This window comes from Salvelinus namaycush, chromosome 21, assembly GCF_016432855.1.
Source record: "Salvelinus namaycush isolate Seneca chromosome 21, SaNama_1.0, whole genome shotgun sequence".
Lineage (NCBI taxonomy): Eukaryota > Metazoa > Chordata > Actinopteri > Salmoniformes > Salmonidae > Salvelinus > Salvelinus namaycush.
Genome location: NC_052327.1, coordinates 2964135 through 3036223, shown reverse-complemented (window position 1 = coordinate 3036223; position 72089 = coordinate 2964135). Strand labels below are relative to the sequence as shown.

At 41.9% G+C, this 72089-nt stretch overlaps 2 protein-coding genes across 2 annotated transcripts; one reads left to right on the top strand and one right to left on the bottom strand.

Moving 5' to 3' along the window:
* The first annotated feature begins 22698 nt into the window (after positions 1-22698).
* Positions 22699-42518, top strand: ldha (lactate dehydrogenase A4). Its single transcript, XM_039017055.1, has 8 exons — positions 22699-22792; positions 35588-35713; positions 38275-38392; positions 38643-38816; positions 39182-39355; positions 39490-39607; positions 41304-41427; positions 42039-42518. The coding sequence occupies exons 2-8, from the start codon at positions 35588-35590 to the stop codon at positions 42201-42203; spliced, it is 999 nt and encodes a 332-aa protein (XP_038872983.1). The 5' UTR covers positions 22699-22792; the 3' UTR covers positions 42204-42518.
* Positions 42519-42943: 425 nt separating this feature from the next.
* tsg101a (tumor susceptibility 101a) lies at positions 42944-67687 on the bottom strand. The gene is made up of 10 exons (XM_039017054.1): positions 67352-67687; positions 66937-67024; positions 66755-66820; positions 66318-66481; positions 61914-62040; positions 61196-61253; positions 60819-60913; positions 46255-46457; positions 45645-45884; positions 42944-45443 (listed from the first exon to the last, which is right to left on the bottom strand). Exons 1-10 carry the CDS (start codon positions 67391-67393, stop codon positions 45354-45356), a joined length of 1173 nt encoding a protein of 390 aa, XP_038872982.1. The 5' UTR covers positions 67394-67687; the 3' UTR covers positions 42944-45353.
* Between the last annotated feature and the right edge of the window lie 4402 nt (positions 67688-72089).

Below are 72089 nucleotides of genomic sequence, written 5' to 3'. Positions count from 1 at the left end.
TGGGGGTGCTTTGCTCGTGACACTGTCTGTGATTTATTTGGAATTCAAGGCAGACTTAATCATTATGGCTACCACAGCATTCTGCAGCGATACGCCATCTTCTCTGGTTTGCGCTTAGTGGGACAATCATTTGTTTTTCAACAGGACAATGAACCAAAACACATCCAGGCTGTGTAAGGGCTATTTGACCAAGAAGGAGAGTGATGGGGGCTGCATCAGATGATCTGGCCTCCACAATCACCCGACCTCAACCTATTTGAGATGGTTTGGTATGAGTTGGACCCCAGAGTGAAGGAAAAGCAGCCAAGAGCTCAGCATATGTGGGAACTCTTTCAAGACTGTTGGAAAAGCATTCCAGGTGACTACCACATGAAGCTGGTTGAGAGAATGCCAAGATTGTGCAAAGCTGTCATCAAGGCAAAGGGTGGCTACTTTGTCATTACTAATGACCAAACCTTCAGAACACACAATCAATATTAATAATTACTATGTGATTTGAAGAGTCTTCTATCAGTACCGTCCAAGCTAATTTCCGGTTTGAAGTTCAATGTCCGATTGTGAGTTCATGTTAAGGTAACAATAGGCACGGGCAGAGGTTAGTGTAAAATACAATATTATCTTATGCCGTGGCATAGATGGACAGCAGTGATAACTGCCCCTGAGAAATGCACCTAACCAGGGTCCATTGACTGAAAACTTGAAAGGATTTCTGTAATTTGCAGTATGCACTATTCACTGTGTTGGAAGGGATCAGTCTAGACCAGTTAGTGTTTTTGTTCAAATGAAGATAAGCAGAAACTACAAAAAATGTTCTGACTATGAGAGGTGATCAAATGTTATCTTACTAAATATCCACCTGTTTCTGGTCCTGTGTGGCTCAGTTGGGAAGAGCATTACACTCACTACAGCCAGCTCATTTATGATCTACTTCATGGCTTGAACTGGGGCAGGGGAACGTGTTTGTTATTTTTTTAATATATTTTTTACAGACAGTGCAGTATTTACCCCTATGGCAGTTTTAACTTTCTGTACTTCAGCATGACACCAATTGTACCCTGGAGTTTTCCTGATACCAGGGCCACGTTCAGTTGACAAACGTTGCAGAAAGAATTGCCATGAATAGAGCCGACATGATTCCTTGGTTTACATGTCAGAGGCATATTCGATCTACATTACATATTTATATCTGAACATTCAAAAAACAGTGTGTCCTGCTGAATGCGTGTTTTCATTTTCCTGTGGTGTGGCATTGTCTGTGAGGTCTGTGAATACATATGCCTCACTTACCAAGCAGATAAAGAACTAGCAACATGCAAAAGGGTTGTTTGGGCCAAAAACTTCAGTTGTTGTGCTGATGATGGAGAGGATTTTAAATGACATTGCACACAACCACATGCCAATACCCTACTGGGTTTCTTGCATAAATTGTGTTCCTCACCAGTGTTTTTGAAATTGAACTGCCTTACGTTACGCATATATATTGTGTACTGTTTGATACTAGATTTGCTACAACAATACATGTGTTGCTTGACGTAACTCTTAGGGAGATGCAAGACCTCTTGGCGAGGCAGACGGATTATATTTTTTATGAATCCTTGGAGTTAAATCAAAACTTCAAGTCGCTGAGCCGAGATGCTGGGAGGTATAGTATTTTCTCAGTTCCATGCTGTGGCCTAAACAGCTACCCTGGGGAATTCCTGATTCTACCTGGATTATATTTGATTGGCTTCTTAAAAGAACACCCTCTGTGTTTCGTGAGGCAAGTAACTCTTTATCCACATTATAGCAGGGGGCGTAAAGCCCCAGCTGCAGACTATGATCGATAATGTCAAAATCTGCACTGAAGTCTAACAAGACAGCCCCCACAATCACTTTATCATCAATTTCTCTCAGCCAATCATCAGTCATTTGTGTAAGCTTGTTGAGTGTCCTTCCGTATAAGCATGCTGACATGCTGTTGTCAATTTGTTTACTGTGAAATAGCATTGTATCTGGTCAAACACCATTTTTTCCAGAAGTTTTCTAATGGTTGGTAACAGGCTGATTGGTCGGCTATTTGAGCCAGTAAAGGGGGCTTTACTATTCTTGGGTAGCAGAATGACTTTAGCTTCCCTCCAGGCCTGAGGGCACACGCTCTCTAGTAGGCTTAAATTGAAGATGTGGCAAATAGGAGTGGCAATATCATCTGCTTTTATCCTCAGTAATATTCCATCCAGATTGTCAGACCCTGGTGGCTTGTCATTGTTGATAGACAATTTTTTCATCTCTTCCACACTGACTTTACGGAATTCAAAAGTGCAATTCTTGTCTTTCAGAATTTGGTCCGATATACTTGGACATGTAGTGTCAGCGTTTGTTGCTGACATGTCATCCCTAAGGAAGAGTCTTGGTGGTTCTAAACGTCTTCCATTTAAGAATGATGGAGGCCACTGTGTTCTTGGGGACCTACAATGCTGCAGAAATCTTTTTGGTACCCTTCCCCAGATCTGTGCCTCGACATAATCCTGTCTCGGAGCTCTACGGACAATTCCTTCGACCTCATGGCTTGGTTTTTGCTCTGACATGCACTTTCCAAATCATGTCCAATCAATTGAATTTACCACAGGTGGACTCCAATCAAGTTGTAGAAACATCTCAAGCATGATCAATGGAAACAGGATGCACCTGAGCTCAATTTCGAGTCTCATAGCAAAGGGTCTGAATACTTATGTTAATAAGGTAGTTCTGTTTTTATTTGAAATACATTTGCAAAAAATTCTAAAAACCTGTTTTCGCTTTGTCATATTGAGGTATTGTGTGTAGATTGCTGAGGATGTTTTTCTTTTAATCCATTTTAGAATAAGGCTGTAACGTAACAGAATGTGGAAAAAGTCAAGCGATCTGAATACTTTCCACAGTTGAAAAATCAAAACTGGGTGGTCTTCAGAGGTAGATGGGAGGGTTTGAGGTTAGCTGAAGGATTGGACTAAAAACAAACAAAAGATAACTATTGTAAAATATACTTTGTCTGTAAAATGTATATAGTATGTATAAGCTGGAAGTAGAAGTCTAAGAATTTTGTCCATTAGTTTACTCCAATTAGGGGATGTGTGGTAGAGTTAGGGGAAGATAATAAAGAAGAAAAATATATATATATATACACTCACAGCTGTAATTGCTGCCAAAGAGGATTCTAACGTGTACTGACTCAGGGATAAATACTTGACAGACAATGACAATTAAATCCAATTTAATCACATTTTGTTCCACAACAAAACATGGGAAAAATCAAGATGTTTGAATAATTTCTGAAGTATTCAATGCTGTTGGAATCAGTCTATACTAGTCAGTGTTTCTTATGTGTATGGGGGGTTTGGAGGACTCCTGGATGTGTCGAGCTCCGTTCTTCTTGGGTCATCATGGCTAAAGACTATGTAGTGGGCAGAAACATGGAATAATATCTTTGGTGCATTGGTCAACAGAAATTAGAAAGCCTTTGGGTGCATCACATTGCAAAAATAGTTTGGGAACTGAATGATAATTCTTAAAATGCCTGAAATTTCTCAACATTAAATCTTTCCTACTTTTTACACAACATTCTGCTGCTGGCATTTTTTTATTGAGGGCTTTATTTTTTAAATCGGTAAGAACACAGTTGCTAAAAATAAAGAAGACCTGTTTTATCATTGTACCATTGTACTCCCTGACAAAGGCCATGCCGAAAAGCGTGTGGGTTTTTAAGATTTTGTAATATTGAACATGCCAAAACAACAAATAATAATATTTAATTAGTAGAGTTAATTTCCCACACTCAATGCGCATAAGGTAAAACATTTAAAAAAGCAGCAGCAATACATCAAAAAGTAGAAAGAATAATCACAATAGACCATAACATAATCTACAAATGCAAATTATAGACTTTAAATCAGATTAAGCGATTAAAACTAAATTTTGCTTGAAAAGGTAGGTCTTAGTTTGATATGTGCAGGTAGAGTATTCCAGAGCTGAATAGACATGTGAGAAGGTTCTGTCACCCATGTTGCATAGCTTTGTGGCTGGTGTGATCAGGCTGTTTGAGTCTGAAGATTGTAGTGCGCATGCTGGGGAATAGTTCTCTAGAAGTTGGCATATGTACAGTATGGTGGTGCATTACCCTGGAGAGCCTTAAAGGTGAGCAGCAGAATCTTACATGTTATCCTGTATTGAACAGGAAGCCAATGGATGTTGAAAAAAATAGGAGTAATGTGGGTTTTGTGTGAAGTTTGTGACAGCATCCTGGCAGCTGCATTCTGGACCATCTGGCGTTGAGACAGGAGCCTTACTGGGAATCCTGGCAGTAGTGCATTACAGTAGTCAAGTCGAGATGTCAGGCATGCACAAGCTTCTCAGCATCTGCAGTGGACAAGAAAGACCTGATCCAAGCAATGTTACTCAAACGAAGGTTTCTGGCAGTGGGGGACATTGTGATGGTGTCATCATCTAGAGAAAGGGAGAAAGCGTTCATCTTGCTCTGTGCACTCTTAGAGCCAATAAGCACAAGCTCTGTTTTGCTGCAATTTATTCTAAGGAAGTTTGACTGCGTCCAACTCTTGATTAAATCAAGACAGACTGTAACAACCAAACTGACAGACTAAGTCCCCTTTTGTCATCACATATATTTGTATTTATTATGGATCCCCATTAGCCAAGGCAGCAGCTACTCTTCCTGGGGTCCGACAAAATTAAGGCAGTTGTACAATTATAATACATTCGTTACAGATTTCACAACTGTTAAGAATATTATGTTCTCAACGTTCATAAACTGAACTTCAATTAACTACTCAGTCTGCAACCCAGAATTTGTAAGATACTGGTTGAAATGAAAACAGACAGAGGCTGTTAGCCTACAATAGTCCAATGTTTATTCACGAGAGCGCTCTGAAGTCCACAATACAAAGACATCCATTTTATAGCGGCGCACATACTTCCACACAAACAGTAGATATCATACGCACATACATACACACGAACAGTAGGTGAGTTGTATCCACTGTTTATCACTACCAAGCCAGCAGTTCCATTCCCCCGAGATTAGGGAAACCCTCCCTGTCCTCCTAAGTTTTCTCTGTTCCTGCCAGGTAGGTTTAAACACAGTCTAACTGTTCTCGGTATCTTTCTTCGCCCCCCCCCCCTATACAAGTTCAAATCCTGAGCTACACTTTGCTCAGGCAGTCTGTGTTTTTCCACTATACAGATACATTGTTTTAACCTAATTCTGACTAAAACTACACACATCATCAGAATTTGATTCTAATCAATTTCATACAATTATATGGTTTCAGGGTGGAATATTCTAATCATTAATTTAAACATATAAATTCCATTATCAACAACACACTAAGTGTGCCCCCTCAGGCCCATACTCCCCTACCACATCTACAACACAAAATCCATGTGTACCTGTGTGTCTGGTGTGTATGTTACCATGTGTGTGTATGCATGTGTCTGCGCCTATGTTTGTGTTGCGTCACAGTCCCCGCTGTTTCATGTGTATTTAACTGTTTTTTAAAATCGGATTCTACTGCTTGCATCAGTTACCTGATGTGGAATAGAGTTCCATGTAGTCATGGCTCTATGTAATACTGTGTGCCTCCCATAGTCTGTTGGGGACTGTGAAGAGACCTCTGGTGGCATGTCTTGTGGGGTATGCATGGGTTTCCAAGCTGTGTGCCAGTAGTTCAAACAGATAGCTCGGTGCATTCAACATGTCAATACCTCTCACAAATACAAGTAGTGATGATGTCAATCTCTGCTCTACATTGAGCCAGGAGAAATGTACATTCATATTATTAATGTTTGCTCTCTGTGTAAATCCAAGGGCCAGCCTTGCTGCCCTGTTTTGAGCCAATTGCAATTTTCCTAAGTCCCTCTTTGTGGCAACTGACGACTGAACTGTAGCCCAGGTGCGACAAAACTAGTCTGTAGGACCTGCTTTGTTGATAGTGTTGTTAAAACTTCTTGAGGGCAGGGGGCAGCATTTTCACTTTCGGAAAAATAGCATGCCAAAATTCAACTGCTTGCTACTCATCCCCAGAATATAACATATGCATATTATAGATTTGTAGATAGTAGATTTGGATAGAAAACACTCTGAAGTTTCTAAAACTGTTTGAATCATGTCTGTGAGAATAACAGAACTTATGTAGCAGGCAAAACCCTAAGGACAAACATTCAGAATTTGTATTTTTTTGATGTCACTGTCTTTTCAATGAGTTTTCTTAGAGACACCAGATTTCTAATGGACTTGCATGCAGTTCCTACCACTTCCACTGGATGTCACCAGTCCTTGGAAATCAGTTGAGGTTATTCCTTTGTGTAGTAAAGAAGTAGGGCTATCGTAAATGAGGGTCACATGAAGTAAATTTATTGAGAGAGTCACGTTACGAAAAAAGTTGCGTCAGTTTGTTTTCTTTTTGTATTGAACACAGATCATCCCGTCTTCAAATTGATCGATTATTAACGTTTGAAAATACCTAACGTTGTATTACAAAAGTAGTTTGAAATGTTTTGGTAAAGTTTACATGTAACTTTTGATATATTTTGTAGTGACTTGGCGAAAGTTGGAAGCTGTGTTTTTCTGGATGAAACGGTCCAAATAAATTGACATTTTGGATATATATCGACGGAATTAATCGAACAAAAGGACCATTTGTGATGTTTATGGGACATATTGGAGTGCCAACAAAATAATTTCGTCAAAGGTAAGGCATGATTTATATTTTATTTCTGCGTTTTGTGTCGTGCTTGCAGTGTTGAATTATGCTACTCTCTTTGTTTACTGTTGTGCTATCATCAGATAATAGCATCTTATGCTTTCGCCGAAAAACCTTTTTGAAATCTGACATGTTGGCTGGATTCAAAGTGTAGCTTTAATTTGGTATCTTACATGTGTAAGATGAATGAAAGTTAGATTTTTATATCATGTTATTTGAATATGGCGCGCTGTATTTTCCCTGGCTATTGGCCGGCAGGTGCGTCCCACCTGCCCCAGAGAAGTTAAGAAGGTAGAGCAATGCTTTATTATGGACAGACTTTTCCCCATCTTAGCTACTGTTGTATCAATATGTTTTGAACATGACAGTTTACAATCCAGGGTTACTCCAAGCAGTTTAGTCACCTCAACTTGCTCAATTTCCACATGATTTATTACAAGATTTAGTTGAGGTTTAATGAGTGCTTTGTCCAAAATACAATGCTTTTAGTTTTAGAAATATTTAGTACTAACTTATTCCATGCCACCCATTCTAAATCTAAGTGTAGCTCCTTATTAAGTGTTGCAGTCATTTCAGTTGCTGTAGTAGCTGATGTGTATAGTGTTGAGTAATCCGCATACATAGAGACACTGGCTTTACTCAAAGCATGTCGTTTGTAAAGATTGAACAAAGTAAGGGGCCTAGACAGCTGCCCTGGGGAATTCCTGATTCTACCTGGATTATGTTGGAGAGGCTTCCATTAAAGAACACCCTCTGTGTTCTGTTAGACAGGTAAATTTACACATAACACATACATTTTTCCAGCAGCAGACTATGATCGATAATGTCAAAACAGCCCCCACAATCTCATCACCAATTTCTCTCAACCAATCATCAGCCATTTATGTAAGTGCTGTGCTTGTTGAATGTCATTCCCTATAAGCGTGCTGAAAGTTTGTTGTCAATTAGTTTACTTAAAATAGCCCTGTATCTGGTCAAACACAATTTTCTAAAACTTTACTATGGGTTGGTACGAGGTGTAGGAGTTAGTACTTAGACATATAGAGACAGATATTACACTATTGAGCAAAAGACAGGTGTACATTAGAATATAGGAGGAGAAGGAGGAGAAGGCAACACGTGAGTGCATTTGCCATTCTGGTAAAAACAGGAAACTAAGACATAACAGATATAATGGCCAAAGCCATTATAAGCATAAAGGCTTAGGGTAAAAAGGAAGAGGTGACACTTAAAGTACATTGTCTATTGTAGAGGACAGGAAAATAAAGCAAGGCCATAAGTGCATAGAAGAGCTGGAAATACCGAGGTCAGAGGGACACACAAAGGAGGGGGCCAGCCAAATGACCAACAGACGGACTATAGGCATAATACATATTTATATTAGGACACTGAGAGGGTCCTGCCACCATTTTAATCTAATCAAGAGCGGATACAGGCGTTATTGGGCATGAACAAGCAGGAAGCCTGAAAATGAAAGACAATGGTGACAGATGACGTAAGAGAAGTACCTTAATGTGCATATGGGATGGACTCATTTTGATGTGTGTGTATAAGAACAGAGCCAGTGCTTATGGAAGTTGGTCTTTTCCGCGGACTGACACGGCTTCTGATATTTTATATTAAAAGCCTATATTGAATTTACAAGTTCTTGTAAGAGTGTTATATTTCTGAGACGATTATCCACGACATATTTGGCGAGCTTTGCCAGGAGGGACAGGGACTACGGAATGACGTTGCGGGCTGGTGATAGTTTCTTTGGACAATCTTGCAAACAAATGTGGCCACACAACTATAAAAAGGTAAGCTTGTTCTTACGTAGTTGAAATGTTTGTATGGATTGCTTCAGAGATCCTGTCTCAGCGGGAAGGGCGCCACGTAGGTCTCTCTTTAAATTTCCTAAAAATCCAGTAAATGCTAAGAACTTTTGAATTCAATGAAATTGCATGCATGTGAGATTTTGGGGGTTGTGAAATGTAAATATATATGTGCATGTGTAGGGACTAAGTGACTAAGTGAGTCTATAAATCTGGTTTATAGACACATGATTGCTGCATACAATAGCTTTAGGATCAGCAGAGGCATTCAGGGCAGTTAGTGGGACATACAGTGTCTTGCAAACATATTCACCCCCATGGCGTTTTTCCTATTTTGTTGCATTACAACCTGTAATTTAAATAGATTTTTATTTGGATTTAATGTAATAAACAAACACAAAATAGTCAAAATTCCATATATATATGGAAAAGTGGTGTGTGCATATGTATTCAACCCCTTTGCTAGGAAGCCCCTAAATAAGATCTGGTGCAACCAATTACCTTCAGAAGTCACATAATTAGTTAAATAAAGTCCACCTGTGTGCAATCTAAGTGTCACATGATTTCGGTATATATACACACCTGTTCTGAAAGGCCCCAGAGTCTGCAGCTCCACTAAACAAGGGGCACCACCAAGCAAGCGGCACAATGAAGCCCAAGGAGCTCTCCACACAGGTCAGGGACAAAGTTGTGGAGAAGTACAGATCAGGGTTGGGTTATAAAAAATATCAGAAACTTAGAACATCCCACTGAGCACCATTAAATCCATTATTAAAAAATGGAAAGAATATGGCACCACAACAAACCCGCCAAGAGAGGGACGCCCACCAAAACTCACGGACCATGCAAGGAGGGCATTAATAAGAGAGGCAACAAAGAGACCAAAGATAACCCTGAAGGAGCTGCAAAGCTCCACAGCACAATTGGAGTATTTCTCCATAGAACAACTTTAAGCTGTACACTCCACAGAGCTGGGCTTTGCGGGAAGAGTGGCCAAAAAAAATAAGCAAACATGTTTGGTGTTCGCCAAAAGGCATGTGGGAGATTCCCCAAACATATGGAAGAAGGTACTCTGGTCAGATGAGACTAAAATTGAACTTTTTGGCCATCAAGGAAAATGCTATGTCTGGCGCAAACCCAACACCTCTCATCACCCCGAGAACAACATCCCCACAGTGAAGGATGGTGATGGCAGCATCATGCTGTGGGGGTGTTTTTCATCAGTAGGGACTAGGAAACTGGTCAGAATTGAAGGAATGATGGATGGCGCTAAATACAGGGAAATTCTTGAGGGAAACCTGTTTCAGTCTTCCAGAGATTTGAGACTGGGATGGAGGTTCACCTTCCAGCATGACAACAACTTAAGCATACTGCTAAAGCAACACTCGAGTGGTTTAAGGGGAAACATTTACATGTCTTGGAATGGCCTAGTCAAAGCCCAGAGCTCAATCCAATTGAGAATCTTTGGTATGACTTAAAGATTACTGTAGACCAGCGGAACCCATCCAACTTTAAAAACTTCTTATGGCTGCAAGCCCTAAGTCGGGCTCAATATGACAACAGCCAGTCCAAGTGCAGGGCGCGAAATTCAAAAGATATTTTTTAGAAATATTTAACTTTCACACATTAAAAAGTCCAATACAGCAAATGAACACCACGTATATTTATGTTAGCTCACCACCAAATACAAAAAAGCACAGACATTTCTTTCACAGCACAGGTAGCTTGCACAAAACCGACCAAATAGAGATAGAATTAGTCACTAACCAAGAAACAACTTCATCAGATGACAGTCTTATAACATGTTATACAATAAATCTATGTTTTGTTCGAAAAATGTGCATATTTCAGGTATAAATCATAGTTTTACATTGCAGCTGCAATCACAAATAGCACCGAAGCAGCTAGAACAATTACAGAGACCAAATTGAAATACCAAAATACTCATCATAAAACATTTATGAAAAATACATGGTGTACAGCAAATGAAAGACAAACATCTTGTGAATCCAGCCAATATTTCCGATTCTTGTGTTTTACAGTGTTTTACAGTAGAACGATAGAATACGATAGAATCGATGTCCATGTCCTGGCGTAGTACATTCGGGAGTAGCTTAGTAATGTAATTTACTCGAGCTCCGGGATAGGACATTGTTTTTGCATCAGGAACAATCACATTTCTTACCATGGAGCCTCCCAAAATCCCAGCTGGAGAGAAGGACGAGGAAATCCGCCCACTCCCACGCTTCACAGGATGATATAGGCCTCCAACAGATGACGAAGCCCCTCTTGATCCAGAGCAGGGACGGAAGGTTGCCGACGTCGAGTTCAAAATCGCAAGGAAAGGAGTAGCAGTAGGCACAGTGGCCAAAAGAAACAGGTACCGCAAGCAGTTGCTGGACGATCAGGCTGTATCTCCCCCCGGGCCTCTCGTTTGGAGTGTATGCTGCTTTGCGGCAGGCCTATGTCTTCGGCTTCTATGGCTCGTAACATGCGGCCATCGTTGATTGCCATGCTCCTCTTGCTCTACTCCTTCGACTCCACTATCAGATCGGCAGGAGATGGCTCCCCAAATGAACGAACTCCGGGCAACATCAGCTAGTTGGATAATGACAAATGACAAGACGGAGATGCATCCAACATGCACGAACGCCGTCCAACCACCGGCGTAGAAAAGGTAAACATTCTACTCTACGTTTCCCCAGTTTCTTACGTAGGCTGGCTACCTGCATGATCAAGGAAGTCACCTCAAGCCTATAATCCTCGGCAAACAAACAATTACAGCTTTGGAACTCTGAGTGATCCAGTTTGTTCCAAAACAAAGCATAACACAGCTCCTACAGCACTGGAACCATTCCTTTACCTCTCCAGACAAAGAGGGCTCCATTGGAAAACTCATCTGGGACTAACTTTGTTAGTTAGATGGCTAACGCAACTGAGCTAGGTTAGCGTTTCTTACAAGCAGACTTTAACCTGTCAGTTAAGCAGGATTCCAGGACAAGAAATAGAGGTCCTAGCTGTTAAAAGCTAACCGCGTTGCGGAATCCATGCAAAACAAGTTTTGTACTTATGTTTATCAAAGATTGGTTTTGTTTTATTTAAAATAACAAACTGAATGTTTCCAGTATACAGGGTTCAGCTGCACACTCTCCTGATGTCAGACAGTCGTTGGACGTCAGATGGTTGTGTGTCAGAAGCATAAAACTTTAAATTCAGTACAAATCTTCAGATTATTATACCAAGTGGCATCATGTACTGTATATAGAAAACAGGAGTGGCCCCAGACAGAGCCCTGTGGTAACCTTTGAGTGATAGGGGCAGGGTTGGATTTGTAATTGCCAAGTGTCAAAAATACCTTGTCTGTGAGTCAGATAGGTGCAAAACTACTGGAGTGCTGTGCCACAGAATCCAAGCATGTACAGTACCCGTACTGTATCAGTCAAAAGTTTGGACACCCCTACACATTCCATGGTTTTTCTTTATTTTGACTATTTTCTACATTGTGGAATAAACATTTTTTTTTTAAGTCGTCAAAACTATGAAACTGTGTTTAGTTTGTCTGGAAGCGTGACGTCGGTGTCCGTGATGTGGCTGGTTTTATTTTTGTAGTCCATCATTTCCTGTAGACCCTGCTATATACGTCTCGTGTCTGAGCCGTTGAATTGTGACTCCACTTTGTCCCTGTACCGGCATTTTGCTTGTTTGATTGCCTTGCGGAAGCAATAACTACACTGTTTATATTCCGCCATATTTCCAGACCTTTTTCCATGGTTAAATGCGGTGGTTCTCGCTTTCATTTTTGCGCAAATGCCACCATCCATCCACGGTTTCTGGTTCGGGTAGGTTTTAATAGTCACAGTGGGTACAACATCTCCAATGCACTTCCAAATAAACTCAATCACTGAGTCAGCGTATAGGCTGACCGGAACATATCCCAGTCCGCGTGATCCAAAAATCTTGAAGCGTGGTTTCCGATTGGTCAGACCAGCATTGAATGGTTCTGGTCACTGGTACATCTTGTTTGAGTTTCTGCCTTTAAGACGGTAGGAGCAAGATGGCGGCATTTTCGGATTTGCCGAAAGGGAGGGCGGAGTAGGTCTTTGTATGCATCAGAGTAGAAGTGATCGAGTGTATTACCCCCACGCGTAGTACAATCAATATGCTGATAGAATTTAGGTAGCCTTGTTCTAAAATTTGCTTTGTTAAAATCCCCAGCTACAATAAATGCAGCCTCAGGATATATGGTTTCCAGCTTACATAGAGTCCAGTGAAGTTCCTTGAAGGCCGTCTTGGTGTCTGCTTGAGTGGGAATGTACACAGCTGTGACGATAATAGACAAGAATTCTCTTGGAAGGTAATATGGCCGGCATTTGATTGTAAGGAATTCTAGGTGGGGTGAGCAGAAGGACTTGAGTTCCTGCATGTTGTTATGATTACACCATGAGTCGTTAATCATGAAGCATACACCCCCGCCCTTCCTCTTCCCAGGGAGGTGTTTATCTCTGTCGGCGCGATGCATGGAGAAGCCCGGTGACTGAATCAATTCTGACAACATGTTCCGAGAGAGCCATGTTTCCGTGAAACAGATAATGTTAGAATCTCTGATGTCTCTATGGAAGGCAACCCTTGCTCGAATTTTGTCTAACTTGTTGTCAAGAGTCTGGACATTTGTGAGTAGTATACTCGGGACCGGTGGGCGATGTGCACATCAATGGAACCTGACCAGGAGCCCGCTCCGTCTGCCCCATCTGCGGCGCCGTTGTTTTGGGGCGGCTTCTGGGATTAGATTCGTTGTCCTGGGTGGTGGTCCAAACAGATATCTGCTTCGGGAAAGTCGTATTCCTGGTTGTAATGTTGTTAAATTGACGTCGCTCTTATATCCAATTGTTCTTCCCAGCTGTATGTAAATCAGACTTAAGATTTCCTGGGGTAAAACTACATAAAAAAACGAAATACTGCATAGTTTCCTTAGGACTCGAAGCAAGTTGACCATCTCTGTCTGCGCCATCTTCCAATTGAGGTTGGCGTTTTGTGGAGGCCAGGTCATCTGATGCAGCACTCCATCACTCTCCTTCTTGGTCAAATAGCCCTTACACAGCTAGCAGGTGTGATGGGTCATTGTCCTGTTGAAAAATAAATGATAGTGGGACTAAACGCAAACCATATGTGATGGCGTATCGCTGCAGAATGCTGTGGTAGCCATGCTGGTTAAGTGCACCTTGAATTCTTAATAAATCACAAACAGTGTCACCAGCCAAGCACCCCCACACCATCACTCCTCCTCCTCCATGCTTCACGGTGTAACCACACATGCAGAGATCATCCAGCAATTCGACCATGAAGGCCTGATTCACGCAGTCTCCTCTGAACAGTTGATGCTGAGATGTGTCTGTTTCTTGATATTTATTTGGGCTGCAACCTGAGGTGTAGTTATCTCTAATGAACTTATCCTCTGCAGCAGACGTAACTCTGGATCTTCCTTCCCTGTGGCGGTCCTCATGAGAGCCAGTTTCATTATAGTGCTTAATAGTTTTTGCGACTGCACTTGAAGAACCTTTCAAAGTTCTTGACATTTTCAGAGTTGACTGACCTTCATATCTTAAAGTAATGATGTACTGTTGTTTCTCTTTGCTTATTTGAGCTGTTCTTGCCATACTATGGACTTGGTCTTTTACCAAATAGGGTTATCTTCTGTATACCATCCCTACCTTGTCACAACACAAGTGATTTGCTCAACACATTAAGGAAAATAATTCCACAAATTAACTTTTAACAACGCACACCTGTTATTTGAAATGCATTCCAGGTGACTACCTCTTGAAGCTAGTTGAGAGAGTGCGAAAAGCTGTCAGAGAGGGGTGGCTACTTTGAAGAATCTCAAAAAATATATATTTTGATTTGTTTAACACTTTTTTGGGGTACTACATATACAGTTGAAGTTGGAAGTTTACATACAATCGTGTTTGGCCATAATGACCATCGTTATGTTTGGAGGAAAAAGGGGGAGGCTTGCAAACCGGAGAACAACCGTGAAACACGGTGGTGGCAGCATCATGTTGTGGGCGTGCTTTTCTGCAGGGGGGACTGGTGCACTTCACAAAATAGATGGCATCATGAGGAAAGGAAAATTATGTGGATATATTGAAGCAACATCTCAAGACAGCAGTCAGGAAGTTAAAGCTTGGTCGCCAATGGGTCTTCCAAATGGATAATGACCCCAGGCATACTTCCATAGTTGTGGCAAAATGGCTTAAAACTTCTTGTCAATAGGGGGGCGCTGTTTTCACTTTGGAAAAAATCGTGCCCAAATGAAACGGCCTCGTACACTTTTCTAGATCATACAATATGTATATTATTATTACTATTGGATAGAAAACACTCAGAAGTTTCTAAAACTGTTTGATTTATGTCTGTGAGTAAAACAGAACTCATTTTGCAGCAAACTTCCATGCAGGAAGTGAAAAATCTGAAAACAAGGTACTGTTTCAGGGCCTGCCTATTCAATTGCCTTATATTTATCGATATGCATGCACTTCATACGCCTTCCACTAGATGTCAACAGGCAGTGGAAGGTGGAATGGGGTGTCTAGCTTGATCTGAGGTCGAACAAGAGCTTTTGGAGTACCTCGATATTGTCTTCTGATAAGCGTTCGGTTTACACGGCGAATATCTCCGGCTCTGATTTTATTTGATACATGTGATAATAACATCGTAAAGTTGGTTTTTTCAACCGAGTTTTATCAGATTATTCAATGTTTATTGGGACTTTGAGTTTTTCGCTGTAAAACACTTAAAAAATCGGAAATATTGGCTGGATTCAAAAGATGTTTATCTTTCATTTGCTGTACACCATGTATTTTTCATAAATGTTTTATGATGAGTATTTATGTATTTCACATTGCTCTCTGTAATTATTCTGGCTGCTTCGGTGCTATTTGTGATGGTAGCTGCAATGTAAAGCTATGATTTATACCTCAAATATGCACATTTTTCGAACAAAACATAAATGTATTGTATAACATGTTATAAGACTGTCATCTGATGAAGTTGTTTCTTGGTTAGTGACTAATTATATCTCTATTTGGTCGGTTTTGTGATAGCTACCTATGCGGTAGAAACATGGTGAAAATATGCGGTTGAGTCTTTGGCTATTGTGGTTAGCTAATAGAAATACATATTGTGTTTTCGCTGTAAAACATTTTAAAAATCGGAAATGATGGCTGGATTCACAAGATGTTTATCTTTCATTTGCTGTATTGGACTTGTGATTTCATGAAAATTATATTATATGATATCCCTGTCCCGTTAGGCTAGGCTATGCTAGTCAGCTTTTTTGATGAGGAGGATCCCGGATCCGGGAGAGAGAAGTGGTAGAGGTTTTAAGGTCAACAATGTCAAGGTATTGGAGTGGCCATCACAAAGCCCTGACCTCAATCCCAAAGAAAATGTGTGGGCAGAACTGAAAAAGCGTGTGCGAGCAAGGAGGCATACCTGACTCAGTTACAACAGCTCTGTCAGGAGGAATGGGCCAAAATTCACCCAACTTATTGTGGGAAGCTTGTGGAAGGCTACCTGAAAAGTTTGACCCAAGTTAAACAATTTAAAGGCAATGCTACCAAGTACTAATTGAGTGGATGTAAACTTCTGATCCACTGGGAACGCGATGATAGAAATAAAAGCTGAAATAAAACATTCTCTCTACTCTTATTCTGACATTTCACATTCTTAAAATAAAGTGGTGATCCTAACTGACCTAAAACAGGGAATTTTTACTAGGATTAAATGTCAGGAATTGGAAAAAACTGAGTTTAAATGTATTTGGCTAAGGTGTATGTAAACTTCCAACTTCAACTGTATGTATTATTTAATAGTTTGATGTCTTCACTATCATTCTACAATGTAGAAAATAGTCAAACTAAACAACCCTTGTATCTAAACTTTTGACTGGTACTGTTCTCAATATAATAGTTCATTTAAAACATTTACATGCTTTGCAAGAACAAATCCTGTTTAAATTGACACCTATGAACTCAGGCTACCTTATAGAACTCTGATAAAGTCCGAAAATCGCCAATCAAAATAAACGTTCTACCACAGCGACCGTGTTATTTTTGGGAAGTGTATTTGACTCTGAGTTGGACATATGAAGTTTGTATGTGAAAACTATTTCTAAGACACAAACATTCAGTTGTTCGGAACTCACTTCACTCACACTAAAGAGGAAGGCTTGAGCTACCGGTGCTGGCACATGCGCAGATCAAATACAAAGGTGAATCGAAAGATTGCTTAGAAATGTCCTAATAATTCGAAAGAATGCTCAGACCTCAATTTAAGATAAGCAGATTAAATTTACGTGACTATTGCATAAATCTGCCTACTGCCATAATCAATTTAATATCAAATTGTCCCTGTTCATGTTAACGTATGCTTTGTCAAGGCTACTGTCATGTCCAGAAGCAAATGGGTGCTAATGTCTCCTTCAAGTGCCATGAACAAGTAATGAACAAGTAATCTGTTCTGTGCCATGCTTGGAAGACAGACTGGAAGGGAAAATCTAGATTGTTGGTGGAGTTGCTGTGTTCTGTAGCTGTGTTGAGACCACACGTTCAAGGACCTTTGATAGAAAGTGCAGGCGGGAGGGAATTAGGCACAGGGCCGGAACTAAATGAGTAATTTATGATTTTGGTAATAGTTGAGAAGAATGAGGCTGGAGTCCTGTGGGAATATCGTCCAAGGGCCAGGTAGTTGACCTAATATTTTTTTACAATTTCAGAGACAGATGTTGAGGTCGTCAATGAGAATTTGGTGAAACTGCAGCTAGGAGGCTCAGTATGAAGCAGAGGCGCAGGTCCAAATTAAGGGGTCGATTGTACAGTGCAGTAGATCCCCCTTTGATTTTGGATTGGAAAATTTCAAGAAAACTGTTACATTGCTCAATGGAGAGGTTAAAGGAGGAGTTGTCTGGGGGTTGAACAAATGTCTTGACAACAAGCAATTTCTTGATAAAGGCATTTTAATTATATGAAGAGTGCCTTGGTCCTATTTGTTTTTTTTTAATACCAAAAGTGTATTTCAGAAAAAGCAGACATGATGTCAACTGCATTTGCAAGCAAATGTCACAAGGGGGAGATATTGAGTTAGATTAGACTCCCTCACATCCCTGGAAGGAGGAGGAGGTAAACTATGAATCATACAGGTGGCAGAAGATAATCCCCTTTAAATGTTATTTTGTTGCATTGACAACCAAACACAATTCAATATCACTTTTGAAATACAATAAATAGCATATTAACATTTCAACAAGTTAACAAATGATGTATTGGATTCAAGTCTCCAACTCAACCAAAAGTTAAAGAATGGGGTGGCAGGTAGCCTAGTGGTTAGAGCGTTGGACTAGTAACCCAAAGGTTGCAAGATTGAATCCCCGAGCTGGCAAGGTAAAAAATCTATCGTTCTGCCCCTGAACAAGGCAGGCACTGTTCTTAGGCCATCATTGAAAATAAGAATTTGTTCTTAACTGAATTGCCTAGTTAAATAAAATGGGCTGTGGCTCAGATGGAAATATTCAAGCAGTGCCCATGATATGATAAAATGACTGAGGTTGAAGTGCAGATGGTCAGCTTTAATTTGAGGGTATGTTCATCCATATCAGGAGAACTGAAAGTATTGGGACATATTCCCTTATATACAGTACAGTATGGAGTCAAAAGTTCAGTATTTGGTCCCATATTCCTAAAACTCAATGATTACATCAAGATTGTGACTCTACAAACATGATTATTTTGTGCTCAATAGAAATTAATTGTAGCATTTTGCAGTCACTTTTATTGTAAAAGTAAGAATAGAAGGTTTCTGAACACTTTTACACTGAACAAAAAATATAGCTAGTGAGCATTTCTCTTTTGCCACCTGACAGCTGTGGCATATCAAGAAGCATTATCATTACACAGGTGCACCTTGTGCTGGGGGACAATAAAAGGACGCTCTAAAATGTGCAATTTTGTCACACAACACACTGTGACAGATGTCATAAGTTTTGAGGGAGCGTGCAATTGCCATGCTGACTGCAGGAATGTCCACCAAAGCTGTTGCCAGAGAATTGAATGTTAATTTCTCTACCATAAGCCACCTCTGTTGTTTTAGAGCAGTGGTTCCCAAACTTTTATAGTCCCGTACCCCTTCAAACATTCAATCTCCAGCTGCATACCCCCTCTAGCACCAGGGTCAGCGCACTTTCAAATGTTGTTTTTTGCCATCATTGTAAGCCTGCCACACAATACGATACATTTATTAAACATAAGAATGAGTGTGAGTTGTCGTCACAACCCGGCTCGTGGGAAGTGACAAAGAGCTCTTATAGGACCAGGGCACAAATAATAATCAATAACTTTGCTCTTTATTTAGCCATCTTATATATAAAACCTTATTTGTTCACCAAAAATGGTGAATAACTCAACACAGGTTAATGAGAAGGGAGTGCTTTAAAGGATGCACATAACTCTGCAATGTTGGGTTGTATTGGAGAGAGTCTCACTCTTAAATCATTTTACACACATAGTCTGTGCCTGTATTTAGTTTTCATGCAAGTGAGGGCCGAGAATCCACTCTCACATAGGTACGTGGTTGCAAAGGGCAACAGTGTCTTAAGAACGCGACTTGCCAAGGCAAGAAACTGAGTGCAGCTCTTGTTCAGATATCAGTAAGTGGACTGGAGGCAGGGCATGAAAGGGATAACGAATCCAGTTGTTTGTGCCGTCCATTTCGGGAAAGTACCTGCGTAATTGCGCACACAGATTACTCAGGAGCGTCGCTATATCACATTTGACATTGTCCGTAAGCTTGAGTTCAATTGCACACAAAATATTTTTTTTATTTTTTTATTTCACCTTTATTTAACCAGGTAGGCAAGTTGAGAACAAGTTCTCATTTACAATTGCGACCTGGCCAAGATAAAGCAAAGCAGTTCGACACATACAACAACACAGAATTACACATGGAGTAAAACAAACATACAGTCAATAATACAATAGAAAAATAAGTCTATATACAATGTGAGCAAGGGAGGTAAAAGTAAAAAAAGGCCATGGTGGCGAAGTAAATACAATATAGCAAGTAAAACACTGGAATGGTTGATTTGCAGTGGAAGAATGTGCAAAGTAGAGATAGAAATAATGGGGTGCAAAGGAGCAAAATAAATAAATACAGTAGGGAAAGAGGTAGTTGTTTTGGCAAAATTATAGATGGGCTACAGGTGCAGTAATCTGTGAGCTGCTCTGAAAGCTGGTGCTTAAAGCTAGTGAGGGAGATAAGTGTTTCCAGTTTCAGAGATTTGTGTAGTTCGTTCCAGTCATTGGCAGCAGAGAACTGGAAGGAGAGGCGGCCAAAGGAAGAATTGGTTTTGGGGGTGACCAGAGAGATATACCTGCTGGAGCGCGTGCTACATGTGGGTGCTGCTATGGTGACCAGTGAGCTGAGATAAGTGGGGACTTTACCTAATAGGGTCTTGTAGATGACCTGGAGCCAGTGGGTTTGGCGACGAGTATGAAGCGAGGGCCAGCCAACGAGAGCGTACAGGTCGCAGTGGTGGGTAGTATATGGGGCTTTGGTGACAAAACGGATGGCACTGTGATAGACTGCATCCAATTTATTGAGTAGGGTATTGGAGACTATTTTGTAAATGACATCGCCGAAGTCGAGGATTGGTAGGATGGTCAGTTTTACAAGGGTATGTTTGGCAGCATGAGTGAAGGATGCTTTGTTGCGAAATAGGAAGCCAATTCTAGATTTAACTTTGGATTGGAGATGTTTGATGTGAGTCTGTAAGGAGAGTTTACAGTCTAACCAGACACCTAGGTATTTGTAGTTGTCCACATATTCTAAGTCAGAGCCGTCCAGGGTAGTGATGTTGGACAGGCGGGCAGCGATCGTTTGAAGAGCATGCATTTAGTTTTACTTGTATTTAAGAGCAATTGGAGGCCACGGAAGGAGAGTTGTATGGCATTGAAGCTCGCCTGGAGGGTTGTTAACACAGTGTCCAAAGAAGGGCCAGAAGTATACAGAATGGTGTCGTCGGCGTAGAGGTTGATCAGAGACTCACCAGCAGCAAGAGCGAAATCATTGATGTATACAGAGAAGAGAGTCGGACCAAGAATTGAACCTTGTGGCACCCCCATAGAGACTACCAGAGGCCCGGACAACAGACCCTCCGATTTGACACACTGAACTCTATCAGAAAAGTAGTTGGTGAACCAGGCGAGGCAATCATTTGAGAAACCAAGGCTGTCGAGTCTGCCGATGAGGATGTGGTGATTGACAGAGTAGAAAGCCTTGGCCAGGTCAATGAATACAGCTGCACAGTATTGTTTCTTATCGATGGCGGTTAAGATATCGTTTAGGACCTTGAGCGTGGCTGAGGTGCACCCATGACGAGCTCTGAAACCAGATTGCATAGCGGAGAAGGTATGGTGGGGATTCGAAATGGTCGGTAATCTGTTTGTTGACTTGGCTTTCAAAGACCTTAGAAAGGCAGGGTAGGATAGATATAGGTCTGTAGCAGTTTGGGTCAAGAGTGTCCCCACCTTTGAAGAGGGGGATGACCGCAGCTGCTTTCCAATCTTTGGGAATCTCAGACGACACGAAAGAGAGGTTGAGCAGGCTAGTAATAGGGGTGGCAACAATTTTGGCAGATCATTTTAGAAAGAAAGGGTCCAGATTGTCTAGCCCGGCTGATTTGTAGGGGTCCAGATTTTGCAGCTCTTTCAGAACATCAGCTGACTGGATTTGGGAGAAGGAGAAATGGGGAAGGCTTGGGTGAGTTGCTGTGGGGGGTGCAGTACTGTTGACCGGGGTAGGGGTAGCCAGGTGGAAAGTATGGCCAGCCGTAGAAAAATGCTTATTGAAATTCTCAATTATAGTGGATTTATCGGTGGTGACAGTGTTTCCTATCTTCAGTGCAGTGGGCAGCTGGGAGGAGGTGTTCTTATTCTCCATGGACTTTACAGTGTCCCAGAAATTTTTTGAGTTTGTGTTACAGGAAGCAAATTTCTGCTTGAAAAAGCTAGCCTTGGCTTTTCTAACTGCCTGTGTATATTGGTTTCTAGCTTCCCTGAAAAGTTGCATATCACGGGGGCTGTTCGATGCTAATGCAGAACGCCATAGGATGTTTTTGTGTTGGTTAAGGGCAGTCAGGTCTGGAGAGAACCAAGGGCTATATCTGTTTCTGGTTCTAAATTTACTGAACTACTGATCACAACCACACACCTACTGACCACAATGACTGACCTTAACCACACGACCACATGGATTAAACACAGGATTAACAGATCTTAATCTTTTGTTCTACCTAATTTTGTGGTAGTGGTCAGTAGTTGTAGTCAGCAGCTGTGGTCAGTAGTTGTATGGTCTGTGTTTATCCAAAAACATCATTCATTTACACATAGGCTTTGTCCAACTAAGTATGGCGGAGTTAGTGCCTACAATTTTATTTATTTATTAAGGATCCCCATTAGCTGCTGCCTTTTTTCCCAGTATATGCTCTTCTTGGGTTCCAAACAAATTAAGGTAAAAATTATAATTAAATAAAACGGTTGATATAACATTACACCACCACATATGTAAAATACAACATTTGTAATACCAACTTACATTTATGTGTGTGGACTGTGTGTCCTGATGTATGTGTTTGTGTGTGCATATGGATGTTTGTGTGTGTGTGTCTCCTCACAGTCCGCATTGTTCTATAAGGTGTAGTTTTACCAGTTTTTTTTATCTGATTTTACTGCTTGCATGAGTTACTTGATGTGGAATAGTGTTCCATGTAGTCATGTCACTGCGTAGTACTGTGCGTTTTCCAGAGTCCGTTCTGGACTTGGGGACTGTGAAGAGACCCTTAGTGGCATGTACAGTATGCATTGGTGTCTGAGCTGTGTGCTAGTCGTTGGCGAGCCTGCCCACAGCTGACCCCGCCCCGTTCCTTGTGCCACAGTGAGTGGCTTCTCCATCCCATAGCACATTCGCTCAGCATGGACATGACATTTAACACGGGACACCGGGGACCCTCCCAGTGTGTCATGTAATCACGCAGCGTCTACCGTGCACCTCTCTGCTGCTTAAATACCAGGAACCTCCCCCACACACGCCAGTGCCACAGAAAAGCTGCATCCAGCCAGGGAAGAGGCCAGCCAAAGTCATTCCAACTCGCATTTCAGTGTTGTTTCCACATTACTTTCACGAAACTAAACCTTCAAGGTGAGACATCGGATTTTGTGATCAAGTAGGCCTAATGGGAAAACGTCAGACAAGATGTTATGCGTTTTGGTGAAATTCTGGGAATAATGGCCTGCAGTAGTTGGTTTATGAAGTGAAATATAAAAGTTTCATAAGGGCATGATCAATGGTCATGTTTTACAGCTGATAGGCGTACGGTGACTTGAGGTTGACTAGGTGGACTTGAACTTGAGAAGTATACTCTGCTTACTTATTGCTACAATGTTAAGTGATGGAGATGCCTTGCGCTCACAGAGAGGGGTGTATCACATGTACCAATTGGCTAGCAGTTTCTTAAGCTTTTTCAGTGATTGGTTTCCAGGAAGCAGATGATCGAAAACTAGATTATCACAAATTGTTGTAAAAGCAGGCATACACATTTCCTCCAGTTGTGCAAGTCTTTGAATGTGGAAAGAGTATGAGAACATGAGGCTCTTGATACAGCGCACTGCGTGTTTGCCAGACTTTTGTGATTTTTCTTTACGGTGGTTCATTTGGGCAACTACAGTCTGGTTATAACCAGCGAAAAGGTTAGATGTACAGTAATAGTGGTAATTATGGTAACCTAGAGGAAATGTAACTCGCTCTGAATAGTCTACTGCTCTACCTCAATCTGTATGCAGCCTGTTGCTGTATTAAGCATTTTAATTGCTTATGCTAAACATTTTGAATAAGACTAGTAATAGGCCCTAGACCTAATAGTAAATAGGCTGGTTATTGATCAAAGGATACATTTGTGAAATGGCCAACTAGGCTACTGTCTAATAGTACAACATGTCCTTATTATGGAAGGTCTTAATTATTATCCAGTTTATTTTGCCAATATTTCTAAGCTCTGTACATTTCCACTTATCCACTAAAGTTGACAAATAATATATATTACTAATTTGCTAAATTGTTTTATTTCATATGGGACTGCCACAAACTGACAGATATGAAGAGCTTGCTATATGTTTTCAGACAATAAAAAAAGGACTAGATTGTGCCAAGAGCCATGCCCATCTGTGTTGCTATGCATCTTGGTAATGTTAGTTCATTAGCTTTCCTGCACAAGACCACTTGGTTTGATGTGCGTATGCTTAAATCATAGTTCTGCACTGAGTTTATGCCAACATACATTGTTTTATAGCTTTACTCGGGTAATTAAATAATGGTAGCAGTGGAATGTATCCTTTTAAAGAACTCTCGCATCCATGCCCAAGTGGCTCGTGCCAATGATTATCCTGCACCCTAATCGTCACCTCTATGGGGGGGGGGGGGGGGGGGGGCTGAACCATATTTACATTGATGGCATACAGTGCTTTTTTCCTTTGGGATAATAGCCCACTATTGAACAACTAGTACCTTCTTGGAAGACCTGTGATCACTTGACATTACTGACTGTGCATTTATATGGCAACATTATGATTACACAGGAAATATGTACAGAGTTTAAGACTCAGTAGCCTGAGTGCTATCATGCCACCTCCTTGTTACTCATTCATTGTCATGTTTGGCTTGAACAATTAACAATGGATTTAGCAAGAGCACAAACAGATTTGGGACCAGGCTAAAAATGTTGGCCCTGTTCGAATATGCTCAAATACATTCTTCCTTCTTTCCTTCCAATCCTTACAAAAGTAGCTGATCTAACATGATTTTATAGGAATGATATGAAGACTATTTGAACTGGGCCAGTCTCTCATTGCTTTCATGTCAACAACAAGCGGTGTCACATAGTCTTGTCAGGTGTCTTTCATGACACACAGCAGAAATATAAATTAGAGGCTGGCAGATAGGCAAGACTTTGACACAGATGTTTGGAGCAACAGATAGTCCGACGGTCGTCGGACTGAGTCAGAACTGGCACACTCTGGCCAGGGGTGGTTCAGTGGTCTAAGCCGCTGCCTCTGGATAACATTTACTGTACGGTGTACTACCATTGTGAGCATGGGTTTTAATCTGACACAGTTCTCTAACACTTTTTCTCTCCTATCTACTTTGTATTTTTCTGTGTTTATTGGATAGAGAGCAAAGGGAGTGGGACTACCCCACTCCTTAAAGACTGGCACTGCCTGAAGACGAGTTCGTAAACACGTTATTTCTCGCATACACACTTAGCAGGTGTTATCGCAGGTGCAGCGACAATCTTATGTTCCTAGTTCCTATCAATCAATGCAGTAAATGTCAAATAAGCACACAATAACAATTTTATTAAAATCAAACATTTAGTACAGTAGTAGAGTTACTTGATGTGGATAAATAATAATGTCAAACTTATTAGTGACCAGTGTTAAATCCCTAAGGTGCAGGGTAGAGTACCCGGTGGTAGCCGGCGAGTGACAGTGACTAAGTGGCAGAGCACAGTCGTGGCCAAAAGTTTTGAGAATGACACAAATATTAATTTCCACAAAGTTTGCTGCTTCAGTGTCTTTAGATATTTTTGTCAGATGTTACTATGGAATACTGAAGTATAATTACAAGCAGTTCATAAGTGTCAAAGGCTTTTATTGACAATTACATGAAGTTGATGCAAAGAGTCAATATTTGCAGTGTTGACCCTTCTTTTTCAAGACCGCTGCAATCCGCCCTGGCATGCTGTCAATTAACTTCTGGGCCACATACTGACTGATGGCAGCCCATTCTTGCATAATCAATGCTTGGAGATTGATAGAATTTGGGTTTTTGTTTGTCCACCCGCCTCTTGAGGATTGACCACAAGTTCTCAATGGGATTAAGGTCTGGGGAGTTTCCTGGCCATGGACCCAAAATATCAATGTTTTGTTCACCGAGCCAATTAGTTATCACTTTTGCCTTATGGCAAGGTGCTCCATCATGCTGGAAAAGGCATTGTTCGTCACCAAACTGTTCCTGGATGGTTGGGAAAAGTTGCTCTCGGAGGATGTGTTGGTACCATTCTGTATTCATGGGTGTGTTCTTAGGCAAAATTGTGAGTGAGCCCACTCCCTTGGCTGAGAAGCAACCCCACACATGAATGGTCTCAGGATGCTTCCTGACACAGGACTGATGGTAGTGCTCACCTTGTCTTCTCCGGACAAGCTTTTTTCCGGATGCCCCAAACAATCGGAAAGGGGATTCATCAGAGAAAATGACTTTACCCCAGTCCTCAGCAGTCCAATCCCTGTACCTTTTGCAGAATATCAGTCTGTCCCTGATGTTTTTCCTGGAGAGAAGTGGCTTCTTTGCTGCCCTTCTTGACACCAGGCCATCCTCCAAAAGTCTTTGCCTCGCTGTGAGTGCAGATGCACTCACACCTGCCTGCTGCCATTCCTGAGCAAGCTCTGTACTGGTGGTGCCCCGATCCCGCAGCTGAATCAACTTTAGGAGACGGTCCTCGCGCTTGCTGGACTTTCTTGGGCACCCTGAAGCCTTCTTCACAACAATTCAACCGCTTTCCTTGAAGTTCTTGATGATCCGATAAATGGTTGATTTAGGTGCAATCTTACTGGCAGCAATATCCTTGCCTGTGAAGCCCTTTTTGTGCAAAGCAATGATAACGGCACATGTTTCCTTGAAGGTAACCATGGCTGACAGAGGAAGAACAATGATTCCAAGCACCACCCTCCTTTTGAAGCTTCCAGTCTGTTATTCAAACTCAAATCAGCATGACAGAGTGATCTCCAGCCTTGTCCTCATCAACACTCACACCTAGAGAATCACTGACATGATGTCAGATGGTCCTTTTGTGGCAGGGCTGAAATGCAGTGGAAATGTTTATTGGGGATTCAGTTCATTTGCATGGCAAGGAGGGACTTTGCAATTAATTGTAATTCATCTGATCACTCTTCATAACAATCTGGAGTATATACAAATTGCCATCATACAAACTGAGGCAGCAGACTTTGTGAAAATTAATATTTGTGTTATTCTCAACTTTTGGCCACGACTGTAGGGTACTGGGCAGAGGGCAGGGTACTGGGCGGAGGCCGTCTAGTGGTGGCTGTTTAACAGTCTGATGGCCTGGGGATAGAAGCTGTTTATCAGTCTCTTGGTCCCAGCTTTGATGCACCTGTACTGTCTCTGCCTTCTAGATGGTAGTGGAGTGAACAGGCTGTGACTCGGGTGGCTAAGGTCCTTAATAATCTTTTTGGCCTTCTTACCATATGGGTGACATATGACCTATAACACGACTATTCAAACCCATGGGCCTTGAGGGTCAGAGCACATGAATGACCTACTGTGAACATCTGCTGTGACACTTGACACCAATTGGAGCTCGCTGAGTGCTCACTGGCATGTTGGTTGGGTTTTCAAGTGCTCTTGTTACCAGCCACGTGCGGGCGACAGTGGCTATGAGCATGTCCCAAATGGTACCCTATTTTCTACATAGTGAACTACTTTAGACAAGAGCCATTTGGGCCCTCGTCAAAAGTAGTGCACTATATAGGAAATAGGGTGCCATTTTGGACACACTCTCGTTTTCAAGTAAAGTGAATGTCACAGTATACTGTACCGCGATATATGATAATGTCATCGTGCAACGGTCCTTCACCGGTAGAAGATCAAACGTGAATACCCCCGGCTCATTCGGCGAGTAGTGAATTAATAGTATGGTAACAGGTGTGATGGCTCCAAGATTTGAACTTAGACTGATGGTGAAGTTTGGTGCCAGCACATGGATACGCCATACCCTCTCTTCTCTCTTTCCCCTCCCTCTCTCCGTATCGCTCACTCTCTTGTCCACTTTCTTTCTCTCTCGTACAGTATCACTTTCAGTTATTAAAGCTCTAAGTATTCTTTTTACTACTGGATACACCTCTTCTCCAATGGGCAATGTTATATATCGACATCATCACTTTGTGCAACACTAAGCAATGTAGAAACAGGAACTTATCTTAATGCCCATCATTTTGAAAGTATTGTTTTTCCAAATTGCACCAATTAATAGCTAAATGGCACCCTGTAGTTACTCTTTTATAAAGCTTCTATTGTAGAGGGAATTTCCATGTTATAAAGAGGTCCCTTTATAGGTCCCTTCCTTTTTTCAATATTTACTAACGACATGCCACTGGCTTTGAGTAAAGCCAGTGTGTCTATGTATGCGGATGACTCAACATTATACACGCGAGCCGTGTGCTCAGCCTTTGAGCGAGCGAGAGAGGGAATATGATTTTGATAGCTGGCACTGGTCTGAATGACTCGACTGCCCCCGCATGGAGAGAAAGAGAACTGTGTGTTTTTTCCTTGAATGTATCGAAATGTGAATTTCCTTTTGCGCAGGAATGTTTTCCGTGATAATTAAGATCTGTACATGCCTGTGTCCATATTCACACAATGCTGGAGTAGCTAAGTCATCAAGGTGATGTGATGGTAACAGGCCCCTACTAGCACTTACCCTCATTCTCCCCGAACCAGGAAGAATAAATAGCGCCCATGATGCAATCGCCACTCCATAATAGTGAGCCATGGCAACCAGAAACAGGTCCAGGCAGAGGGTGGGAGATAGATAAGCATTGCTATGGAGACCCAGCGTCGCTGTCGGTCGAACAGAAGATAAGGATTGGATGATGGCCTGCAGAGTTGGGCAAAATAACTTACTGTTAGCAACCAAGACATTTTAAATAGGATTTGAATATGGTAAAAGGAAAGTCATTGAGTTGAAAATGCCTTGTTACTAAACAATGTGGGGATGATAACTCCATAGAAAAGATAATAGAAAACTCCATAGAAAATATATATTTTTTTAAGCTGACAATATCCAGTTCATAATAGCCTCTGAACTGACAGAAACTAAGGACTAATAATACAAAATAAATATATACCCTACCGGTCAAACATTTTTGAACACCTACTCATTCAAGGGTTGTTTTTATTTTTACTATTTTCTACATTGTAGAACGATAGTGAAGACATCAAAACTATGAAATAACATATACGGAATCATGTAGTAACCAAAAAAAAGTGTCAAATATATTTTAGATTTGAGATTCTTCAAATAGCCTCCCTTTGCCTTGATGACAACTTTGCACACTCTTGGCATTCTCTTAACCAGCTTTATGAGGTAGTCACCTGGAATGCATTTCAATTAACCGGTGTGCCTTCTTAAAAGTACATTTGTGGAATGTCTTTCCTTCTTAATGTGTTTGAGCCAATCAGTTGTGTTGTGACAAGGTAGGTGTGGTATACAGAGGATAGCCATAATTGACAAAAGACCAAGAAGAGCTCTTCTTATGGCAAAAAGAGCTCAAATAAGCAAAGAGAAACTTGAATGTTTCTTCAAGTGCAGTTGCAAAAACCATCAAGCGCTATCATGAAACTGGCTCTCATGAGGACCGCCACATGAAAGGAAGACCTAGAGTTACCTCTGCTGCAGAGGATAAGTTCAATAGAGTTACCAGCCTCAGCAATTGCAGCCCAAATAAATGCTTCAGAGTTCAAGTAACAGACACATCTCAATATCAACTGTTCAGAGGAGAGGAGACTGCATGAATCAGGCCTTCATGGTCAAATTGCTGCATAGAAACTACTACTAAAGGACACCAATAAGAAGAAGAGACTTGCTTGGGCCAAGAAACACATGCAATGGAAATTAGACTGGTGGAAATGTGTCCTTTGGTCTGGAGTCCAAATTGGAGATTTTTGGTTCCAACCGCCATGTCTTTGTGAGACACGGTGTGGGTTAATGGATGACCTCCGCATGTGTATTTCCCACCATAAAGCATGGAGGAGGCGGTGTTATGGTGTGGGGGTGCTTGGCTGGTTACACTGTTTGTGATTTATTTAGAATTCAAGGCACACTTAACCAGAATGGCTACGACAGCATTCTCCAGCGATACGCCATCCCATCTGGTTTGGGCTTAGTGGGACTATCATTTGTTTTTCAACAGGACAATGACCCAACACACCTCCAGGCTGTGCAAGGGCTATTTGACCAAGAAGGAGAGTGATGAAGTGTTGCATCAGATGACCTGGCCTCCACCATCCCCCGACCTCAACCAAATTGGGATGGTTTGGGATGAGTCGGACCGCAGAGTGAAGGAAAAGCAGCCAACACTAGGCCTTTAGGTTATGCCTACGCTCCATTGTCTGCCTCTTGAGTAAATCTGAGATGAAAAAACATCAGGCTATTCCATTAAAACAACTAGATCCTATGTGCACGTTGAAATCAAAATTCACTGTCCTTTTGTGAGGCGCAGCCGGGAACTAGTTCTGTAAGATGGCGAGTCGTGGGGTTGATAAACCAAGAGGATTCCCCATCATCGTTTAAATCTCCAGTTGGCGAACATTTTGGCCTCCCAGTAGATTACAACAGCGATGGAGAGTGTTCCCACTGCTCAACGAGAATAGCCTAAGCAGCTGCCAACACCTCAAACATGCTGACACATTTACGCCGACAACACCCCAGTATTTCTACAACTTGAGCAAGGCGGAAATGGTAAAAACAACAACTTCGGCTCCTGTCTGAATTTAAAAAGCCCTTCGCAGCTGATTCTGACTGGGCCAAATAAATTATTACAGTATGTGAACATACACTGAGTATACCAAACATTAGGAACTACTTCCTAATATTGAGTTCCCCCCCCCCCCTTTTGCCCTCAGAACAGCCTCAATTTGTAGGGGCATGGACTACACAAGGTGTCGAAAGCGTTCCACAGGGATGTTGGCCAATGCTTCCCACTGTTGTGTCAAGTTGGCTTGATATCCTTTAGGTGGTGAACCATTCTTGATACACACGGGAAACTGTTGAGTGTGAAAAACCTAGCAGCATTGCAGTTCTTGACACAAACAAGATCGCCTGCCACTCCTTTTTGCCACATCTTTAATTTAAGCCTCCTAGAGAGTGTGTCTCCTCAGGCCTTGAGGGAAGCAAAAGTCATTCCCCTACCTAAGAATAGTAAAGTCCACCTCACCAGCTCAAACAGCCGACCAATCAGCCTGTTACCCTTAGTAAACTTTTGGAAAAAATTGTGTTTTACCAGATACAATGCTATTTTACAGTAAACAGACATCAGACTTTCAGCACGCTTATAGGGAAGTACATTCAACAAGCACAGCACTTACACAAATGACTGATGATTGGCTGAGAGAAATTGACAAAAATATTGTGGGGGCTGTTTTTGATATTCAGTGCTGCTTTTGATCTTATTTGGGACAAATCATTCACTAAACCCTAAACCTCAACTAAATCTTGTAATGAATAAGGTGGAAATTGAGTACGTTGAGGTGACTAAACTGCTTGGAGTAACCCTGGATTGTAAACTGTCATGGTCAAAACATATTGATACAACAGTAGCTAAGATGGGGAGAAGTCTGTCCATAATAAAGCGCTGCTCTACCTTTTTAACAACACTATCAACAAGGCAGGTCCTAAAGGCCCTAGTTTTGTCACACCTGGACTACTGTTCAGTAGTCGGGTCAGCTGCCACAAAGAGAGACTAATGAAAATTACAATTGGCTCAGAGCTGGGCAGCACGGCTGGCCAGTAAATGTACACAGGGAGCTAACATTAATGACATGCAAGTCAATCTCTCATGACTCAAAGTGGAGGAGAGACTGACTTCATCACTACTTATTTTTGTAAAAAGTGTTGACAAGCTGAATGCACCAAGCTGTCTTTTTAAACTACTAGCAAACAGCTCAGACACCCATGCATACCCCACAAGACATGCCACCAGAGGTCTCTTCACAATCCCCAAGTCCAGAACAGACCACTGGTGGAAAGTACTTAAGTAAAAATACTTTAAAGTACTACTTAAGTAGTTTGTTGGGGTATCTATACTTTACTACTTATATTCTTGACAACTTTTACTTCACTACATTACTAAAGAAAATATTATACTTTTTACTCCTTACATTTTCCCTGACACCCGAAAGTACTAGTTACATTTTGAATGCTTAACAGGACAGGAAAATTGTCTAATTCACACACTTATCAAGAGAACATCCCTGGTCATCCCTAATGCCTCCGATTTGGCAGACTCACTAAACACAAACGCTTAGTTTGTAACTGATGTCCGAGTGTTGAAGTGTGCCCGTCTATCCGTAAATTTAAAAAACAAGAAAATCACTGCTTAATATAAGGAATTTTGGTTCTCATGGTTCTCACCCACTTCCATAGACTTACACAGTAATTATGACATCTTCCGGAAGAGGTCATCCAACCTATCAGAGATCTTGCAGCATGAGTTGACATGTTGTCCATCCAATCAAAGGATCAGAGGATGAAAAGCATAAGCTACAGCTATCTAGCACTGCAGTGTATAAAATGTGGTGAGTAGTTCAATCAAAGCGAGAGATAGATAATAGTTGAACAGTTTTGAACAAATTCATTTCTTTAAAAATGAAGGAGAAGCTAGCTAATACAGCTAGCTAGTTTAGTGTATTCAAACACCCGGCTAAAACAGAAAGGGATGGTATTTTAACTAGCTGGCTATGCCTATCCAACACTGTAGCTCTTCTAAGTCAAGGTAAGCTTTGTGTAATTAACTTTTTGCCACCGGGGCCCGCCGGTGTAACTGCTAAACTGCTCGCTGACAGTACACTGTACTGCATGATTGTAAATAAAGGAAAGGGGGATACCTAGTCAGTTGTACAACTGAATGCCTTCAACTGAAATGTGTCTTCCGCATTTAACCCAACCCCTCTGATTCAGAGAAGTAATAGGGGGCTGCCATAATCGACATCCACGTCTTCGGCGCCCGGGGAACAGTGCCTTGCTCAGGGGCAGAACAACAGATTGTAGCAGGTTTACTAATGCGTGAGTTTTAGTAGCTATGTTGACTACTTATGACATTAGCTAATATGATGTAGGCTGTGCGTAGCGGTTATATATGAAGGTTTGGCTTGGAAAGGTTTTTTCACCTGGTCACAGACAACTGATGTGTTGTGCACTGAAGTCCACAAGAAAAGGGGAAAGGTGAGAAGTGGAGAACCCATAGATGCAAGGAGGAATTCTAAAATGAGCAAAATGATCATGATGTTTGTATGTGGCTGCTATGAAAGTTAACTGTGTTTGCGTGTGATCAGGGGTGTATTTATTCTGCCGATTGTGTTGAAAAACCTGTGTTGTAAACTTTCATTAGGCTAGGTTGTAGCAACCTCATGATACATATAGGGAAAATGTGAGTACCATGTAGTAGCCTAAATCTAGAAGGCTACCCAATACATTTGACCCAAGTTTAACAATTTAAAGGCAATGCTACCAAATACTAATTGAGTGTATGTAAACTTCTGATCCACTGGAATGTGATGCTAGAAGCTGAAATAAATCATTCTCTTTACTATTATTCTGACAATTCCCATTCTTAAAATATAGTGGTGATCCTAACAGACCTAAGACAGGGAATTTTTACTGAGATTAAATGTCAGGAATTGTGAAACTGAGTTTAAATGTATTTGGCTAAGGCGTATGTGAACTTCCGACTTCAACTGTAGATAAGATTTACATACTGTATTGTACCGCGGACAAGCCACCGGGGGAGACTCGTCGAGGCAGACGGAGTCTTCATCGCGGCGGTGGCTCCATCTGCTGGACGTGCCAGGTCTCGACGGGTCCTCCGGCCAGGACTGTTTTGGGCTTGTGAGAAATCAAGGGGGCTGATTGATCACCCCCTGCATGGCCCACGAAGCAAGCAATTGCCAACCCCGTGTCTATGCATCCGGAATCAGGCTTCGAGGGGGCGCCGGAACCAACCTCACCTGGTGAACAACTCGATTTCAAGAGACACCTATGAGCTTGGAGGGTACTATGGTGTTGAATGCTGAGCTATAGTCAATGAACAGCATTCTTACATAGGTATTCCTCTTGTCCAGATGGGATATGGCAGTGTGCAGTGCGATGGCGATTGCATTGTCTGTGGATCTATTGGGACGATAAGCAAATTGAAGTGGGTCTAGGGTGTCAGGTAAGGTAGAGGTGATATGATCCTTGACTAATCTCTCAAAGCACTTCATGATGACAGAAGTGAATGCTATGGGAGATAGTCATTTAGATCGGTTACCTTTGCTTTCTTGGGTACAGGAACAATGGTGGACATCTTGAAGCATGTGGGGACAGCAGACTGGGTTAGGGAGAGATTGAATATGTCCGCAAACACTCCAGCCACTCCAACCTTGACTTTGTTGTCCTTTGGAAGTATACTTGGGGTCATTGTCCATTTGGAACACCCATTTGCGACCAAGCTTTAACTTCCTGACTGATGTTATGAGATGTTGCTTCAATATGTCCACAATTTTCTTCCCTCATGATGCAATCTATTTGTGAAGTGCACCAGTCCCTCCTGCAGCAAAGCACCCCCACAACATGATGCTGCCACCCCCGTGCTTCATGGTTGGGATGGTGTTCTTCGGCTTGGAAGCCTCCTCCTTCTTCCTCCAAACATAACGATGGTCATTATGGCCAAACAGCTCAATTTTTGTTTCATCAGACCAGAGGTCATTTCTCCAAAAAGTACAGTCTTTGTCCCCATGTGCAGTTGCAAACCGTAGTCTGGCTTTTTTATGGCGGTTTGGAGCAGTGGCTTCTTCCTTGCTTAGCGGCCTTTCACGTTATGTCGATATAGGACTCGTTTTACTATGGATATAGATACTTTTGTACCTGTTTTCTCAGCATCTTCACAAGGTCCTTTGCTGTTATTCTGGGATTGATTCGCACTTTTCTCACCAAAGTACGTTCCTTCCTGAGCGGTATGACAGCTGCGTGGTCCCATGGTGTTTATACTTGTGTACTATTGTTTGGACAGATGAACGTGGTACCTTCAAGTGTTTGGAAATTGCTCCCAAGGATGAACCAGACTTGTTGAGGTATACAATTTGTTTTCTGAGGTCTTGGCTGATTTCTTTAGATTTTCCCATGATGTAAAGCAAAGAGGCACTGAGTTTGAAGGTAGGCCTTGAAATAAATCCACAGGTACGCCTTGAATTGACTTAAATTATGTCAATTGGCCTATCAGAAGCTTCTAAAGCCATGACATAATTTTCTGGAATTTTCCAAGCTGTTTAATGGCACAGTCAACTTAGTATATGTCAACTTCTGACCCACTGGAATTGGGATACAGTGAATTATAAGCGAAATAATCTGTCTGTAAACAATTGTTGGAAAAATTACTTGTTTCATGCACAAAGTAGATGTCCTAACCGACTTGCCAAAACTATAGTTTGTTAACAAGAAATGTGTGGAGTGGTTGAATAACGAGTTTTAATGACTCCAACCTAAGTGTATGTAAATGTCAGACTTCAACTTTATATTTCCTTAGAAGCTGTGTAAATGAAATGTAAAGGCAATATTCACGCTTTAGCGGAGACTGCATTCATGGTAAAAGCTGCATATGTCAGCTCAAATCGGAAATTAACTTAAAATTGATGTTGCGGAATCTGTAATGCTTCAGCTTAGAATTTTTTTTGAAAAAAGTTAAATCTACACTTGAGTTATTTGACCATGTCAAGAAAAAGAAAACAACCTAAGAATAACAATAGGTTTCACAGCTTTGTGATCATCTAATAATAATATATTGGATTTATATAGTGTCTTTCTACGAACTGAGGTACTCAAACTGCTTTGAGGGGGAAACTCACCTTATCCACCACCATGATGATGCACGCAACCATTTTGTGCCAGAATTCTCACCACATATTAGCTAGCATGGTGTAGAGGCGTGGAGTGATGTACATTATACCAATGAAGAAATTGTTTTGAGAGTTGTATTAGCAGTTATTCGTATTAGCAGTAGAGAAAAGTAGGTACCAGAGCACCGTGCTGTTTCTTGCTCTGAGAGGAAGTACTGAAGGAAAGCTGAGGGGATCAGACTGACCCTCTCTCTTCCTCTTTATGTCTCTCAGATGACCACAAAGGAGAAGCTGATCACCCATGTCTTGGCTGGTGAGCCCGTTGGCTCCCGAAACAAGGTGACAGTGGTTGGCGTCGGCATGGTTGGCATGGCCTCCGCAGTCAGCGTCCTGCTCAAGGTAAGACCGATGGAGGGATGGATGGAGGGGGTAAGGTGTGATCAGGGTTGGGTATGTTACTTTCTAAATGTAATCCGTTACAGTTACTAGTGTCCCAAATTTTGATCAGTAACGTACCTTTTGGATTACACAAATTCAGTAACGAAATCGGATTACTTTTAGATTACTTTCCCTTACGAGGCATTAGAAGAATACAAAAATGAATATTACCAATTGAACGACATATATTGCAGGATAAATCAGTGTTAGAGTTAACATAGCTGGCCATAAATGGATGTTACATATTAATTTATGGGTTGGTTATGGAGCCTTATTTTAACCCATTGCTTTCTACTACAGATAATAATATGATTAGGCTATATTTTTACATCTAAAAAAATCTGAAATATACATTTTCCATAAGCCAACAATTAAGAACTAAGATCTGACTTCCATAGAGTGAAGTTCTGTCAGCTAAGGACTTATTAGCCTACTCTGTTAATTTTTTTTGTCATGCAGGACTGATTGGGCTCATTGCTTAAAGTTGAAAAATAAATGCTGCTCTCATGGAATGGCATGCTTTAAGAACTACCGATTTGCACATAAAAATGTATTGATGTCATATGCTGCATTTGCTACAGGCCTATTGTTTACATTTTTGTTGGTGACACTTTGATATCTCGATAATTTGCCGTTGTTTAAGTCTTTCAAAGGTGTTTGAGCATGTTACGTTAGGTCTATGGACATATTTTCCAAAATTAGATTGAGCAATTAAAGCTCCACTCGTGGTCTTCTTAAAGTAAACTCGTTTTTGACAGTATGGAGCACAATATCACAGAAGTTTAGAAGGGAGGAACTCCCTCAAGCTTTAATACCATAGGCTAGGATCCGCACTATGCAGCTATTGCCAGAGCGCATTTTTCACTGGCTGTCCATGGGTTGCAAAAACAATGATTGACAGGCAGCTTAAACTTATTCAATACAACCATTATTGGGTTAAAATACAAAATATACAATTGTGTACAGTCATCCACAACAACCACAATACTCAAGGCATACATTTCTAAACGAGAGAGCAGCAGTGTGATTCACATCAATGTGCTACGTAGATATCAGTAATAACTGAATTGGGGATGGGAGAGATTTTTTGTTGTTATTCAGCCAGCAAGTCACTGAGACCACGGTGTCTTTTGCAGATGAGCCCTGCATGAACACATCAATAAACAACAATTACTCTATAAATATCTATAGAATTAAATTACACAAAATATGAAAACAAAATAAAATCATATAAAACAAACAAACACATTCTTCAGTAAAAAGGCCCTCTAACATCTGCCTGGATTACCCAAGTGGCACCAACTCCACCAACTTTAAAAAGGTCAGACACACCCTTGGGGACTGTTAAACGTTTGCATGCCGACAGTACTTACGCACCTCTGGACAGAGTGTCAGCAGTCAATCTCTTTTGTTTTCTCACAGCAAAGACCTTGGAAGTCGTCAGCCACTCAGACTTGCTAAAATACTTCAAACCAGAATGTGGCAGCATTGTTTGGCAATGCATTTTGGTTCATATTGCTCGTGGTCTAGATTCAAAGCTATCTGCGCTGTTGTTGCTATTTTGTAGAAAACCCTTGTTGATACTAGCCAGATGGCCACAGCTAGATAACTTGAACAAGAAAAGGAGAGCCGCACACACTAGGAGCTCTGATGCAATAATTTAATAACCTAATAACCAACGTTTTCGACAGACAAGCTGTCTTCATCAGGGTATAACGACAAACCCTGCAGGTCCCTAGTTTATATCGTTTCAAAGGACACACAAGTGTCTGTAATCATGACCGGGTGTGGCTTGAGATCATTGGTTAATTTACAGATATAAATAGAACATGTAAAAAACATGAATGGATAGCATACGATCACAGATACAATTTGGCTACATAGGCCTACAAACATTTACAATGAATAGCAAAATCACAATAATCACAAGAATGGCTTCAGATCAAAGTCTACGTTGAGACCGAAGGGAGCAAGGGTCTTTAAATGAAAGATCCAGGCAGCCTCTCGTTTTAACCATAAATTGTCACGGTCACCCCCGAGAAAGGGTGACGTGTTCGATGCCGATATAACGTAGGGACGAAATAGAGTGGTTCGCTTCCAAAAAGTAGGCCGCAACTGGATACGTCGAGTTTTTGCACCTAATGGTGCTACGATGCTCCGAGATTCTTACTTTTAATTTGGGCTTCATTTTACCCACATCGTTTTTGCCACAAGGACAGGTTATACGGATCTTTCATGACATGGGGGGGTTAGCATACAGCATTGCACTTCATGTCTGAAATGTACAGTATATTCTATTTTATTAAATGTAGTGGTAAAATGTAGTGGATTTATAGAGCTAGTTTCCCCAGACACAGATTAAGCCTTGTCCGGGACTAACAAGCAGTTTCTATGGTGAAATTGCTTTTAGGCTAAGATTTAGCCTTCATCTCGTGTCCGGGAAACCGGCCTCTTAATCATATCCATATCCTTTTCTATATGGATTATATTCCTGAACCCTAACAAGCCTTGTGTTGACCCAGGACCTGTGCGATGAGCTGTGCCTGATTGACGTGATGGAGGAAAAGCTGAAGGGTGAGGTCATGGACCTGCAGCATGGCAGCCTCTTCTGCAAGACCCACAAGATCGTGGGTAATAAGGGTGAGTGAGGAGTCATACACTTATGCACACGCACACACACGCACAAACGAGTTGTGTGCACTCACAAAGACACAAACAAACACACATATGCACAAACAAGTTGTGTACACACACTGATTTGTTGTGTGGGTGCTCGGAACCCTAGGTTGTATTTGTGTGTGTTTAATGTGCATCTTTACCTTGAGTTGCCCACTGTTATATAATCGAACCCTGGTTACATTGTGTGTGTGTGTGTCCTCCCCCACTCCAGACTACAGTACAACCGCCCACTCCAAGGTGGTGGTGGTCACCGCCGGTGCTCGTCAGCAGGAGGGCGAGAGTCGTCTGAACCTGGTGAAGCGCAACGTTGACATCTTCAAGTTCATCATCCCCCAGATCGTCAAGTACAGCCCCAATGCTATCCTGCTGGTCGTCTCCAACCCCGGTACAAGAGGGCAGGAGGGAGGGATGGAGGGAGTCATTTGGTTAAACATGATCCAGTGACTTGATCATTACTCTAGCATTGTGCGAAGTCATTGACAGGTTTGAATAAGATGTTAGTGCTGGCCTGCTCACTCCGTAGCTCTCCAGGGCCAGGTTACATTATCAGGAACAACTGCATGGTCTTTTTCCTGACAACTACGGTCCATACTCCAATCAGCAAAGTCAACGCTGGCTATATAGTGAACATTTATACATATGAAAATGGAATTTAAGGGGTATGGTTATGGTTAGGGTTTGTTTTCTTAACTCAAATTGTGATAACATTTGTAACCCCCCCTTCTCCTTTCTCTCCTCTGCCTATCCCAGTTGACATCCTGACCTACGTGGCCTGGAAGCTGAGCGGTTTCCCCCGTCACCGCGTCATCGGTTCCGGCACCAACCTGGACTCCGGTCGTTTCCGCCACCTTATGGGCGAGAAGCTGCACCTTCACCCCTCCAGTTGCCACGGCTGGATCATTGGAGAGCACGGAGACTCCAGTGGTATGTTGGCTATGGCTTCAAATCCACTCCGGAACTGTCTCTCTGTCCATACCATATTGTGGAAAACCTTCATGGACATTGGTCTATGACTGAAAGGTAACTGACTGGATACCTGTCTCTTCTCTTACTCCCAGTGCCCGTATGGAGTGGCGTGAACGTTGCTGGTGTTTCCCTGAAGGGCCTAAACCCACACATGGGCACAGACGCAGACAAGGAGGACTGGAAGCATCTCCACAAGATGGTGGTTGATGGGTGAGTCTTATAAACACACATCGCTATCTGTTCCAACTACACTACCAAACGTATGTGGACACCTGCTCGTCAAACATTTCAATCCAAAATCATGGGCATTAATATGAAGTTGGTGCCCCGTTTGCTGCTATGACAGCTTCCACTCTTCTGGGAAGGCTTTCCACAAGATGTTGAAACATTGCTGCGGGGACTTGCTTCCTTTCAGCCACAAGAGCATTAGTGAGGTCTGGCAGCAGATGTTGGATGATTAGCCCAGGGTTGCAGTCTAAGTCAGGGCTCTGTGCCGCCCAGTAAAGTCCCTCCACACCGATCTCGACAAACCATTTCTGTACGGACCTTGCTTTGTGCACGGGGGCATTGTCATGGTGAAACAGGAAAAGGCCTTCCTCAAACTGTTGCCAGAAAGTTGGAAGCACAGAATCCTCTAGAATGTCATCGTATGCTGTAGCGTTAAGATTTCCCTTCACTGGAACTAAGGGGCCTAGCCAGAGCCATGAAAAACATCTCCAGACCATTATTCATCCTCCACCAAACTGTAGTTGGCACTATGCATTGGGGCAGGTAGCATTCTCCTGGCATCCGCCAAACCCGTCGGACTGCTAGATGGTGAAGGGTGATTCATCCCTCCAGAGAATGTGATTCCACTGCTCCAGAGTCCAATGGTGGCGAGCTTTACACCACTCCAGCCGACGCTTGGCATTGCGCGCATGGTGATCTTGAGCAGCCACACACAAGCCTGGCCATGGATAGCCATTTCATGAAGCTCCCGACGAACAGTGCTTGTGTTGACGTTGCTTCCAGAGGCAGTTTGGAACTGGGTAGTCAGTGTTGCAACCGAGGACACACAATTTCTACACGCTACGTGCTTCAGCACTCATCGGTCCCATTCTGTGAGCTTGTGTGGCCTACCACTTCGCGGCTGAGCCGTTGTTGCTCCTAGATGTTTTCACTTCACAATAACAGCACTTACAGTTGACCAGGGCAGAATCCCCTATGGCGATTGCATGGCTGGCTGTGTGCTCGATTTTTGTCATCAACAGGTGTGGCTGAAATAGCCAAATCCACTAACTTGAAGGGGTGTCCACATACTTGTGCATATATAGTGTACATCTGTCGAGGGTCGTTTTAAAAAGGAAAATTACCATTTCTTATTGGACAAGTTCCGATAGATACCCCCCCTTCCACACCAAAAAATAGATTCTTAGTCCAGGATTAGGCCTAATTGGAAACTGGTCCTTAGAGTTTGACTCCAAATGAATCAATAAATAACACAATAATAGAAGTAGAGAATAAATTACTTCACTCCCAATCAAATCCAATAGAGCTTGGAGGAATGAGGATGGAATTTGACCCTAGGCTAAGAGCCAGAAACATGCTGGAAGTAGCACAGTAAGTACTGACTACGCCATTGTGTTACGTGTTTACTGCACCTGGCATCTAGGTCTAAAACAGTTAAGTTGTTGATATGCAACGCTGCAGACTGTAAAGGTATAACTATTAATTACAAGTTAATATAAGTGATTCACAACCCACTTTATAACTAGTTTCAAGGGCATTTGTCACTGCTGTTTTCTAAATGTATTTTCCTGTAGTAGTTCTTAGCATTCACAATAGGAAAAACTATGCACTTTTCCTACGAAATTACAGTTTAAATGTGTTACAAACTCCTCTCCTCGTGTCTCTCTCTGTCATATAGTGCCTATGAGGTCATCAAGCTGAAGGGTTACACCTCCTGGGCTATCGGCATGTCTGTCGCTGACCTGGTTGAGAGCATCCTGAAGAACCTCCACAAAGTTCACCCCGTGTCCACCCTGGTCAAGGTAAGAAGTCCATCTGCCATGCTCTACATGTGCCTTGATGCCAAACATTTACATTTTTCATTTTATATGAAAAAAAAATATATATTATCCAGGGTGACTTACAGGGAGTGCACTAATTTAGATACTACCATACTACTCGTAGCTAAGAGTGTGCTGAATCCATTACACTCCTGGTGGTTCCAATCAGGGGAAGAATACAGTAGAGCAGATGGTATAATGTATTAACAAACGGGCCAAAAACCTTTAGGTCTAAGAGGGTTGAAAGAAGATAGACGGATCTTTGGTTGTTGTAGCATAGCGGTAGGCGAACTCAACTTGACTGAAAAAGACAGTCAGCGCTCACAAATAAAGTATTTCTATGAATGTTTTTCAAGAAAACTATTTGCTACACTGTATACCTAATGTGTGTTATGACTGAAGATGTAAGGATTAAGTTGGCTCTTTATACATAAATACAGACATATCTGATAGCTTTATTTGGACCAACCATAGTCAAACAGATCAAGGCCACAGATGTATGGACTTGAGACACACACACTAATATTACACCCACCGCCACTCCACTTGTGATCCATCCCTAATCAGACTCTCTCTTCTTCCCTCCCTCTCAGGGGATGCACGGTGTGAAAGACGAGGTGTTCCTCAGTGTGCCATGCGTGCTGGGCAACAGTGGTCTGACCGACGTCATCCACATGACCCTGAAGCCCGAGGAAGAGAAGCAGCTGATCAACAGCGCCGAGACCCTGTGGGGCGTGCAGAAAGAGCTCACATTGTAAAGCGGAGTGTTCATTTTATAAGCAATGAGACAAAATACTCAAATCACCTATTTTTCCCCAGACTAAAACTAATGATAACAAGATGCCCTGAAAAACTATGACAAACACAAATTACTTTTCATTTTAGTCTACGAAAATGTGACAAGACTTCCACGTGAGGCTATAATGGACAATCATGGTCGACTGATAACGAAAAGTAACGAAGGACGAAATACAAAAAAAATAACCCTTGTAAAGAGCCACCTGTGCCATCTGGATATACTTACGATACACTCCACCAACCAAATAAAACTACCAGGATGATGAAACAACCAATCTGTTTTCTCTCTCCGTGTGTGTGCGTGCTATGCCTGTATGGTAGTTGCGTTTACATGTTAGAATTGCAGCTGTTTGAGGCAGGGTTTTACACATTCACAGATTAGGCATCTCATTCAATGAGGTGAAATGGAGGTCCCTGGTCTTTCCTCTCAACCGAGGTCAGTGGGTGGGATATCAATGCTAGGGTCCACATTATTACATAGCAGAACTAAACTGTAGAACTAAAACATGACAGTGTCTTTGCATACAACAACCATAGGCTGCTCTGGGTTATTAAGTTAGATAGGAACCGTATAAAAAGTTAGACCAATATTTGACTTAATGGTCAGCCTTACCAGGCAAATGATTTGGGGGGGGCTCAGCATGACAGTGTGAAAAGGGTACACGTGTTTTAGATCCTTCGAAGTGAACCCCAACATGAGTAATTTTTTGGCAAACCAGACTATTTTTATTGTGCTAATTTACATAAAATTCGACAGATAAAAGAACAGATGGTCTATTGTTGAAAATGAAAGTAATCTGAAAACTACAGCATATCATACAATTCAAAGTGCATTTAGTCAAAGTTAATTTAAAAAGAGACCTGTCTACATACTTGATAAGTACATTTCTGATTAGTAAAAAAAAAAAATTCTATCACTTGTTTCTAATTCACAACCTTTATATAAATCGAAAGGGTAAAGACATTGATCTCTTAGAACAGCTGAAAACTTGAAATAAAACAGAAAATAAACAACTAAGCGAAGCAAGAGAAAAACAGTTACATTTTCCTTTCGACGCCTTTGAATAGAAACACGCAGTAGAGTGACACATTCAAACATGAACATACAGACACTGTACAGGGGCTTAGGGGAGTCTTGAGAAACAATGCACATGATCGAGTGACCGTCATGGTTCTGCTCATTAGGCACCAAACAGAAGAACGGACTAGAATTTTCCTTATCCGTTGCGAAAACTTTGAAAACGTCGTCTATTGAGTGTCATAATAAGCACGACACAGCTCAAGGAAGACTGAAGGATCACCCTGAACAGCTAACGTGGAAAGCCGTTTCTCAATTGTTCCAGATGCCAATGGGAGCAATATTGACAGAATAGTCGAGATAAAAAAAGTAGGGTGACAGGGAGCACAAGCCAGGGTCACCTGCTCACCACATTCAGCATTGATGCAGTTGGATATGGAACAAATGGCTGCCATTATTCATTTTAATACAACAAAAATGTAATTCAAGTTGTACCTCTAAAAGGTTTCCAAACCGTTTTGTGCCAACATGAACCCGACCCTGCTTTGAGAAAGTATGCTCCGACTAGATGAACCCTTGTCATTTCCTAAAAGTTTGAGTCTAGGGATGTAACGATTCAGAGACGCATCGGTCCTTGGTTCAAATGTTTAAGATACTTGTGCATCGGTCTGCAGGATCCCAAAGCAATCCAAATTAAGCATGCATCATACATTGGTCAGAAAATCAATTTAAGCAGGAATCGGTCAGAAAACCGATTCAAATCGCAAGTTAACTCATATTTTTTTGTTACTCAAATACCTCTTATCTGTTGTGACAATTGATGCTGCCTCTCCTTCCGTTCAGTAGCCTATCAAACTTTTATGCATGTAACTGTGTATGTGCTGTCATATAACTGTGGCATAGTGCGAGAGACAACTGATCACGCCAACAAAAGGCAGGCGTGTCCCTGTTCTACATCTGTGCACACCTTCAGCACTCAGATGCTTGCACAATGGCTTTCCAATGTCAAATCATTGGCTTTATTAGTTGAGTGACAACCAATGTAATTTGCTGGGTCATTGTTACAAGAACATTGTGCTTTACCGGAGTTGTGTAGCCTACCGGAGTGGACAACTCACATCCAACTCATTCAGATTCTATTTCGAATGTTCAGGTTTTGGTAATTTTGCTTTCAACAGTCAGTGTATTTGGTCATTTTTAAATGAACACGGTAACTTCATAATGGACAGCAATCATTTTTGCGATCAACGGTCCAAACCATTTGCTTTTGAGACTAAATGCCATGTTAATTTCTAAAGACACATATTTATATAGTACTAGCGCAAACATTTTCTTCAAAAATGACAAGTTAATCAGTGGGTGATGGTGATTTCTGATAAAGTGGAGGGGGGGGACAAAAAGCAGAAATTGCCTTCCACACCTAATCTGATAGTGGGGTAGTAGATGCTCAGTCTTCCCTATTGCTCAGCTCAGGTGCCTACACACACGTCGACTGACACACAAACAGCCACTCAGCTTAGAGAAGTCATCCCAACAGCAGCAGATATATCTTTAAAATGGAAAATTAAATGTGTTCATGCAACAACAACAAAAAAATTAAACAAAAAGGCATCATTCCTGCATCGTATCAGAGCCCATGTATCTAGAATCTTTCATGAGAGATGCACATCCCTAGTTGAGACGTATATTTATATCAGAGTGTAAGCTTTCCTTTACAGCGGGACAAGTAGCACAAACTCACACCAGCAACTGTCACACAATGTCAGAACACATACTCTCGAACCTCACGTTTGATACCACTCCAACTTTACAGTACAAAAAAATTCAAATAAATGCAAGAATTAATGTTGGCAGACATTTGCTCCATATCAAACTGAATATTTTCCACGATGGTTATCCAACTAGATGCATGTTTAGGAGATGTTCGAAACAAAACAAATATGTTAGCTCTTTTCATACAATTTTAGGGCACGTCTTTTAGAGAGAAGAGGACAGATCGAGAGAGACAAAAAGACAAATATAAAGAGGAGGAGCTGTACAGAGGGAGAGACTGGGAGAAAGGGAGTGTGTATGGGTGTGGGTGTCCGCAGGGTCAGTAGAGGTCACTAAGACCGGCGGTCTTGCGGGCTTTCTGCATGAGGGCTCGCAGCTGGAACTGCTTTCGGGAGAGCAGACGCACATGCTGTAACAGGAGAGACAGATAGGAAGACAGCGCGTTAGAGAAGACATACGAGGGCACAATGTCTAGTGGCTCCCCATGATCTTTATGAAAAGGTGTGCGTGTAGTGTGTGGTTTATGTGACTGAGTGCGTATATGGTTCACCTGTGAGTGTTTGTATGCGTGTGTCCGTGCATGTCTGCATGCGTGTTTCCCAACCCTCACCTTGAGGAACACCTCCAGGTCTATGACCCCGCGGCGCAGCGCCTCTCCCAGGTAGAAGATGGTGTCCTCAATGGCATTCTCCTCAGCGTACAGGTTGAGGATCTGCTTGTAGAGTGGTGCCGTGGGCACGATTACATCATCGATGTCGTTGTTCTCCGACTGGTTCTCCATCTTCTCCAGCGCCTCGCTCAGCTCCTCGTCCTTACGCTTCAGTAGGTCAATGTTCCTGTCCACCTCCGCCTTCAAAAAAACATATCAGAGGAATAAACACATGAACAGTACACCCCCCCCCCCCCCCCCCCAATGTTCCATTCCACCAAAGAATGAATTAAGCTCTGAAGACAGGTAATACTTGAGAGAACTTGGGGACTCACAGGTTATACTTGATAGAACTGGGGTGAAGAGAGGGGAGAGGCAGAATAATGAAATTAGAATGATTCCATTTCTATGGGCAGAATATTAGTTAGAAAGAGAGAATGAGCAAAGAGGGAATGAAAAAGAGAGCGAAAGAGAATGAGAGAGAGGAATAGAAAAGGACCTAGAGTCAAAGAGGAAAGACAGACAGCATAGAAGAGAAATGTGTTGAATATATCCCCATATCCCCCCTCACCACTTCCTGGTCTAGCCGTGAGACCATCTCCTCCAGTTTCTGGTGTCCTTTCTTCAGGTCCTCCTCGGTCCTCTTGAGCGCGTCCAACTCGGCCTGCGCCCGGTCCATCTCCTCCTTCATCCTCCAACGAAGCTTGTCGCTCACCGCCGAGATCAGCGACGCACGGATGGTGTCCTCGCCAATGGTACCATCCCTACTGGGGCCTGGAGGAGAATTATTAGATTTTAGATTTTTTTTTAACAGCCTGTATTGGCACAATTAAACTTATTTACATAGCAAGTTCAAATGCAAATAAAAGGAGAAGGATGGACAGGACAGGGAGGACAGAAGAGTAAACTAGCAAGACTCTACACTAGGAAATCTGTTCCACACACTATATTTGATAATTTATGCAAAAAGACATTTGCTTTTACACAACATTTACAATCCTTGCATCACAGTGTCCTTGTTTGTGATCTTATATGACCCTTAGGATTTCAGACATAAACAATGGCGGAGGAAATTGGGATGCATTATCTTCGGGATGTTCTCAGATGTATATGGAATGACACCAGCAACATGTTAGATGGCGTTAACGTGACAGAAAGTTATAAAAACATGTTTCAATGCTAATGAGTTCATGTTATTGTGTTGCTACTACCCTAAAAAAAGCTGAAAGACAGTGCCCAAGCTACAGACAAAAGCTTTTTCTTAAGTTTCACTTTCGCTTTCGCCTGGGAAAAGGGCCCACACGCTCTGATGGCTATCTCCAACTCAACATGATGAATCAGAAAAGAGCCACCGCTCACGATCACCCGGTAGGTTGTCCATTGAACTCCAAGAGGCATGGAGAGACAGCATTTAGTTATTATGCCCCCAGCCACTGGAAAAGCCTGCCAGAGAACCTGCGGGGGGCCGAAACTGAGGACATATTTAAAAGAGATCTTAAAACACATCTTTTTAGCTTCGCTTTTCCTTAGGGTGCTTTTAATTCATTCAGTTGTCATTCTTGTTTTATGTATCTTAAGTTTGTTGTGTAGTAAATATTTCAGCTTTTATTTTCATAGTTTTTTTCCCTGTAAAACACATTGCGTTGCATTCCATGTCTGAAATGTGCTGTATAAATAAAGCTTGATTTGATACAGGTGATGGTCAGCCATTAAAGTGTATGGAGGTTATTTTCCTCATAAAACAAACCACAGTGTCAAAGTATTCCACCTAGCAGTCTTATACTCACTATATAACATAATATGAAAACTGACTGTAGTTGTGGAATTTTCCATGGTATTTTCTTTCGTGGAAACAAACTGTTTGCCGTGTTCCGACCTTTCGTCTAGTACTTGAGGAAGTATTAGAAATCTGCTGAAAAGAGAGATGCCTAGATACCATTGCTCTGTACAATATCAGAACTAGCAGGCTGGAGTCAGCAATTTGAATGTTATGATTAATCTCATAGTGAACCTCAAAATTGATTGGGGTGAACTGATTCGGTTGTCAGTTCCAGGGTTGCCATGTTGGCGGTTTCCCATCAAATTGGGCTACTTTGAAAACTGTTGCGGGTGAAAATGACGGTTCCAGATATTTGGGCTACTTCTAAATTTCACCACGGCCGCCAAGGTAGATTAATTTCACTGTTACCTGCTGCTGCTAACTATCAAGCAGTGAGGCAGGCTGTTGCGGAGCCAGTGAGTGGTGGGGAGGGAGGGCCAGAAGGATGTGCGTTTGTGTGTTGAGAGAGCGCTGTAGGCAGCTGAGTGAGTGGACAGCAGCACCAGCATGCACAAACTTCATGACAAGTGATGTGATATCAATGAACTAATAGCACTAGCTAGCTACATCTTTCTCCCTCGTGATAACTCCTCTTGTTGCGAAACATTCAACTAAAAAAAAAGCATTTTGCGTGTCTAGGAAATGTGTGTGAATATAATTTTTTTCCATTTCTTTCCCCATTTTGGGGGGGGGTCTAGTTTTCAGGCCTTGTGGCCAGGTTGAGTGGTCATTGGGCTGTACATTTTTGCTAGACTTGGCAAAACTGGTCAGTTCAGTCAGTCATCCTACTGAGCCCTCCCCAGCTAGCTAGATCATGCTTGTGGCTAGAAACTTCAGTGAGAATTTTAAACTCGTCTGCCAAAGTTCCGTTTTTATCAGAGTAATTGTGAGTGCTCTGCAAGTGGGAGCGAAGGACACCAAGCCGGCAACACAACATGCAGCGCAAACTCTCCCCATTGAGCAGTAGACTATATCCCGGTGATATGCCCGGTGGCAGCAGTGGGAAGCACCTCGATACAACACTGTTGCACTGGTAATACACACCGGCTTATCTACCCTCCGACGTAGCGTTCCTTATAATATTGCTTAAAATTGGGCATATCTCCACCTTCCTCTGTGTACACAGGCCATAAGGTCTCTGGCACAGCCCACACTCCGCAAACTAAACACAAACAGCCAGGGGCAGCTTTGCTAATCGCTATGGAGCACAGCACAGCTAGCAAGGAGAAGGCAGAGGACCATCCACTCCCCTCCTCTGCAACGGAATTGAATGATCAAGGATGAATACAGAGTTGAACAGTAGTACTGGTGCTTTACCGGCAAAGCTAGAGGCTTGCTAACCTACTCCCTGGACCAATAAAGCTAGCTCGCCAGCAAGGTAGCAACAGGTAACTATTTGCAACTGTTGATGTCTTTTCAAGCATAAGAGTAACTAACTACGCAAGCTAGCTACCATTCAGCAGTTTTTCCAACAACCTCATGATGTGAAGAGTAAAGGTTAGGTAGTTAGTAGCTACTGTGCTAGCTAACTTAGCAACAGCTGGAACAACTTAGCTGTAATATTTACAACTATCCCCACTAGATGACCAACATAACAGTTGGCCCTTTTGTAGGGAGCCAAGGAAAGCAACCATTGCCTCTATCAGTGATGAACACTAGCTAGAAAGTGGACCATTACCTTTAAAGCAATATAGCTAACTACAAATATAACTTCTTCCACATTGTTTTGATGAACCGGCTAGAGTAAGGCTGTCATTTGGTCAAATCATGAATCACACACTGAACCAAACGCATTGCCTATCAAACACCTGACAATGTATACATATCATGCAATTCTATTGTATGTTCCTTATTATTTACTGAGCATAATACAAATGTCATCCAGATATTACACTGTTGATGTGTAGAGGGCAAAATGACTATTTAGCATGTATTCTCCTAACAATAACACCAGTGCTCCTTTAACAGAATGTGTGTACTGTAATATAGGTTATAGCCAAGAGGAGGAGGATGCGGTGGTTTGTTAGAGCACAGACATAGTTCTAATTTCAGTGGTGCTCATGGGGATCCCCATAACAATTTAAATGCCAATGTGGCCCCCCTCAAACATATTGTAACATCGGGAACCCTCAGTAGTCAATGTGGGATAGGACCGGAGCGCAGAAGTAGACTATAATGAACATTTGGGCATTCTTTACAATGTAATCATTTGCTTTCGATTAAATTGTTTGCTCAGCTTGAAATTGAAATTGTAGTTGGTTATGTAAACATTAACAGAACAGGCATTAAATGAACAAGACATGAAACTATCTTTTTACTACTTTATGCTGCCGCGCATAATGTCTCCAGAAATGATGAGGGCCTTCCTTGTAAATAAGAATTTGTTCTTAAATGACTTGTCTAGCTAAATAAACAGTAAAAAAATATATATAATAATTAAATAAAAACAATATCCCAGCTGTGATGAAATTTCACCAATCAATCAGGAACCAATATACATAGTCAGTTAGGAAAGCTAAGGCTAGCATTTTCAAACAGAAATTTCCATCCTGTAGCACTAAATCCAAAAAGTTTTGGGACACCGTAAAGTCCATGGAGAATAAGAGCACCTCCTCCCAGCTGCCCACTGCACTGAGGCTAAGAAACACAGTCACCACTGATAAATCTACGATAATCAAGATTTTCAAGAAGCATTTTTCTACGGCTGGCCACGCTTTCCACCTGGCTACCTATACCAACAGCTCTGCACGATCCGCAGCAACTTGCCCAAGCCCCCCCGCTTCTCCTTCACCCAAATCCAGATAGCTGATGTTCTGAAAGAGCTGCAAAATCTGGGCTAGACAATCTGGACCCTCTCTTTCTAAAATGATCCGCCGCCATTGTTGCAACCCCTATTACCAGCCGGTCAAACCTCTCGTATCGTCTGAGATCCCTAAAGATCGGACAGCTGCTGCTCAAGGTCCAAAACAATATCATAACTGCCATTGATAAAAGACAGTACTGTGCAGCCGTCTTCATTGACCTGGCCAAGACTTTCGACTGTCAATCACCGCATTCTTATGGGCAGACTCAACAGCCTTGGTTTCTCAAATGATTGCCTCGCTGGTTCCCCAACTACTTCCCAGACAGAGTTCAGTGTGTCAAATCTGAGGGCCTGTTGTCTGGACCTCTGGCAGTCTCTATGGGGGTGCCACAGGGTTCAATTCACGGGCCGACTCTTCTCTGTACATATCAATAATGTCACTCTTGCTGCTGGTGATTCTCTGATCCACCTCTACGCAGACGACACCATTCTGTATACATCGGGCCCTTCTTTGGACACTTCACAAACCTCCAAACGAGCTTCAATGCCATACAACACTCCAACTGCTCTTAAAATGTTAGTAAAACTAAATGCATGTTCTTCAAATGAATGCTGCCCGCACCCGCCCGCCTAGCAACACTACTCTGGACGGTTCGGAATATGTGGACAACTATAAATACCTAGGTGTCTGGTTAGACTGTAAACTCTCCTTCCAGACTCACATTAAGCATCTACAATCCACAATTAAATCTAGAATCGGCTTTGTTTTTTTGCAACAAAACCTCCACTCATGCTGCCAAACATACCCTCCCGCCTGACTAGCATCACTACTCTAGATGGTTCTGACTTAGAATATGTGGACAACTACAAATACCTAGGTGTCTGGTTTGACTGTAAACTCTCCTTCCAGACTCACATTAAGCATCTCCAATCCAAAATTGGAGAATCGGCTTCCTATTTCGCAACAAAGCCTACATCACTCATGTGGCCTAACATACCCTCATAAAACTGACCATCCTACCGATCCTTGACTTCGGCGATGTCATTTACAAAATAGCCTCCAACACTCTACTCAGCAAACTGGATGTAGTCTATCACAGTGCCATCCGTTGTCACCAAAGCCCCATATACTACCCACCACTGCAACCTGTATGCTCTCGTTGACTGGCCCTCGCTACATATTTGTCGCCAAACCCACTGGCTCCAGGTCATCTATAAGTCTTTGCTAGGTAAAGCCCTGCCTTATCTCAGCTCACTGGTCACCATAGCTCCACCCAACCGTAGCACACACTCCAGCAGGTATATTTCACTGGTCATCCCCAAAGCCAACACCTACTTTGGCTGCCTTTCCTTCCAGTTCTCTGCTGCCAATGACTGGAACGAATTGTAAAAATCTCTGAAGCTAGACATATTGCCCTCACTAACCTTAAGCATCAGTTGTCAGAGCAGCTTACCGATCACTGTACCTGTACACAGCCCATCTGTAAATAGCACACCCAACTACCTCATCCCCATATTGTTATTTATTTTTTGCTCTTTTGCACCCCAGTATCTCTACTTGCGCATCATCATCTGCACATCTATCACTCCAGTGTTAATGCTAAATTGTAATTATTTCAACACTATGGCCTATTTATTGTCTTACCTCCCTAATCTTACTACATTTGCACACACTGTATATAGATTTTTCTATTGTTATTGACTGTACGTTTGTTTATGTGTAACTCTGTTGTTGTTTATGTTGCACTGCTTTGCTTTATCTTGGTCAGGTCGCAGTTGTAAATGAGAACTTGTTCTCAACTGGCCTACCTGGTTAAATAAAGGTGAGAAAAAATGTTTGCTATCCAGCTAATGTTCGCTAGGTGACATAAGCCATGAAACTAGCCCCTGATCAGTTGTTCGACTAACGTGCCTTGTCAGGTTGCTTACTATCGCCAAGTGAGCGGCAGTAGCTCATCCAAATAATATTAGCTCTTTTCTCACTCACTGTTTCAACGCCAGCCCATCCAACAGCTCCAGATCGAACAAAGTGCATTACGGAGAGCAGTAACCCGTTGCACCAGGTTGGAAACAGGACGCAAGGAGCCCGCACATGTACATGTTTTGTAGGTGCTTCCAAATGAACTAAAGCTAACGACCGTACAGTATGAAGATAGGCAGAAACTCCCATAGAAATCCCAGATAACGCTTGTAGGCGACGTCAGAGAGACCAGTTGGCTAGCTAAGCTCATGCACAGAAATACGTCATCAGTACTAATGGTCATTTCGCGCTGAATTGCGCATGTGCAGGCAGTCAAATCAAAAGCTATCACTCCAATAGCGTTTGACGAAAATTAAAACATGTCAATTTACCCTAACCTTGAGAAAGTGAGAATAGTAAAACTAAAGACATTGGCTCGAATTTACGTTGTGCTTAAGATTGTGAAAATTAACAACTAAGGAAGAATTTCTCCCTTCTTTCATTCACTTCTCAAACCTGGTCTGCTTGGTCTGTTTCGCAAGCATTCCCCGGAAGTCTTGCGATGTTGCAGCTCTGGGTTTAGAAACTGTGCTAAAGCCATCCCTCACAAGACTTGTATAGTCAGATATAAATGTACGTCATTTTATCATGAAACACACAGCATAGATGCGGAAAAATACCAAGTTAATAACTCCGGATTTCCCTGTTCAAACCCAAATATATCATACTATCATACATACTGTATTAATCAATGACTTATTGACTTAAATCGTTGTGCAACATCACGGGTAGGCTCAGGGAAGCATCTTTCAGCTGGAAAAAGTGGATTTTTGTTGGTGTGGGCGTTTAAGTAGCACCATGCTGGTGTTGTTGCCAGCTAGCCAGAATAAACTAACTAGCTAGGGCTCATCAGGACAACTGACTAAACCGAATCCATTAGTCTACACTTAACTCTCAGCTACGCGACACATCAATTTGGGCACCAGGCCTGTCCATATAGCCTATCCCCTTTCACCCCTCCTCTACCCCTGGTCTAAATAAAGTAGTAGGACAACATTTCCATAAAACACTGATATTTATAGAGAAGTGTATGAGTAAACTGGTCATAGATTAGCACATAAGGGTAAATGTCAACCCAGAGGTTAAAAATAGCTGTGTCTGCGCTAAAGGGGGTTGTGACCACCACACCCCTTGACCTTTCGTCACCCGAGTCTGGTTACAGGGGCGACATTTCAGAGGCGACCAGGCAGTGAGGTCACAGAGGGGAACAGACCCCAGCCAGAATGCTATGAGGTCAGGGTCAATTAAAGGTCAACAGAATGTCAGGCGGTATATGCTTCTTAATAAAACCCATTTGAAATAAGCCATTACACTTTGTTTATAAATCATGGCATTTCATTATTATTCAGGTTATTACCTTATACATATCAATCGACAAATTAAGAAATGCCAGGTTGGAGAGGCTCTGTTGCATTAACATATTGACAACAATAACGCATGACAACATTGTTATTATTAAAAAAAAAAAAAAAAAGATATGCCTATCTTGTCCTTGTCTGTTGGCTTTTCTGCAAAATCAAAAATTCAATCTCATTTCGACAATCAAAACCACTCTAAGACCAATGGTGTCCTCCAACTTTTCCCGAAATAGTTGCATAAAGTCAAACCCTTCTACTGCGGTCATTCGATGGCAGTGGCATTAGCGTATGTTCTTCAAAGAGAGGATGCACTAATTAAATAATGTAGCCTAAGCTACTGAAAACAGGCCTTTTACAAGATGAAATCATGACAGGAGGGTTTGATTCTTATTATAAGAGATGGAGTCCAGACTTGCTACTTTCACACGCACACCCCGTAAAAATGACTCGTCATTCAGCGTGTTGGACACAAGAGCTAAAAAGTATTCTTCCCTTAAAACGTATTAGAAAACCTAGGCCTACCTTCGGCTTCCCGAAAGTAGGCTATAAGAATGAATTGACAAGGAAAGTATGAAGGGGAAACAGCTATGCAATATTTGAAGGTGAAATTGACAATCATTCAAATGGATACAAAACACACACAACATGTCCATAGCCTATTTATCAACGTTGATTAGTCTATAAATTAAGAAAATATACTGTCGTTCTGAATGCACAACACAACTGCTGACTACTGTTGTCAGCGGTTGTGGTAAATCGTTGAGGTCTGTAGTCGTGTGGTGGTGGTTCAGTAGTTTGTAATTATGAGTGTTCTGCACATTTTAAAGTTGGTTTGTAGTGTGTATCTTAAAAAGTAGATGTACGAACAGCAGTGTTTCAAAAATGGCATATTTTGGTCACCATAGACCTCCATGTAAAAATAGTTCAGCATGTTTAAGTGCTTATATTTCAAAAAAGTATTACGAGTATCAAAAACAAAAATGTAAGCAACTCAAGTTAGACCTCTGCATGTTATAAGGTTGTAAGTGTAGGTTGAGTAAAAGCTGTAGGAGTAGTGGTGGGAATAATACATTGAAGAAAAATATAAAACGCAACATGTAAAGTGTTGGTCCCAAGTTTCATGAGCTGAAATAAAAGACCCCCCCCCCAAAAAATGTAATGAGCGCTAAAAGCTTATATCTCAAAACGTGATCACATACCTGTTAGTGAGCATTTGTTCTTTGCCAAAATAATCCACCCCCCACCGGTGTGATTAGCATCGCTGAGGGTTTAGAGCTTAATTAAGGTAGTCAGCTCGTACAAGTATTTAGGACTATGGCTAGACAGTACACTGTCCTCTCAGCACATATCCAAGCTGCAGGCTAAGGTTAAATCTAGACTTGGTTTCCTCTATTGTAATCGCTCCTCTTTCACCCCAGCTACGAAACTAACCCCGACTCAGACCACCATCCTACGCATGCTAGATTACAGAGACGTAATTTATACAGTGCCTTCAGAAAGTACTCACACACCTTGACTTTTTGTTACGTTACAGCCTTATTCTAAAATTGATTAAATTGTGTTTTTTCCTCATCAATCTATACACAACATCCCATAATGACAAAGCAAAAACAGGTTTTTGGAACTTTTTGCAAATTTCTAAAATAAAAACTCTATCACATTTACATAGGTATTCTGACCCTTTACCTCAGTACTTTGTTGAAGCATCTTTAGCGGCGATTACAGCTTTGAGTCTTCTTGGGTATGACGCTACAAGCTTGGCACACCTGTATTTGGGGAGTTTCTCCCATTCTTCTCTGCAGATCCTCTCTAACTCGGTCAAGTTGGATGGGGAGCGTCGCTGCACAGCTATTTTCAGGTCTCTCCAGAGATGGTCGATCGGGTTCAAGTCTGGTCTCTGGCTGGGCCACTCAAGGACATTCAGAGAATTGTCCTTTAGCCACTCCTGCATTGTCTTGGCTGTGTGCTTACGGTCATTGTACTGTTGGAAGGTGAACCTTCGCCCCAGACTGAGGTCCTGAGCACTCTGGAACAGGTTTTCGTCAAGGATCTATCTGCACTTTGCTCCGTTCATCTTTCTCTCAATCCTGACTAGTCTCCCAGTCCCAGCTGCTGAAAAACATCCCCACAGCATGATGCTGCCACCACGCTTCACCATAGGGATGGTGCCATGTTTCCCCCAGATGTGACGCTTGGCATTCAGGCTTGAAGAGACCAGAGAATTTTGTTTCTCATGGTCAGAGTCCTTTAGGTGCCTTTTGGCAAACTCCAAGCGGGCTGTCGTGTGCCATTTAGTGAGGAGTGGCTTCCGTCTGGCCACTCTACAATAAAGACCTGATTGGTGGAGTGCTGCAGAGATGGGAGAACCTTCCAGAACCTACCATCTCCAGAGGAACTCTGGAGTTCTGTCAGAGTGACCATCGGGTTCTTGGTCACCTCCCTGACCAAGGCCCTTATCCCCTGATTGTGCAGTTTGGCCGGGCAGCCAGCTATAGGAAAGGGTCTGAATACTTGCGCACATAAGGTGTTTCTTTTAATACATTTGCACACAAAAAATGTAAACTGTTTTTGCTTGGTCATTATGGAGTATTGTGTTTAGATTGATGAGGAAAATAAGGCCGTAACGTAACAAAATGTGGAAAAGGTCAAGGGGTCTGAATACTTTTTGAATGCACTGTATATCTTGATTACTTAAGAATTCAACCCCCAGAGCCAATACATGTTAGGCTTACCTTTGGTAGTGATTATAGCTGTGAGTCTTTCTGTGTCAGTCTAAGAGCTTAGCACAACTGAATTTTACAATAACAGCATATTATCCTTTTTAAAATAATTCAAGCTCTGTCAAGTGGGTTGTTGATCATTGCTAGACAGCCATTTTCACGTCTCGCCATAGATTTAAGACGATTTAAGTCAAAACTGTAACTAGGCCACTCAGGAACATTCAATGTGAACTTGGTAAGCAATCCAATGTATATTTGGCCTTGAGTTAAGTTATTTTCTGAATTGATCTCCCAGTGTCTGTTGGAAAGCAGAAAACCAGGTTTTCCTCTAGGATTTTGCCAGTGCTTAGCTCCATTACATTTATTTTCCTCCCAAAATAAATAAATAAACTTTGTCATTGCCGATGACAAGCATACCCATAACATGATGCAGCCACCACCTTGCTTGAAAATATGAAGAGTGGTACTCATTAGTGCCTTATTGCAAACAGGATGCATGTTTGGAATATTGTTATGCTGTACAGGCGACCTTTTCACTGTCATTTAGGTTATTATTGTGGAGTAACTACAATGTTATTGATCGATCCTCAGTTCTCTCCTATCACAGCCATTCAACTCTGTAACTGTTTTAAAAGGCACCTTTGGCCTCATGTTGAAATCCCTGAGGTTTACTTCCTCTCCGGCAACTAGTATTCCCGAGTGGCGCAGCGGTCTAAGGCACTGCATTGCAGTGCTAGATGCGTCACTACAGACCATAGAGCAGTACACAATTGGCCCAGAGTCGTTCGAGTTAGGGGAGGGTTTGGCCGGGGTAGGCCGTCATTGTAAATAAGAATTTGCTCTTAACCGACTTGTCGAGTTATAAATATTTAATAAAAAATAAGTTAGGAATGACACCTGAAGCTTGTAATGCCTGGGTGTATTGATACACCGTCCAAAGTATAATGAATCACTTCAACATGCTCAAAGGGATATTCAATGTCTGTTTTGTTTTTTTACCCATTTACCAATAGGTGCCCTTTCCAAAGCATTGGAAAACCTCCCTGGTCTTTGTGCTTGAATCTGTGTTTGAAATTCACTGCTCGGCTGAGGGACGTTGCAGATGATAGCACAGCTGATTCAAATAATCAACTCATCAGCAAGCTTTGATTATTTGAATCAGCTGTCTAGTGCTAAAGAAAAAAACATACCGTGCTCCCAGGGGGGGACACTCTTCCAATCATGGACACTCTTCCTGACACTTGAGGCTGCTTCGCGTGATTGTTGTGTGCCTTTTTTGCCCTTTGTGCTGTTGTCTGTGCCTAACATTGTTTGTACTATGTTTGTGCTGCTACCATGTTGTGCTGCTGCCATGTGTTACTACAGTGTTGTCATGTTGTTGCCACCATGTTATGTGGTAATGTTGTATTGCTGCCATGTTGTTGTCTTAGGTCTGATGTGGTGTCAATCATAATGTGTGTTTTGTCCTAAATGTTTTATCCCAGCCCCCAACCCTGCAGGAGGCCTTTTGCCTCTTGGTAGGCAGTCATTGTATATAATAATAATTTGTTCATAATTGACTTACATACAAAAAAGTTAAATAAAAACACGTCCCGGGAATCGAACCCACTATCCTGGCATTGCAAGCGCCATGCTCTACCAAATGAACTACAGAGGATCACCATATGGGTAGTTGACAAGTGCACACTTCAGGAAAAACTATAGAAAATTGAGATGCAAAGCCAGAAGGGAGTTCCAACCCTCCAAGAGCCCAAACATATAAATAATGTACTGTTCTCTACATTACTATCATAAACTATTATTGTCTGTAGAGATAGCCTTGAATTGTATATCTTGTCTCATACAATCATTGGATCCTGTAGGTGCTGGGTAGAGATATGAGGGGGAGACGGTCTTGACCCACTCCTTAGATCTTTTGGAAGAACGCCCAGAATATGTTATATAAGTTAAGAATGGAGACGGTGCCGGTCACATGTAGGAACCAACCCTATGAACCATGCCTATGTAGCTATTTTTTGTATAGCCGTATATAAGAGAACGGAACTGCCCCGGTAGAGCTCCTGACAGACGTGTTCCTCTTGATGCTTTAAGTTTGTTAGAACCTCTCCGGCTTACTGATAAAAAAGGATACATTTAATAATGACCTCAGGGGTCTCTGGTGGTAATTTCCACAACACTATAGGTAAGAGTTCAGGTGGGCCTTCTTGCATCAGCAAACAAAGGAAATGAGGGGTGCTCAACAATGACAAAAATCACAAGAAGGCCTTATCAAGAAAAACTTCCAAATGTACTAAATTGAGGCAGAAAGGTGTTGGAGCACTCAAAATGTATACTCTACCTTACTGGGCTGAACTATACTCTACTGTATTGTACTTCACTGAACTATCATGTACTGAACTATACTAGAGTTTACTTGTTGTTTCCCCATTTAAACTGGTCCTTGGTCTGAGTCTCAGAAAGTCTGTCTGGGGCTGGATCTAAAAGGATTCGGTCTTGACTTCATCTCTGGTACTCACACCAATTTTATACTTTTGAATCCATCTGGGTAGCGGACAACCACACACTTCAGGAAACATTATAGAGTATTGAGATGCATGGCCAGCAGGGGACTCTACTCCCTCCAAGAGCGACTTGAAATGTCAAGCCCAACCTAACTCAATTTCCTTGGCTCACAGCGGTCATGACGTTTAAGATATTAACTTAATTTATAATGAATTGAAAGATCTTGGTCTATAAATGCTTTATAACTTAATATATAATGAATTGAAAGATCTTGGTCTATAAATGCTGTATAACAAGTTTGAGAATTTGGTTTAGGGGTTTCTGAGGAGATGTTTATTTTTATTTTTAATTACAACCTTTTCAAAATGCCAGATGATCCATCATGGTGATGTCATCAGTCCTAAATGCAAATGTGTCCATTGGGTAGAGAGGAACCTCTGTATCAAATTCAGAGACTAGGTCAAATGAGAAGGTAGGGCTGACTTAAAAAAAAAAAATGTTTATTGCGCCACCGTGTGGCTGCCACGAGTAACCAGATGTATTCGTGCACCAATTTAAGCAATCCCACCAAGTTGTCTCTGTAGGTCTTACCATTTAAGAACTATAGCACTCCAAAAATTGAAAAACAATAATAATGCTTACAATTATAATAGGTTTCCAGCCAAATGTTCCCTAATTATTTGGCCCACTGAACAAATTTTAAGCAGAAACTTGAACATTGTGAGAATTTTGTGCAACTTCCGGTGCAGGTTTACAGTGAACCTTACAGTTGTGGCTATTTGTGCAGAATGTAGGCCTACCAACAAAGACAATGGAGCAAATCCCATAACATTTTCACTTAGAAATCAAAACTATGATACAGCCATGACTAACAGTAGTAGGGAGGGGGTGAGGATGACCACACACCATAGCAGTCACTATGTGGTGTTCAATGCAGGCCTACATTGCATGAGACTTAACTTTTTTACATTATGAAGGGCTTGACATTAATTAATGATTTTTTACTTGGGTCTGTAACACCATGTGCCAAATAGGTGACTGTAAATTGCATTGTATGATGCAAGAAACCACTTCACAAAATAAAATGTATTATTACTATACAGAGAATAAGACAAAGTAGGCTACCGTAAGTAGGCTAGCCTGTCTCAAAATACAACACTGCCCCTTTAATTAAGACGAATGGCTTTTCAAAGACCGCTTAAAATGTAGCCGACATGTTTGTGCTCTGCAGGAGGCACCTATACTTATCGATAACAAGGCTAATAACTAGCCAACTAGCAAAGAATATGAATAAATGTGCACAAGCGTGGCTCCGGCCTCTGATCTGAAAAGCGCATGAGCTACCCCCGCCAATAGAATCCTACTCCATTGTGCACTGGCTCTGCCTGCAACAAAATCAGACTCAATCTTGCAAAGTTAGATTTGTTTTGGTTTGTTGCATTGAAAAGGGGCTGATATAATGTTGATTTCGATCACAGAAAAAAACATTGATCTATATGGTGCAAACTAATGGGGCGAACTCAGTGAAGTACAATCTCTTGCGTCTCTGCGCAGCATTGCATTTATTCAGCGCGGCAGTACCGGAGGAACTGCGCACTCACAAGCAGCTTAGAGGGAACACCTAATAAGTAATTGAAGTATGAAGTATGCTTCAAAAGCTCACTCACAAAAAACGTTTTTTACGGATATTGTCAGGGCGGTCTTCATCCATAACCTTCGGTTACACGTCACAAACCTAACATTGCAATACAAGGCAGTGTTGGGACTTCATAATGGTGTCCAATATAGTGTATAGAAAACTTTTGTGATTCTCCTAGGGGTGTGTGCATTTTTCCCTTTGATAGTTCAATAGCTCCGATCAAGCCAGGCCTTGAGATTACAATATCCAGAAGGCAATGCCGTGTGATACATACCCACAGTGGAGGCAGGAATCTGGTTAGTGTAGTGTGTAGTACCAGCTGTGGCAGGATACGAGTTTGCACTAGGGTACTGGTACCCCGGATAGCCACTGGAGAGAAAACAACAAACCCTGCATCATCAACCAACAGCCATCTGTTAATCAAAGCTGGAAATCTTTTGAACTATATGGGGCACTGTAAGAGAAGGAACTGCTTCACTCATTTGTTTATTGAGTGTGATGATTCCACCAGACAGACATGCTTATGTGGCTGTGTTGCTTATGTAAACCCAAAGACAAACATGTCAGAACTGGTTTGATGAGATTGAGAGGGACTGGCTGTGAGAGGCAGAGTGTTAGAGGAAATTGTGGCCTTGAAGACGGACATCTTACCCAGGGGTGGGGTTTGGTCCGTACGAGGAGATCGCTGGCATACCTGGCATGTAGGATGCTGTGGATGGGAGGGAGGGATTGACAGTGTGAGGGTCAGATTACACATTGAACATATCATCTCAGTTTTCCATCTTTCACAATGTGCGTGGATACCATCTGGGGTCCAATAGGAGGTACTGCACGTGTTTGCAAGAACGATTCAGGGCAACATTTTAGTAGTGCAGAAGAATTACAAAGTGCAAAAATGACCATAAACCTCATTATAATCTGGAGGCATGATTCAATTTGAAACATTTAACAATGTTCGAGACGACGATGTATTGCTCAGTTAAAAGTCGCTTGCTTATAATGCAGTTAAAGAAACGTTTGAATTTCAATTACAATGCAAGATGACGTTAACAGTGTTTTTGCACTATGAAAATGGCGCCCAAAGTCTCACGTATTATATGGAGAAACAGAGTTCATGTTTATGCAGAGACAAAATTCCCGTTATTACAATGACCGACCTATCCATACAGTGAAAATAACCGACTAATGCGATCCATACTGCAGTGTTTCAAAAATCATTCCTCGAAGACACCCAGACGTTTCACAACTATGTTGTAGGCCTGAACTAGCACACCCGATACAACTAGTTGAGGGCTTGATTAGTTGACAAGTTGAAACAGGAATGCTAGATCTGGAATAGAAACAATGTCAGACTGAACGGGTAACTTACGGTTGGGGGGTCCTGCAGCCTGGAAGGCCTGGTAGGGGGCCTGTGTGGTGGGGCGGGAGAACACAGGGGGCTCCTCCCCAAACACCACGATCATCACCTGGATCAGACCATACAGGTCCGACTGGGGCTGGGAGGAAGAGAAATCAACAGAAGTACAACATAACTTTATTGTCCATATGGAAATGGACAACTGTGACAGGCTTCACCTCATACAGATAACATGAGCTCATTTCATCACGCTGTTAAAGTAGGGCTAACATTCCCCCTAGTGGCACTGGTGCCACTAACCTTGATGGTACCAGCCCATGATTTGTAGGGCACTATAAAAAAATGTTTAAAAAACAAATCACAAACAACTAAATTGGATGTTCTACATCCACAACAATACTTAAACCACATCGGGAGACAACTTTTGAGGTCTGGGAAATTATTTTGAAATGTAGATTTTTGGGCTTAGTTTACTTCCAGTGTGCACCTAGCAAGAGGCTGCTGTCTAGCAGAGTTTTTTATGATATTCTGCCAGGTAAGCATATCCTACTTAGTAGTCATCATTTAATTTAAGTTTTTGGAAAAGCCTTTTCATCTACACAAAGTGGTAGACATGCGCACCGCACATAGACAGTGGAAATTCTTGTTGCCTCTTCAGAAAGTTGCAGGAAATACAAATAACTGATGCATTCTGTTCATGTCTTATGATGAACTTGAGCAAATTAATAAATGTTCAATACATTTAGTTGATTCCCTACTTAGTTCAATACGTTTGAATATTGTTGAATTCCATTTTAAAATGTCTAGATTCCATCCGCGTTCTCTGCATCACAGATTTTATAGGGCCCTAGATTGTGACACCCCAAAACATATTTTACTGTGTCACACAATAAAATACATTTGACTCATCTTAGAAAGTCATTCGCAATGCTTTATTAAGAAGGATGTTAACCGTTACATCAGTTAGCAGGCGAAAATACATTTGACCTGTCATGCTAATCGATCTATAGGTTAATTTGCATGATTTGGGGGAATTTAATTGCCGCATGTATATTTCTGTTAGTCCTCATGCATTTTATTTCACACACACAGCATACATAGCCTAGTTTGAGGAACAGAATAGCCTACCACATGTCAGACAGCAAGAGTATCTCCTCAAAAAGCCTCTAGGCCACTGGAGTGAAACCTGCTTTTGTAAGCCCAGTCATTTCGCAACAAATAACAATGCTAAACACAATTGCGTGTTAAAAACTTGTAGCCACGATTAAAAAGAAGCTATTTTTATTTCTCAATCTCAACTCACAGCACGCTTCTCATTCACCATTCGAAACCATGCCAATATATCATCCAAACACCGGCTTCGAGGGCATTATCACTTTCATACAACAATTTATTCATACTATTTCATCCTTCCATGAGATATAGTCCTGACACAAATCTAAGGTTGCTACTCAAGCCGGCTGGTAGTTGTCTATCGGTTCGGTTGCCAAAGACGCGACTCAGTCTTTCAGTTCTGTATCTATGGACACGACCCAGTCTAAAATGTTCCATTGCCATACTGGCTGGCAACGTTCTCATAGTCACGACAAACAGTGCAGCCAGAAAAACAGCAAAGTGGCTGAATTTGCGGTTGTTCAAGCAGATTTCAAGTGACATTTATTTGGATGCATCCATAACAATGAACTAATGAGGCGCGATTTAACCAGGCACAGAAACTGTGCTCTCGTCAGGTCACTGTTGTTCATAGGAGCTACCCAAAGACACAGCTAACACAATCCCTTCAAACTAAAGCTGGAAAGACAGCAAACTTGCTCCATTTCATTTTGATTTTCCTGTTGTTTTCTATTGACATTTCTTTGTATACATCCAGAAAAATAATGCCAGCTGATTAATTATTTCAATTGTATGAGAAATGCTGCCTGCCTATTCCCGACTCCTGCCACAGTCATTACTATGGACAGCTGGAGATCGAATAGCAATATTGAAACAATGTTGCAAATGTTGCAGAGATAGACTGCAAGGTTTATACAAATTTCCGCTGTTTAAAACGAAATGTTAGTCTAAAAGAAATGTGAGATAATGTCTAGATGCTTTTTATAGTGGAGATCAAGTTGATAAATTGCCTGGCTGGGCTGATGAGACAGTGGATTGCGCAGTGAGAGGGAACAGAGAAAATAGGCTTTTCAAAGTCAGATTTAACCTGTGGTAACTTCTGGAATAAACACTGGCTGGAATGGATTAGACCCACCCGTTGTATAATAGGCTATAGCCTTTTGACTGTAATAAGATAGGCTTGCTATTGTTGCATGTTTGGATTAAGCTCATAATGAAAAATGTCCAGCCCTTGTATGCATACTATCATAGAGGAAGAGGCAAAGTGAGAGGTTTCACTCTCGCCAAAATCTGTCCAAATTATTGGGCCTGCCTTCCCGCCTTGGGACGACTCGCATTGTTAGGGCGGAAACATAAGCATCTCGTCATTATATACAGATCTCAGAGTACTTTCTGTTGGTCACATAGTTTTACTGTCTGGAAAAAATTTAGCCGTTTGTTGACGAGTTAATGAGGGTCAGTTTGTCGGAAGCAAAATGTACATCCTATTCAGAAGTGTAATAGACTACGGACATGATATTCAAGAAAAACATTACATTAACACACGTGTCAAATTCATTCCACGGACGGCCGAGCGTCTGCAGATTACTAGGCCCTCCATTGAATGAGTTTGACACCCTTGATCTAAAAAGTCCAAGCAGGAATGCAAGATTCCAAAATATTTTTATATGTAAACCTAATCCAGTGATTGTCATGAATTTTCAGTTGACACTTTGGCTATTTTTGTTATGTTACTGTCAAAACAGGGCACGTAAAATCTTTACGTGCACTAATATTATGTATAGGCCAAATTGAATTGGTACTAGTTCAGCACCCAAGGAAGTGGAAACGCAAAACACATTAGCTAGATCGCTAACTCTAAATATAACACCTACTGCTAGTGGCCATGTATTAATCTAAGAGTAAATGTAACATCTCCAAAAAACGTTGCAATGACGCCTAGTGCACTCACAATGGCCGATGCGCAAAGTTGTGAGCTCCGTACTTCAAACCCATATTAGATATCTTAAGAAAAATTGTTACTACAGAACACTGAGACACTCCTCTCTTTAATATAGGCAACTAGTTGCTTCCAAAGTTGTGTTTTCCCCGCAATTGCATTTTTAAATGTTATACAATCACGAGGGGTACACAAGGGGGTTGAGAGAGTGCGAGGGGCTTGCTCATTACAGCAGCCGGCCCCAGCGAAACAGGTAGGCACACAGCAGCAGGTCAGAAACTTATTACAGGAGTTTCTGTAATAAGGATAATGAGGATAATGCACTTTTACTGTTTAAAAAAAATTTGGTTTGGTTTTATCCGCCCCCAAAAAATGGGAAGTTTCGAGGTAACCAGGTAGAATGTGCAGCTCGCACCAGTGCAACCAATTTAAAATAGTAATGGGGGGGTCACTGGAAAGTCCCAGCCCTAACTAAAAATGTAACTCGCAAGCCAAGTTAAAGGGTTGCAAGTCCTGTTAAAGGGGCAATCTGCGATTGCTACATAAAATGTTAGGCATTCAAATGAATGATATACCCTTCGATTCTTGAAGAACATAACTCATGAGTTATGCTCCCAAGTGGCGCAGCGGTATAAGGCACGGCATCTCAGTGCAAGAGGCATCACGACAGTCCCTGGTTCGAATCCAGGCTGTATCACATCCGGGGGGTGATTGGGAGTCCCATAGGGCGGCGCACAATTGGCCCAGCGTCGTCCGGGTTTGGCCATCATTGTAAACAAGATTATGTTCTTAACTGACTTGTCTAGTTAAATAAAGGTTAAATAAAAAAATTAGCTTAGTTCAACTGTCATACCCCATCACAAACCAAAATATGCTTGCTAGTTTTACTCCAATGTTTGTAAACAACGTAATTGTAAACTAACACTGTATAGACTAAACTATAATTTTTACATCATGGATGTTCAGTCCTTGCACCCAGTGGTCGGTTTATGAATTTGAGTGGTTACAATTGTGTGCCAATTGGCCCAGCGTCGTCTGGGTTAGGGTTTGCCCGGAGTATGCCGTCATTGTAAATAAGAATTTCTTCTTAACAGACTTGCCTAGTTAAATAAATGTTCAATAAATCAATACTCAAGGCCCATCCCTCAGCTTTTGCCCAAAACAGTGGTGGGGTGGACTATTATTGTTTGAACTGTATATTGCCCCTTTAAAGCAGTCCAACATTAATTTTGTGTGAAATCCATCAGAAACTAGGTACAGAGACATTGGTTCAGTAATAAATGAAGAGTAATACAGTGTGCGTCCCAAAAAAATTCACGCGCAAAAAAACAGAGGTATAATATAGCCAATGCTAAAACACTGACATGTTTCCACTCGTGCAGATAGGGCAGGTAGATCTTGCCGTTGGCGTCAATGTGTTTGCCTGTCTTGATCATCATGGCACTGGTGGGCTTCACAAAACAGATGGGAGGGTTGTATGGGTAGGTGTCCAGCAGCCATAGACACACTGGGATGTTATATACGTTTCCTAGAAGACAAGAGTATAATATATATATATATATATAAAAATAAGGCTTTGTGAAACAGACAGTTCACTTGAGAAGAAAATTGCTCAAATAACAAATACTTTAATAGACAAAATCATAGAACACAACAGAAAATGTTTTGCAACAGACAATGGAAATGTGTGTTTCTTATTGGACAAGTCCAGGTAGTCCCGCTCTGTTTGGTGCCTACGAACACAACCCTTGTCATTACTTTTTTGTCAGATGATAGTGACATACACCCAAACTTATCCTACCTCTGTAGCTGACTGGCACTGTTCCTGTTAAGTTCACCAGAGTTCTAGTGGAGCCATCATTGAACACTGAGGACAGAAAATATCACTCAATAAAACAAAATCAGACAAACATACAATAACACATAGATCAAGTTTTGTGATATGGGCCACTGCGGTGAACCATGTACTGTACACATTCTTACCATATGAATCCATAACAGGCTTCAGGTCCTTGTACTGGGAGATGACGTTGGTTATCTCACGAACAGTCAGGTCCCTGTATTTGTATTGCTGAACAGTGGACATAGTGATTAATATTGCTGAATGTCAATGTCTTAACACTGATTGGTTCAGCCAGGTACCTAAGGTTAGTTAGTTATCTGGCTAGAAAACACTAGCTAGTTAACGTATGCTTATAGTTAGATAACGTTATCAAACATACGTTATAAATCAGGTCTAACTCTAACACTAGTTATTTGGTAACCGAGATAGTTATAGTTAGACAAATATTTGTAGGGCTAGCTAACATTAGCTAGTTAGCGCGCTTAGCTAGCTGAAAGGCTAACACTGTTAATAAAAACAATTGTTTAGCTAACGTTAGGTAAAATCGTTGCTTACCTTGAGCATTTTCTTCAATGCGCCTTCGTTGACAACTGCCATGATTGATGGTGTATTATGATGTACTTCAGATGAACTACCTAGGTTTAGCTAACTACTGTAACGTTAACGTTGTTTATTTGAAAACGACAACTTGCTAGCGTGAGCTGGCCCTCGGCGTATGATTCCGGTCAAAGACAATACTAATTTCGACACGAAGAGTAGCGTGTATAATTGTTCTGTTAAGCTAAACGTTAACTGTTTATAAATATATTTCTGAAGACACAAAGGTAACGCAATAATCAGAAATAGCGATGAGATTCAAGGATCACAGCTGTGAGTAACAGCGTCTCGTCAGCAACAATAAAAATAAAAGTACTTCCGGGTCTTCTTCTTCGATGAGGTTTAACGGCGGTTGGCATCCAATAAATGTTGCATTACCGCCACCAACTAGACTGGGGCATTGTTGTATCTTCATGTCTGAGAAATACTAAAGTAAACAACTGCTCTTTAAAACATACAGTACCAGTCAAAAGTTTGGACACACCGACTCATTCAAGGGTTTTCTTTATTTTTACTATTTTCTACATTGTAGGATAACAGTGAATATATCAAAACTATGAAATAACACAATCATGTAATAACCAAAAAAAGTGTTAAACAAATCAAAATAGAACTTATATTTTAGATTCTTCAAAGTAGCCACCCTTTGCCTTGATGCCAGCTTTGCACACTCTTGGCATTCTCTCAACCAGCTTCACCTAGAATGCTTTTCCAACAGTCTTGAAGTTCCCACATATGCTGAGCACTTGTTGGTTGATTTTCCTTCACTCTGCGATCCAACTCATCCCAAACCACCTCAATTTGTTCCGGGACAATGTGGGCCGCGCTGACTTTCAATGTAGCAACTGTTTGCTTGCGGAGGACTACCTGGGTGAAGTGGCTACTCTTAGCAAGCAAGTAGCAAACCTTCAGAAGCTACTGGGGAATCCACGCCCGCCTACTTTGTATTTTTCTTCCAACCCAGTAACCGGACACCACTCTGGTCTGGTGGAAGTGTCGCCACCGTGTCGGCTCTCCACAGCCGACTTGCCGGTGCTCAGCAGGGTTCCATCCCCGAAGAGGTCTCCCACTTCCCTGGAGAACGGAGCTGTTCTCGACCCAACCAACCAGCCATGGAGATACGTCACTCGCCGTAGAAGTCAAAGACAGCGTCCTCTGGCAATGAGGGTCTCCTTGGAGATGCTGAGCCCGGACCTGACACAGACCAGAAACAGCTTTGCCGCCCTGGATATAGAGGTTCAAGCGACTTATTCCTTGGGGGCTTCCCATTCACGATCGGTTACAGAGGTACCTGCGTCTTTGTCCTCTGTTCTGTCTCCCTCTCCGGTGGCTTCGACCTCGGGTTCAGATCCTCGGAGCTCCCACCATCATCAGACCGTGAGGCTGCCTGAGAGACCAGCCCATTCAATATCGCCAGCTGTCATCATAGGCAGCTCTATGGTGAGAAACATCTCGGTTCCCAAGGCAAAAACCCTGTGATTACCAAGGAGCACGAGTACAGGACATAACAAGGCTGCCATTGTTCGACTGTTCTACGACAGATGCCGGGAGCTGACACTGTCGTGGTCCATGTGGGGTCAAACGACATCAGGAGAGCTAGCTCGGAACATCTGAAAATTGATTTTAAAGAACAGATTTTAGCATTAAAAGACTCAGAAAAACGGCCAATCATTTCAGGTCCAGTACCATCGTTGGGCCGCTGGTGTGAAAGATTCATGTTCTGGTGTGAAAGATGGCTACTGGCCATACACATCTGGCTAAAATATTATTGTAGCTCTGCTGGAGTCACTTTAATAGATAACTTTGACATCTTCTGGAAACAGAAGATACTCTACAGGAATGACGGAGTCCATCCAAATCATCTTAGCTCCTGGACTGTCCACGCATTTCAAGACTGCGTTGAAACAATTACTTATCAATGACCCAAGACCAGCTCAGCTATTCCCTACCATTGTGACAATGAGTTGTAATAATGCTGCATTAAATGTACATTCTCCTAGGGGTGTTTCAGACACAATGTAAGTAACTTAATTTATGTCCACCCAGTAGCGTAGCTTAATCATCATGGGCCCAGGTGCCCAAAAAAATGACGGGCCCCTATCACCACCCATATTTCCCTTAAAATTAAAATATTTTTGTTGGATAAAGCTGTGTATTAATATTACTAAGCATTGTAACAGCAGAGCAGAACCTAATCTACGGGCACATTTGATGCTGTTACCAGAGAAGCCACAATATAGCCACTACATTCAGCACCATGGACGGCGGTCAGAAATTAATCCGTATAAGTCGATCAGCACCACGGAAAGCACAAAACGGTCAAAAAACACCCTATTTTATCTGCAAATAATAGTCAATAGCCTATATTATAAAACATAAATATATAGATCAATCGCTTGACAGAAACACCGAAACACAGCTAATGACCCAGTACATGCTCGCTGTAGTTATGCACGGTGGCAAAACTGACATATCGGTATTTCACATGATCTGCCTCCCGCGGAGGCCTATAGCAAAAACACCAGCAAATCAATCAAGTAGAACATTCAAACAGATTGCTCAAATGACAGCATGCCTTTTAACAGTATATGATGCGTATGTGCTTACTATTATTCTTATAACCCAGTTAAACGTGTAGGCTATGACGACAATGAAATGGCTCAGTGACCGTTCACCAGAACATGGTTTCCAAAGACTGATCGATCATAGTCTCAGATTGACAAGCAATGTAAATTCATTTCAATAAAGCTTGATTTATATAGGCTGCCTGGGTAGCCTGCCCTGTAAAAATATAAGCTTACTCACTCATTTGATTGGCATTCGACGGGCCTTGCACTCTGAAAAGTCGTTGACCTTGGCATTCAAATCCATGGTGCAGGCCCTGGTGTTTTCAATGGACAGAATGGCCAAACCACTCAGTCTCTCCTGTCCTATGCTGCTCCTCAGGTATGATTTAATTATTTTACGTTTGGAAAAGGAGCACTCGGCACTGGCTACCGTTACAGGCAGAGTCATGAAAAGGAGCATCGCTGTAACAACTTCCCCAAATGTAGCAGTGACTGAATTGTAATCCACAATGAGCATCTTGGCCAAGTCTCTCACTGTAATGTGCTTTGCTATTTCCTTCTCAAAACAGGCCCTGAAAGAGAGTAATTGGCCAGGGAAGCTTGCTGATATATCTTTGCTGTAATGTTCAGCCAGCCGGCTGGTGGTCACGTAGAGCGCATCATCATCTGCGTTGGCCAGGGTAGTGGGATGGATGGAGTCAAACAGACTTGATGTTGCCCGCAGACTTTTAAATCTGTTTGACAGCTGGTGGATAATGACGTCAAGGTTCGCATTAAAGACGTTGATTCTAAAACTTATCTCCCCATCAGACAGTCGCTCGTCGTCGCCTCATCCAAATGACGCCTCGCCTTCCTTCTCCGAGTGTCTTCAAATGTGTTCTGAGCTCCCCATTTGTCGGCAAGGGTCTTCGCAGTGACTTCGGCCTTCTCAAAATCCTGTCGGAATCCGGACAGGACCTCTATCATGTCCTTGAGTAGGCTGACTGCCCTGTGCAGGTCTACATCTTTGGCCTGTAACATTTTGGAGATGACGTTCACATTTTCTAAAACCTTAGTCTGCAGAACGACAAAAATATATATATATACACATTTTCCATTTTCTTTTCCAGTGCTGCTGCATCATCCCTCTCGTCCTTCTTGTCCCTTAAAAGCACAATCTTGGATCTGGGTAGCCTGTGTACCTTGGGTAGCCTTCATTACATCCACATATCTGTATCTCAGGGTGGCAAGGAACTCATATCTACAGTAGATGACCAGCGTGTGGGACACAGTCGTTTTAGAGTTACATTTTCTTTATCTGATGCAAAATTAAATATACCACTCAACATTGACCATGTCTTTATGCTATGCTCGACGAAGGTGTATAACAGTTCAACAGTATCATAAAACTGTTTACTCTCTGGCACATTTTTGACAGAGTCGTTGAGAGCCAGGTTAATATTGTGTGCTGCGCAATGCCGCTCATGTAAGCAGCTCCATCATACACCTGCCCACAACATTTTGAAGTATCCAGCCCATTATTGTTACGGCTGTCGTCGGAATGAGACTAAGGTGCAGCGTGGTAGGCGTACATTTTGAATTTATTAAATGAACACCAAAAAAACAAGAAAGATAAATGACACTTATTGTAGCGCTAAACCAGCAACTAAAAAAAACAAGATCCCACAACAGAAAGTGGGAAAAAGAGCTGCCTAAGTATGATTCCCAATCAGAGACAACGATAGACAGCAGCCTCTGATTGGGAACCATACTCGGCCAAAAACAAAGAAATAGACAACATAGAATGCAGACCCCAAATCACACCCTGACCTAACCAAATAGAGAAATAAAACGGCTCTCTAAGGTCAGGGCGTGACAATTATCCTCTATTCTGCCCAGGATTTCATGTAGAAGCTCAGCTGCTGATGTGTCAGCAGTCTCCAGAAATCCCCATAACGACTCTGTGATGGTCAGATCTGTGGCGACATTATTTGCATCCCTTATCACTCTCACATAGCGATAAACTTGGCTTAACCGGTCTACTCCGGATACAGCCGTTGTGGTGTCCATAATAATAGAAAAAAATGGGGCTTCCTGCATCTCTCCCTGAATGTCACACTTCACTCGCTCGGCTAAGATATAAAACAGCT

Coding starts and splice junctions, on each gene's coding strand:
- tsg101a (XM_039017054.1), bottom strand. CDS start 67,393: ATGGCAGTTGTCAACGAAGGCGCATTGAAGAAAATGCTCAAG. Junction 66,482..66,754: donor AGTGCCAGTCAGCTACAGAG/GTAGGATAAGTT, acceptor CTTGTCTTCTAG/GAAACGTATATAACATCCCA. Junction 45,444..45,644: donor ACCTGGAGGTGTTCCTCAAG/GTGAGGGTTGGG, acceptor CTCCTGTTACAG/CATGTGCGTCTGCTCTCCCG.
- ldha (XM_039017055.1), top strand. CDS start 35,588: ATGACCACAAAGGAGAAGCTGATCACCCATGTCTTGGCTGGTGAGCCC. Junction 35,714..38,274: donor CAGTCAGCGTCCTGCTCAAG/GTAAGACCGATG, acceptor GTGTTGACCCAG/GACCTGTGCGATGAGCTGTG. Junction 39,356..39,489: donor AGAGCACGGAGACTCCAGTG/GTATGTTGGCTA, acceptor TCTTACTCCCAG/TGCCCGTATGGAGTGGCGTG.